Source organism: Adiantum capillus-veneris, chromosome 26, assembly GCF_014529385.1.
Source record: "Adiantum capillus-veneris isolate H3 chromosome 26, ASM1452938v2, whole genome shotgun sequence".
Lineage (NCBI taxonomy): Eukaryota > Viridiplantae > Streptophyta > Polypodiopsida > Polypodiales > Pteridaceae > Adiantum > Adiantum capillus-veneris.
Genome location: NC_140956.1, coordinates 47,898,256 through 47,970,344, shown reverse-complemented (window position 1 = coordinate 47,970,344; position 72,089 = coordinate 47,898,256). Strand labels below are relative to the sequence as shown.

The 72,089-nt window shown below is 41.9% G+C and overlaps 2 protein-coding genes across 2 annotated transcripts; one reads left to right on the top strand and one right to left on the bottom strand.

Annotated features, from left to right (window-relative positions):
* Positions 1–42,629: 42,629 nt before the first annotated feature.
* On the bottom strand, positions 42,630–44,536 carry LOC147423387 (uncharacterized). Its single transcript, XM_086501360.1, has one exon. It carries the CDS (start codon positions 44,528–44,530, stop codon positions 43,607–43,609), a length of 924 nt encoding a protein of 307 aa, XP_086357486.1. The 5' UTR covers positions 44,531–44,536; the 3' UTR covers positions 42,630–43,606.
* A 68-nt stretch (positions 44,537–44,604) lies between these two features.
* On the top strand, positions 44,605–46,824 carry LOC147423386 (uncharacterized). The gene has a single exon (XM_086501361.1). The coding sequence runs from the start codon at positions 45,870–45,872 to the stop codon at positions 46,290–46,292; it is 423 nt and encodes a 140-aa protein (XP_086357487.1). The 5' UTR covers positions 44,605–45,869; the 3' UTR covers positions 46,293–46,824.
* The last annotated feature ends 25,265 nt before the right edge of the window (positions 46,825–72,089 follow it).

Here is a 72,089-nt window from a genome sequence, read left to right as displayed (position 1 = left end):
AGAGCTACAATCTACGTAGCAATTGGTATAGAGGGACACACATACACACACAAAGAGAGAGAGAGAGAGAGAGAGAGAGAGAGAAGCATGGAGAGAGGTGGCTTTGCGGACTACCCTCTTGCAAACCTGTGAGAGCCGGTCATGTAGATCAGTCGGCAAGCAACTAGCCTGAGCCTATCTAGCTATGTGGGGAAAAATTGGGGTGCAAAAGTGTATATTGAGAAGCACCACCTCAGAGTCCCATCAATGTGATTTGTTGCAAAGCTCACCAAGTGCAACGTCATGACCGCTTGTGAGCTCCGCATTACTGCTTTTCCACTGTCTATTAACAACAATAAGCACCTCTTGCTCATACCTTTGTCCAACACCACATTTTCTCCAACGTGCACTCCATTTTTGTTCTCTACGTATAGCACAAAAGCTCACGAATGAAGGAAAGAGGGCTTTTATGGAGGACTGTCATTGTTGATTTGTAGTCTCCCTCCCCTCTGCTGAAGCAACTATAATTACCATCCTTGTCTTGCTTTGCTAGAATTATCGGTAGCTTTGGTTTGCAAGATTGATATGTTCTACCTACCTTGCACGGCTAGGATTTGCTTCCTCTACCTACACTATCTGCATTACTGAATGCTAGCATGCTCTTTGATATCCTACACAGCACCAATGACTCGTGAAGTCATCTGAGAGATAAGCTCAATCTTTGTGTCTGCAACAAGCAATGCAAGGGGAGGGAGCGGAGGGTGTTCAGAGGCCAAAGAAACTAGAGAGCAGTCTCTATATATTGCAAAATTAATGTGAGAAAAGTATACTATTCCCATTGCACAAAGACTATCCGAGTTCTTGACCGATTGCAAGTAGGTACCAACGTGCCAGTTGTGATGCAAATGCTCCAGCATTTACAAGTATAGTTGTAGCATATTTTGGCATTCCTCAATTGCTCTAGTGCATTTGACCGGCATTTGATTGTTTTGGCATTCCTCAATTGCTCTAGTGCATTTGATCGGCATTTGATTGTTGTGGAGGTTGTTGTTATGACTGATATGGTACAAAGTCCTCCATGGAATCCAACCCTAGCCACTCTTCAAAGTGTCACCCGCTCCTACTGTGAATGTATATGGTCCTCGATCGGCGTCAAGTTTGACAAAGAGATGATAAATTTGAATGAGATCATATGAAATAGATGAATTATTGTCCACGGAGGTCAAATATGACCTATGAGAGAGAGAGAGAGAGAGAGAGAGAGAGAGAGAGAGAGAGAGAGAGAGAGAGAGAGAGAGAGAAGTTTCAACATAGTAGGACCAATCCCAAGAGAGCCCAAAGATCTACTAGACATGTCTTGAACTCAAGCCTTTTAGGAAAGAGCAAACAAGGATAACTGGTTTTTCTCTCTACAATGAGAGGGAGGGGGATTAAGGACTTCATGTGTGTGTGTGTGTGTGTGAGAGAGAGAGAGAGAGAGAGAGAGAGAGGGGTTTAATAAAGCAGTCCATGCTAGCTCTTTTTGAAGAGAACCCTTTAAAACTGTAATGATTGAATTAGGAATTATTTATTTTGGCACTTCATTTTTATGAGCAGACCTCGTGATTTTATCGCTTTGTTTTTTTTTTGGCAATCATCAAATAGTTTTACATGATTGCATCTAAACACCCACACCTTTACGTCAAAGGGGTTGATGAACCATAGCAAGCACCTTCAAAGACCTTGTGTTTACCGCTAAGACAACTCCCTTTGCAATGTGAGGTGTTGTCTTTTTTTTTTTTTTTTTCTCAAAACTCACAATTGTGAGTGAAGTATATTGATCATCCCAAAAAATCACAAGAACTTGCCATGCTCGTGCTGAGCAATGTGAGGTGTTGTCTTCACTCAAGATAATGATCCATTAGATTTGAATTTGAGGGGTTTCTCTTTGTTCTCTAAAAAGAAACATGGTATCATGATATGATATCTTTGAGATTTTAAAATAATTTTCTCTTGGCTTAAAAGAAGGATTAAGTTGATAAAGATGAGGGGGTGAGAAAGAATGGCAAGGAGAATAAGGGAAGTTGGCGAGATCTGAGTTTGGGTTTGCTTAAGTGGGGGTGTGCTTCTGTCGGTTCTGTGTGAGGGTGAGGGTAAAGCAAGGTACGAGCTACGCCACAAGATTGGCATCTGAAGGCGAGCTGAGCTTATGTTTCAGCTACCTGTACTACCACCCCAGCTCTTTCCCTGGTTCGCTTCATCGTCTACATTCTCCAACCCTGGTGTTTTCCTCCCTGTCCACAACCATGAGCCTTTGTTGGTTCAAAGCTCTCTGCTGTGAGCGACATTAGTATCTTTCTTGCAAGCGATTATTTCCTTTGCCTAAATCGCGATTATTATCCGACAATAATCGTTTTTGCTTCCTCGTGTTAATCTTCACTTCACCCACGTTTTTTTTTTTGAAACCTACACCTCAAGCTCTTTGTAATGGAATTAGCCTATTCAACTTGAGAATAGCGGAAATTAATGAGAATACTTTCGAGAAATAACTTTGTGAGCATAGCGGGTAGACATAATTGAAGATAGCAACATAATCATAGCAATTAGTTAACTTGGCATGAACAATACTTTTGCGAGAGAGAGAATTTAGAGAACATGACAACAGTTGAGGACCGGATTTATGTGGAGCCGGTCCCCCCTCCAATAGGCATTTGTATTATGATTTCTCCCATTAAGAGAGACTTGTTACAATACATTCTTTGTGTTCCTTGTGACCTAGGTGATGCAATGAAGATGGAAATCTTCATGCATCACAATCATAGCATAACATGAACTTGAAGAAAGCTTTAATTGTCCCAAGCCTCAGTCCCAAGACCTCAAACACCTTCGAAGGTGGAGAGAGCTAGCAGGGAATGAGGGTAGGGAAGAGGAAGAAGAAACATTTCATAGGAGAAAGAACTAGTTCCTCACTTATCATACTCTTGTTGCTAGCATACATAATAGCATAGTAATGAAGAAGAAGGAGATGGCAAGCTTAAGCATTGAAGCATGGATCTTGGTTGGATTTTCACTCCATAGCCAAGAGTGTTGGTGTAGGCTGTCAACCTCTACTTGCTTGGAGAAGGAGAGGGAGCTCTTGCACTTTGCATAGCACACCACCCGAGTGTTTGTGAGTGTATGTGGGTGAGTATACCCCCTAAGCATCCCCCTAGATTGCTTGGGTCGACCCCCCCTTGTAGCTCATGATGAAAGCTCATTGGACCCCTCCAGGCCTAGCCAATCACAAGCAGGAGCCATTACAAGCAACAAGGGTAGCCTTGGGACAAGTGTCCCCCTTTCCCCTTTGAGAGAGAGGACTTGATAAATGCAAAATCAATTAATTAAATATCCTAAATTATCATTGGACCCCTTGGGTGGCCAACCAATAGGCTTCAGGCACACCATGAGGGCAACATGGGGAGGAACTTGACAAGTGTCCTTGTTGCCTCTTCAAGCTGGGGCTTCCCTTGTGTGTGTGTGTGGGTGTTCTCTCTCTAGCCCCTAGGAAAAGGGCTCGCCCCCCCTCTTGTAGGGATCCTTTTTGACTTTGGTGCTCAAGCACCTTAGTCATCAAGCATGACTAAGCACTTGGTTTAAGGGGTGTTCCCACAAGCATCTGAGGCAAGCTTCTCAAGGCACATCAAGCACCTTAATCATGCAGCAAGTCAAGCACCTCAAGCATGGAGCCATTCAAGCACCTCAAGCATCTTAAAGCACCTCAAGCATGACAAGCACCTCAAGCACGACAAGCACCTCAAGCAGGACAAGCACCTCGAGCTTGGGCCGGGTTCCCGCCTCAAGGTCAGCCCTAGCTTACCTAAGGTCAAAGGACTTTTACACACATTTATTGGAGGTCTTCAATGAAGCTAACCCTAAGGTCTTATGCTCCATTGGTTAGCCTTGCTCTTTGATAGACCATCTCCCTTTTGGGCCCCTTTACCATTGGCCCTGTGTTGAGATAGATCTATAAGCACATATCTATATCTTAACACTTGTTCCCGTTTATTCTTCCACATTAAGTGATCAATTTAATATGAGAAAATCATTTGGGTTGGTTAGATATTAGATTTTATGACATTACCTCTCTCTTGAAATCATAGTCGTCCTCGACTATGAGGTAGAAGAGATAAAGTCTTAGTCATTAGTCAATCGTACTTAGCGGGTAAAGGATCCCTTTTTACCCTACGACATCTTTCCAAGATGGATGACTAATCCATTTGGTGCTTGGGAGACATAGCTGCCGCAAGCATGTCTGCTCTTTAGTCAATCTCATTCTCCCAAAGTAGAGTGACAAATTCTACTTGGTGTTTGAGAGACGTCGTCATCACAAACATGATTCTAATCATGCATACTAGTTAAATTTGTGCACAATTTTTTTAAAAAGGACTAGTCTTATAAGACAAAAACATGAGTCATTTAAAAGAAATTTGTACATTTGCTTACTCTAATGTAGCATTGTAAGCATTGACAAGGTTCATACTATCCTTAAGTTGTACTCCTTGCATCCATCTAGCATATTCAAAAGGATAATTTTTGAACTTAATAAGATACCGTCGGATAATCTTACCATGTCGTAGTACCTTGTGTTCATGCCGAAGGACAACTTCGGGAGGGTCTTCAATAATTGGTTCAGTTGGTGGCTCTCCTTTGTAGGGCTTAAGTAGGCTTACATGAAAGGCATTGTGTATAAGCCAATGGTTGGGCAACTTGAGTTGATAAGCCGTTTCATTGATGGGCTTCAAGATTTGGAAAGGACCATAGTATCTTTTTGCTAGTTTAGCATAATACTTTTGATGGCCCGTAGGATTTTTGCCCGCCGTTTGCCTTAATCGAGCCTTAGGAAACTTGAGTAAGACCCAATCATTTTCTTTGAACATTAAGGCTCTTCTGTGCTTATCAGCAGCAGCTTTTTGCCTTTGTTGAGAGATGGATATAGCCTCCCTAATCTTTTGAAAAGATTCTTGTAGGTCACGGCTATACTCATCAGAGGCGAAGATCTTCCCATGTACTTTGAGTAGCAAGGGATTTTTAGGTCTTCCCTCAATGATCTCAAAAGGTGCTTTTCCCGTAGAAGTATGTACAGTATTATTGTAGGCATACTCTACAAGAGGTAAGTACTTTTCCCATTGTGAGCGTTGATCGACTTCGATAACATAAGTCTTGAGTAGATTAAGTATCGTAAGATTGGCTATCTCACTTTGGCCATCCGTTTGTGGGTGATAGGCCGAAGAGAAATTCAATCTTGTTCCTAGATTTTCAAAGAGACCTTTCCAGAAATTAATGGTCATTCTAAGATCTCTATCTGACACGATGGATGTGGGTAATCCATGGTGCTTGAAAATCTGAGATATGAAGAGAGTTGCCATTTGGTGTGCCTTAATAGTCTTTTTGACAGGAATGAAATGTGCTTGCTTGCTAAACCTGTCGACTATTGTCCATATTCCTGTATTCCCATGGATAGACTTGGGTAATCCAAAGATGAAATCCATGGATATACTCTCCCATGGTGAATTTGGAATAGGCAATGGCTGGAGTAATCCAGGTTGCTTCCCTCTATCATACTTGGTTTTTTGGCATACTACACATTTTGATACATACTCTTGTATGTCCACTTTCATGGTAGGCCAATAGAAGTACGTCTCTACTCCTTGGAGAGTAGGTTGAATACCTCTATGCCCCACATATGGAGGAGCATGGGATTCATACATAACCTTCTCACGAAGGGAATGGGTAACACATAGCCTATTGCCGTGGAGAAGATAACCATCCTGCAAGGTGAATGGTTCCTCTTTCTTCCCCAAAGCAAGGACTGACATTATGTCTCTAAAGCCAGGGTCAGTAGCATACTCATCTATCATAGAGGATAGATCATTGTGAGTAGCTATAGACACCGCATTAACTTTTGGTCGTCGTGAGAGTGCATCGGCAACTTGATTGTGCTTACCAGCTATGTGAGCAATATGGAAATTAAATTGCGAAAGAAAATTTTCCCACCTCATTTGTTTGTCGGAAAGCTTGGTTTGCGTCATGAAATACTTGAGACGTTGGTGGTCGGTTCGTAGGATAAATGGAGTCCCCAATAGGTAGTGCTTCCATGTGTCTAGGGCATGTAGAACAGCTAAAAGCTCTTTCTCATAGATGCCCAAGACTCGTTCATCACCATTGAGCCTTCGGCTCTCATATGCTATGGCATGCCCTTGTTGAAGCAAAACCGCTCCAAGGCAATCACCACAAGCATCACATTGGACCTCAAATGGCTTTGAGAGATCCGGAAGCACGAGGACTGGTTGGGAAGTAAGCTTCTCTTTGAGTTTTTCAAAAGCATTTTGCTCCTTAGCAGTCCATACAAACTTAACGTTCTTCTTAGTTAAGTCGTGTAGTGGTCCTGCTACTTGAGAGAATTTTGCTATGAAGCGTCTATAGTATGCACACATACCAATAAAGATTCTTAGCTCATGTAGATTTCTTGGGTTAGGCCATGATTTTATTACCTCTAACTTTGATGGATCCATTTGGATACCATATTTAGAGATAATATGACCTAAATATTGAATCTCTTGAAGGAAGAATTCGCTTTTCTTTTGGTTGAGATAAAGCTTGTTCTCCCTCAATGCTTGAAAAATCACTTGGAGATGTTGCTTATGTTCTTCCAAAGACTTGGAGTAGATGATGATATCATCAAAGAACACTCCAGTGAATTTTCGATATGGTCTAAAAATTTTCTCCATCACGATTGAACGTAGCTGGTGCATTAGTCAAGCCAAAAGGCATGACTAGATATTCATAAAGACCAAACGTTGTGCGAAACGCGGTCTTTAAGATATCTTCATCCACTATCCTTATTTGATGATAGCCACTCTTAAAGTCAATCCTACTGAAGTAGGTAGAGCCTTGTAGCTTATCAAACAGATATTCTACCCGAGGTACGGTGTGAGCGGGATGAAAACACACACAACGCCTCTATAACGACCCGTCACACACTCTTGGGAAGATACACACACACACTATGGGGCACCACTCGGCTTAGACAACACACCTGGCCGAGACAGGGAACACACCTCTGGAGTGAGAGGAGAGAGACTATCCACCACACAGACACACACACACCCAAACACACACCCAAAAAACTCAGCTCAAAAGAGGAGAATTTCTGATGTTTAGATACAATTGAGCTTGGGCCAACACCAATGGGGCAAATAGCTCACACACTATGGGTGAAAGAAGCCAGATACAATCACAAACTGGAGCAGAAACTTCGCTCATAGGAGGAACTTACACAGAAAAACAGCAGGAAAAGAGTGAGGAATTTGGCAAAATGGACAGCGCCATCGCGTCCGGAACGGCCCAAAACCCCAGTCTACAATGTCAAAGTGCTCAAATCCGACCTCGGATGAGCAGTTTACGACCAAAACAGGCTCCAAAATGGGCAAAAAACACACCTGCGGCTGTTCCTCCTCTCTTCTCCACGTTCTTTCTGGTCTTCTCTCTCTTTTTTCAGTTCCCACACTTAGCTTTATTAGTTGGGCACCCTTGGCCTTTTAGATGACCTCAAACGGACCCCGAACAGGCCAAAAATTGACCTCGCAGTGCATAATTGTCACCTTTTTGCATCATTCGCACACCTGGCACTCAGCTTTTTTCCAATAATGCATCTCGCCACCACGTGAAGTGGCCCCAAAAAAAGGTCCTCATGATGACCTTTCTGCATAATTCTCACAAGCAAGCACCCACGTCGTGTCCGTACTCATCCGCGTGCAAGTATTGACCCCGTTCGACCTCCTGACGCCACTAGATGCCATCTGACGCACCTGCTTACCTCATGTCGTCGGCCCGCGGATAGCTTCCTCGAGAATTTTTACGCGCTACCAACTCCTCCTTATTGTAGAAAAAACACAGTGGTACTGGTAATAGTGAAAATCGATGCACTATGTACACACTGTCCTACCTGTATACATGTGGGCCCCACGTAACCACCTGGCTCTGGCAAATGGGCAATCCTTTATTTGATGCACCATGCATGTGTATGTACATATGCGCAATCCCTTGCTCCAAAAAACTCCTGACATAATTTGCCCACCCCCTAGCCTGCTAGAGCATTCATGCTCAGCAGCAGCACTAGTAGATGCTCATTCCACCTGGATCAAAAGGCCAAAGGCATATCGCCTGATTCAGAAGAAGCATCATAACACCACACCTATTTTTGTCAACAATCAACCAAAATGCACCATAGGCATATCCAACTAACACATCCACCCTGTTTGGAGTTCCGAAAGCATAAATATTGCATGCCACATTCCACCCAACCGATAAAGACAACTCAAGTGACTCATCACCTGGCATCTTGGCTTCACCAGCCATAGCAACAACCTGCAAATCATGCACCCAAGTAGCTAAAAGCATTGTGTGAAGGTAAAGTTGTTGATATCCAAAGCACAAAAGTATCCCCGCAGCACACATATCCCTAGCATAGGCATCCACATAACTGAGATTGGACTCATATATGCCAAACCCCTTCTCATCATCATAAGCATACTCATCATCACACATAACTTCATCCACATCATAATCATGGCTATCACCACTATCCAGAGCTTCTAGCATGGGTTCATCAGTCTCCAAGAATACAGATCCCTGCTCTAAACCACAATCATGCTCACAAATCGGTTCAATCACTGCACATACATCAAAATATGGCTTCAAAACAGGCTCCACATCCAACAAATCCACAAAATGGCTCTCAACCTTGCCCTCTTCCCTAATTTCCAAGGAACTAGTATCCAAAGATACGTGCTCATCATCAATAACCTCAACCTCACACTCACACCCAGAATCACAAGGTACACAAGTAGCCAATGCATCCTTTTCAAGACTTTTCAATCCTGTATCCAAAGCATTACTCACCTCTTTAGGCTCTTCCAGAAGCCTGTCAACCTGCAAGACCTCTTTACGCTTCACAATAGACCTTGGGAAGAAACGAGAAACATCATAGGATAGGCTACTTTTCACCTGCTTAGGCTTAACTTCATCTTCCATGTCAAATCCATTTTGCACATGCATACCTGTACTGATAGCATGTTCCTCAAGACGCTTAAACTTCCATTCCTTGTGCTTTGCAATGCATACCGCATCTTCAAAAGACTCGGGCGTCTTCAACTCAACCTCGAACCGCAACCAAGGTGACAAACCATCAACAAAAAAACTTTTCTTCAATGAACAAGGGGGGGTCTCATCCTTAAGAGCAACACACCAATGAGTCCATAAACCTGTAAAAACTTGTACATAGGCATCAACACCTTGACAAGAACCTTGCTTAAGAGCATTGAGCTCATTCCATACTGCATTTGCATCTTCAAAAACCTGGAAACGCTCTAAAAAAGCTTCTATAAACTTGTCAAGACTCAAACCATAAGAAGAAGCCACTGCTTCTTTAGCTTCCAAATCCATGAACCAAACACGGGCCTCATCTTTCAAAAGCAATCCAAATAGCCTCAAAATCTTGTCCTCATCACACATATTGTTGCTTATGCATGCCACCTCGACTTGCTCCAGAAAGTCTTCCGCATCTTCACCACTTCTTCCATGAAAGTCCGGATAAGAGAAAGCCATGGTTACCTAAGTTACAATGCTTTGAGAACCCCTTCTAACACACGTGCAAGAACCCAAAACATTTGACTACCCAATCCCCATAACTTCAATGGAGCTCAACTTTAGATAAGGACAAACACATGCACATCAAATGAGTTTTCATAGTTGATCATTGGAATTACAACAGGCAAAGGACATTCCAAGATCTCTCGTAATCTTCTTGGCCCGAACATAAAGACTATGCGCTGCTGGAAAAAAATCTTCTTGGACACATGAACATTTATCTGGATTCTTTGAGTTAAATGAAATGGAGTGAATTGAGGGCCATTTTGATCATCCATTAAAGCCAACCATGAAGCTCCCAAGAAGGCACACCTGACTCAACCTCTGATTTTGCCAAAATTTCAGCAGTATAACAGCATAAGTGGCTCAAAATACCAAAAAACCAGCCATCATAACTTGGGAAAATTTCGACAGAGTTTCCCCAGAAGTAGAGCAGTAGGAACCCAAAATATAGACTGTCTATGTATGCATAAACTGCCAACAATAGAACCCGAGCATCAAGTAGGACTCACTAGTACATAGCCTATGGCGAGGTCACAAAAAGGGTGCTCCAGCTACCTGTATCACCGAAAGGATCTCTACATTTGAGAATCCCCCAGCTCAATAAAAACCTCACGCTATCGACCCTCACACGAAGGCTAATGCAAATCGCGTATAGTCAAGTCTCAGAAATGACTATCTTCCAGACCAAGTCTCAAAAATGGCTGGGACTGCCAAATACAACCAAGTATGGCTCCACAAATGCATACAATGGAAATTTCCACAAGTAACGTACAATCCAACAGACAATGCGCCCAAATAGGCACCAAGTGATGCATACCCACAACAACTGCAAGTGACATCACTGCTAGTATATCACTATACTCCAGCTACCTGTACCTGTGTGAATCATCTGTACCTGTACCTGTCCCCTGTAACCTGTAATCTGAAACCTGTAATCTGCAACCTGTAACCTGTAATCCCGAAGTTCGAAGCTCGAAGCTCGAAGCAGAAGGTACTCGAAGAAGATCCTCAGTGGGGGCACCAAAAGAATGTGAGCGGGATGAAAACACACACAACGCCTCTATAACGACCCGTCACACACTCTTGGGAAGATACACACACACACTATGGGGCACCACTCGGCTTAGACAACACACCTGGCCGAGACAGGGAACACACCTCTGGAGTGAGAGGAGAGAGACTATCCACCACACAGACACACACACACCCAAACACACACCCAAAAAACTCAGCTCAAAAGAGGAGAATTTCTGATGTTTAGATACAATTGAGCTTGGGCCAACACCAATGGGGCAAATAGCTCACACACTATGGGTGAAAGAAGCCAGATACAATCACAAACTGGAGCAGAAACTTCGCTCATAGGAGGAACTTACACAGAAAAACAGCAGGAAAAGAGTGAGGAATTTGGCAAAATGGACAGCGCCATCGCGTCCGGAACGGCCCAAAACCCCAGTCTACAATGTCAAAGTGCTCAAATCCGACCTCGGATGAGCAGTTTACGACCAATACAGGCTCCAAAATGGGCAAAAAACACACCTGCGGCTGTTCCTCCTCTCTTCTCCACGTTCTTTCTGGTCTTCTCTCTCTTTTTTCAGTTCCCACACTTAGCTTTATTAGTTGGGCACCCTTGGCCTTTTAGATGACCTCAAACGGACCCCGAACAGGCCAAAAATTGACCTCGCAGTGCATAATTGTCACCTTTTTGCATCATTCGCACACCTGGCACTCAGCTTTTTTCCAATAATGCATCTCGCCACCACGTGAAGTGGCCCCAAAAAAAGGTCCTCATGATGACCTTTCTGCATAATTCTCACAAGCAAGCACCCACGTCGTGTCCGTACTCATCCGCGTGCAAGTATTGACCCCGTTCGACCTCCTGACGCCACTAGATGCCATCTGACGCACCTGCTTACCTCATGTCGTCGGCCCGCGGATAGCTTCCTCGAGAATTTTTACGCGCTACCAACTCCTCCTTATTGTAGAAAAAACACAGTGGTACTGGTAATAGTGAAAATCGATGCACTATGTACACACTGTCCTACCTGTATACATGTGGGCCCCACGTAACCACCTGGCTCTGGCAAATGGGCAATCCTTTATTTGATGCACCATGCATGTGTATGTACATATGCGCAATCCCTTGCTCCAAAAAACTCCTGACAACGGGAAATCTCTTTTTGATAGTGATATGGTTTAGTGCTCGATAGTCCACAAACATACGGTATGTACCATCTTTCTTTTACACTAAAAGGACTGGAGAACAAAAGGGAGATGAACTAGGCCTCACCATCCCTTTGTCTACCAGCTCTTGTACTTGCTTCATGATCTCCTCTTGTTGAGCTTGTGAGACTCGATAAGGAGGCTTGTTAGGTGGTGAGCTTCCAGGAAGGAGCTTGATATGATGGTCATCATCCCCCCGTTTTGGAGGTAAGTCCATAGGGATATCATCGATGAAAACATCTTGGAATCCTTTGAGAAAATTAGACAAGTCTAACTCTTCTTGATTCCTATTATTTACATTTGATGAAACATTAGTATCTTTTAGAGACTCTTTGACAAAAATCATGTACGCAGAAACTGAGCTCTTCATTGACTTATCAAAAGCAAGAGGATTTACAAGTGGAATAGTACGACCACGCTCACTAGCATCTATATACATGTTCTTTCCCCGGTAGGTGAAGTAAATTCTCCTTTCAGGGAACTTCATGTTGGCAGCCATGCGATCAAACCATGGTGCCCCTAGGATAACATCCTGATGTTGGAGAGGAGCGATGAAGAAGTCTTCTTTGTCAGCATAGCTTTGGACATGAAGCCTCAACTTCCCAATCAAGGGAGCAACGGAGGCTTGTTGTCCCTTGAAAGCTGCATCAGCCACTACTATATCTCCCATCTCAAAAGCTTGAATGCCCAACTTGGTGGCCAACTCTATTGATCTGAAGTTAAGAGTAGAGCCAGGGTCGAGCAAGATGAAGGCATCATGCTCTCTTAACTTTCCCCAAGCATAGGAGAGGGATGATCCTTTGCAATGAGCATCCTCTTTTGGAGCTTCGATGGTGGAAGCCCTAGGAGTCTCATTGCGAGTATTCTTCTTGGGGCAAGAACGATAGCCATGTCCTTGCTCCCCACACTTGAAACACTTATGGTCCTTGCGAAAAGCTTCAAGCTCTTCAGTAGAGAGTTTGTTTTTACCTTTGTAAACTCCCTTCTCCTTGGACCGATTGGTGTTGTTGTTGTTGTTGTTGGAAGTGACTTGGGAATTGTTTTGAGCATTGGTTTTCCCCTTTGCATCATTTTTATCTTTGTTTTCCATGGGCTTGACATTACGTCTAGCCCCTTGATGGAAATTGATGCGTGAAGCAACCATGGTGTGGTGGATTACTTCGGTAATAGTACCGGGCCGTTGAGAGTTGATGTATTCGGCCATCTCTTCAGGTAATCCCGCACAGAATTTCTGTCTTTGCTCGGCAAAGTCTATCTTTTGAAAGACAGTAGCTTTGAGATGTAAATCCCAAAACTTGTCTACATACTTGTTGATAGACTCATGAGAGAGAAGCTTCAAGCCGCGCCATTCGGTAAGAACTTTATCTTTAGTATCGCTTGGAAGAAATTGCTTCATGATGGAAACTCGTAGAGTTTTCCATGTCTTTGGGGTTCTCCATTGCCACGAAGGCTGGCCCACCATTGACGAGCTGATTTTTGGAAGTGCATAGCTACATGGCATAGCTTGGAGGACTCTGTGAAGCCCTCGTCCCCAAAGGCCACATCAAATTGCTGGATGAAGGCCAACACTTTGTCGGTAGCACCAAAGGTGCCATCGTAGGTGAGAAAAGAGATACTCTTTCCTCCCTCCTTGAACATCTTTATCTTTTGTGACCTTCGCCATGCAGGAAATGATTTGCGATGTCCTCCCCTCTTGTATTCTCTAGGAGAATAGCCATAACTTTCATCGGAAGAGGAGGAAGGTGAAGAAGAAGGAGAAGAGGGTGACCTCTTCCTAGCCCTTTTCTTCCTTTGTTTCCTCTCTTTCCTTTCAGAGTGATGAGGAGAAGGACTATGGGTTGCTCTTTTCCTCTTGGGAGGAGTAGGCGATCATCTAGACCGCCTTCTTCGTGGAGCCACATCTTCAGAAGAACTTAGACTTTCATTGCTTTCTTTCTCTTTGGATTCCTCCTCTCGAATGGGAGAGAGTCTTCTTTTGGGGGTCTCTTCAAGAGGCCTCCTAAGCTCTCTCTCCTCTTGGAGAGGAAGGGAAATTCCATAGGCACGAAGTTGTTGAGTAACTTCGGCTTGCAAAGTAGGGTTGCCCAAGGCTTGTCGCAACCTAGTCACAAGATAATTCACAAACATGGGAGCATCTTCATTAGCACCTTCATGTGCAAAATCAAAGCTATCAATGTTCATTCTACTCTCTTGATTATTGTCAGCCATGTTAACAAAATTTTATGTATGTACTTAGTGTATGCTTTGGCAATTCAAAACCTTAGTTGCCACTCCTCTTAGCCTTTGAAAATTGGCTCTTAAGTATCTACACCCACGACTCAAAGTGGTTAATTATAGAGAGTAGAGGAGTAGGTCTAACATAGCAGAGTTGCCAAGGGATAGCTCCTTTCGGACTTCTTATGGCTCAATAATGGTAAAGCCGTAGGCAAGTCTAAAAAGACTCCATAATTAAGTCCAAAGCTCCCGAGGTGTGCACCATCCCCCACATAGTGGGCTTAACAAAACCGATATTAGATCCCAGTTCCACTTACCCTATTATAATTAACAACATCAACCATTTATAGGCTACTTAAAGACCTCTATTCTTAAGCAAGAAAAGAGAAACCAAATGCTCTGATACCAATGTAATGGAATTAGCCTATTCAACTTGAGAATAGCGGAAATTAATGAGAATACTTTCGAGAAATAACTTTGTGAGCATAGCGGGTAGACATAATTGAAGATAGCAACATAATCATAGCAATTAGTTAACTTGGCATGAACAATACTTTTGCGAGAGAGAGAATTTAGAGAACATGACAACAGTTGAGGACCGGATTTATGTGGAGCCGGTCCCCCCTCCAATAGGCATTTGTATTATGATTTCTCCCATTAAGAGAGACTTGTTACAATACATTCTTTGTGTTCCTTGTGACCTAGGTGATGCAATGAAGATGGAAAGCTTCATGCATCACAATCATAGCATAACATGAACTTGAAGAAAGCTTTAATTGTCCCAAGCCTCAGTCCCAAGACCTCAAACACCTTCGAAGGTGGAGAGAGCTAGCAGGGAATGAGGGTAGGGAAGAGGAAGAAGAAACATTTCATAGGAGAAAGAACTAGTTCCTCACTTATCATACTCTTGTTGCTAGCATACATAATAGCATAGTAATGAAGAAGAAGGAGATGGCAAGCTTAAGCATTGAAGCATGGCTCTTGTTTGGATTTGCACTCCATAGCCAAGAGTGTTGGTGTAGGCTCTCAACCTCTACTTGCTTGGAGAAGGAGAGGGAGCTCTTGCACTTTGCATAGCACACCACCCGAGTGTTTGTGAGTGTGTGTGGGTGAGTATACCCCCTAAGAATCCCCCTAGCTTGCTTGGGTCGACCCCCCCCTTGTAGCTCATGATGAAAGCTCATTGGACCCCTCCAGGCCTAGCCAATCACAAGCAGGAGCCATTACAAGCAACAAGGGTAGCCTTGGGACAAGTGTCCCCCTTTCCCCTTTGAGAGAGAGGACTTGATAAATGCAAAATCAATTAATTAAATATCCTAAATTATCATTGGACCCCTTGGGTGGCCAACCAATAGGCTTCAGGCACACCATGAGGGCAACATGGGGAGGAACTTGACAAGTGTCCTTGTTGCCTCTTCAAGCTGGGGCTTCCCTTGTGTGTGTGTGTGGGTGTTCTCTCTCTAGCCCCTAGGAAAAGGGCTCGCCCCCCCTCTTGTAGGGATCCTTTTTGACTTTGGTGCACCTTAGTCATCAAGCATGACTAAGCACTTGGTTTAAGGGGTGTTCCCACAAGCATCTCATGCAAGCTTCTCGAGGCACATCAAGCACCTTAATCATGCAGCAAGTCAAGCACCTCAAGCATGGAGCCAGTCAAGCACCTCAAGCATCTTAATCAAGCACCTCAAGCACGACAAGCACCTCAAGCAGGACAAGCACCTCGAGCTTGGGCCGGGTTCCCGCCTCAAGCATCTTAATCAAGCACCTCAAGCACGACAAGCACCTCAAGCAGGACAAGCACCTCGAGCTTGGGCCGGGTTCCCGCCTCAAGCTCAGCCCTAGCTTACCTAAGGTCAAAGGACTTTTACACACATTTATTGGAGGTCTTCAATGACGCTAATCCTAAGGTCTTATGCTCCATTGGTTAGCCTTGCTCTTTGATAGACCATCTCCCATTTGGGCCCCTTTACCATTGGCCCCGTGTTGAGATAGATCTATAAGCACATATCTATATCTTAACACTTGTTCCTGTGTATTCTCCCACATTAAGTGATCAATTTAATATGAGAAAATCATTTGGGTTGGTTAGATATTAGATTTTATGACACTCTCCTTACTCTTTTGCCGTTAAGGGCCTTACCCTTTTGCCGTTAAGGGCCTTAGAACTTTACAGATGGTAATGGAACCCGGCGTTTTAGTCGCAGGCGAAGATATTGTAAAATCTTTGCAGATGTTAGCAACGGGTAAATTATTCGAAATGGAGGTAGCAGTGCCGATGGAGGAAGGCGACGGCTCAGTCTCGAAACCGTTATATGATGCGGAAATGTCGAGCCCCAATTCGCCAAAGGCTTCAACCATGAAAGAGGACAAAACTGTATCGATTGGAAAAGTGCCTTCTGAGGAAACAAGAGAGAAAATTGGCTCAGCTCAAGGGTTCAAATTCGAGGTTAAATCCCTCAAATACGGGGTTCCTCAGGGTCCCATCTGTACGAACGTAACTAAGGCGTCAAGTGTATCTGCAGCTCACAGGCCAGGCATCTCGTTTGCTAGCATACTCAAGGGGCCTAACTCTAAGGATTGTGGAAAAGGCTCAGCAGAAGGTTTGTCGAGTGAAGGAGATATCGAGAAACTGCAGAATACAAGAGCTAGACTTCAGCAAGAGCTCAAGGAAGTCAACAAAATGATTGAGTCCAACCCTAACAACAACAAAAGAACTAGCTCCCAAACAGACTACAGTGGGCTGGTGGAAGACGGCTTGGCAGATCGGGTCTTTTCTGCTTTAAAAAAGTCTTTGCCCCAGCAAGTGGAGGTTGCCGAGGCTATTATTGTAGCGATTCCACTAGCACTTATCAAAAAACAATTAGCCAGGAAAGCTCAGCTAACGCTTGTATTTGGGTTCAGTGGAATAATCCCGAACAAGTTTGAGATGACTCGATGGCTTCAGGGCCCTCAAATTCTTGGGCATGGAGGAGCAATTGAAAGTACTTTTTACCTAGCTAAAGGATTATGTTCAATGAGATTCAAAGAGGCCTCCGATGTGGAAAAGATCCTTAACAAAGGGCCCCTAGTATTTAATAGGACTACGGTTTGTGTGGTGCCTTGGGAGCCAGTGTTCGACTCAGCTGAATCTCTACAAGGGTTTCATCCGATCTGGGTTGAGTTTGTGGGTCTGCCTAACTGGTTGTGGGATAATCTCCGGATGCTTGCTAGCCAACTGGGCACTCCCCCATTTATACCTGGCAAGAGAGGGTTTGGCAGAACCTCAAACAGGGTTTGTATAGGCTGGGATGTTTCTAAAACGCCATCTAAGAGCATGGTTATCAATGTCGAAGCAGGGCTAGTTACTATTCCGCTAAACTTTGGAACATACTTTGGGGCATGTTTTGAATGCAACTACTTTGGACACTTCGCCAAGGACTGCCCCTTGAAGTCTAATGATACTGCAGCTCCGGTAGCACAAGCCCCCAATAAAATGGAATCCCCGATGGAAGGGCTGGAGAAGCAAGGGGGCAGTAATGAAGGGGTAAATGCAGAGAAGGATAAAGGAGGTATGGTATGTGAAAAAATGGTTATTAAGATGCAGGATAAGATTGTGGAGGAATTGATTCCCATACAACGAACTTCTGAAGGTGCATGCAATAATAATAGGATCATCACTCAAGCTGCCACCCCTAAATTTATGACAGTGACAACGGTGACAAATTTCCAAGTCCCTGGTCTGAAAAGAGCAAGAAGAGTGAAGGCAGTAGCAAGAGACTCCAAAGTGCTTCAAGTCGTGAGAACACTTGAGGTGAAAGGAGGGGGGTTCATTGTCCGACTGCACAGTCCATTTGCAGCACTACAAGAAAAGAAATCCCTTGACTTGGAACCCCCGGATTCTCCTGCGACCAAGGAGAGAGGGGGGGGGGGGGGGGGGGGGACTATTTGGATGCTGAAGAATTCGTTCCTCTATCCCAATGAACCCCTCATTAAGGATGGAGTCTCTCACTATCCAATCTGGAACGTAAAGGGGTTGAAAACCCGTAAGAAGAGTACCCTATTCTGGGAGGAAGTTAAAAAAGGAGAAGGCAGTCAACTGCTGGGCCATCCAGGAACACCACTTAGATGCCCATAGCAAGAGAAAGCAGGCGCTAGGAAAGAAACTAGTATTCTATGGAGAAGGAAGCAACGGTTTCAATGGCATCCTCAACATTGTGGACAGAGAATTGGAGCCGAAGTTGGTTTTAAACCACCCATCCAAAAGAATCCTAGGGATTAGAATCAGATGGGAAGGGCATCCCTTCACCATTGTGAATGTGTACGGCCCTTGCAATGCAAAAGACAGAGCTAAACTATGGATGCATCTTAGAGATACTCCTATTGAAGGGGAGTGGTTATTGGTTGGTGACTTCAATATGGTAGAAAAGAGCAGGGATAGAACAGGTTCCTCCAGTATGCTGGCTGGCGTGGAAAGGTCTAAATGGCAAAGTTTGTGCAAAAAATGGGCGATGATTGACTTATGGGAAATCGGCCCATGGAACAGCATGCCTGGGTTCACCTACACAAGCCTCCAGTATGCCCGCACTGCCTCCAGGTTGGACAGATGCTATTGCTCACACCAAGCTGACTGGATACCGTCGTTGATGAAGGTAGTCCCAACAAAAAGCCTATCGGATCGCATACCTCTGCACATACATTTTAAGAAGAATATAGGGGAGGAGCAGACTCCAAGAGGTGAGAAAAAACTGTTGGTAACAGGGGCACACCTATTCACAGACCCTCTTTTCAGGAATCTAACCAAGAAAGCACTAGGTAAGCTCAAAAAAGATGTAGACATCAACAAACACAATACGTGGGACCTCTTTGCTCAGAGCATCCAGAAAGCAATCAAAACCTCGGGCCCTCGAATCAAAGGAAAATCCATTTATGATAACATCTTGGCAGCAATGGTGGGCATTGAGTATGCAACTGTCACAAAGCAAGAGTGTATACTGCTGCAATTGGACCTAGATAAGGCTTATGACAGAATAACATGGGCATACATAGAAGCCGTCATGGAAGCTCTGGGCTTTGGGTCGCGCCTATGTCGTATGGGAAGTGTACTGGGAGTTGGAAGCCAGTCAGAGCTCCTATTCAACGATAGAGTTGTGGGCTCTTTTGAGGTCAAAAGGTCTATTAAGCAGGGTTGCCCTTTGGCCCCCCTACTTTTTTCCATAGGATCACATCCCTTAATCACGAAGCTCGAAGCTAGTGCGGAACGAGGGGAGTTGCAAGGCCTGACTTTGCCAAGAAATAGCCAACTCCTAGCAAAAATTTTTGCAGACGATTCTCTCCTCTTCTTGAAGGCGTGCCGCCAGGTCATCAGAAAAGCTCTGGAGATTGTACAAATATTCTCAATAGCTTCGGGGTCCCAGTGTAATATAGAGAAGTCAAGGCTAATCTCCCTATCGAAAAATGACTCATTTGACCCTTTTGACTGGTCGGGGGAGATTGTCACAAAAGGGAATATCTTCAGACATCTGGGAGCCCCCTTGGGGGTGGACGTAACCCACAAGCAAAGATTTGAGTGGGTGCTTGAAAAAATCAAAACAAAAATGAGAAGGTGGAAGTATGCTCTTCTCCCATTCCCAAGTCGGATAAAAGTGTAAATGCATTTATGATTCCTTATATTGCCTTCACTAGCCCGCTTGTCAAGATGGCTAAGTGTCACTGGAAAGAGTTCTTAAAACTAGTAAAAACGTTTTTATGGAAAAACAACACAAAATCTTCTAGGCCATGGCAATGGGCCCGTTGGGAATCAGTTGCTCAGCCGGTGAATCAAGGAGGCCTCAGAATTCTCAACCCTGTGGTCCATGCAGAAGCTTGTTGCACCAAATTTGTGGTTTCCTTGGCTAAACAGGATCAGTTTTGGGCTGTCATGATCAAAGATATGATAGAAGCAGCTAAACTTGGCTCGAAAGGTGGAAAGTGGAGAGGGGTGGAGGTTCTTGACAAGCTGTTAGCCCCCACGTGGACTACCCTAAGACTGGGGGGGCAGCGCAGGAGAATTGGTAAGAAAATGCAATAGAGCAGCACGAGTCTTAAAGTGGGGGGAAAAAACCAGATAGAGTCAAGAACTCCATTTTGCATTGGCCCCCCTGGCTTTCCAAAGTTGTAGATCCGCCACAAATTCCCTACTGGATAGAGATAGCCAGGAAGCTGAATAATAAGGGTCTGAATCGACTAGGGCACTTCTGGGACAGTGACAACAAGAGTTGGAAAAACATTGACCTTCGGGTTACCCAGTAACGACTGAATAGCTTGGAGGTCTTGCTGGTCCACAAAGTGAGGAAAGAGCTTGACAATATAGTGATTCCTATCTGTGATTCGGAGTTTGACTGGAATGCCTGGAAATGGCCTGGAAGCAGTCTCTTATGGAAACCCCATCCTAAAGACATATACCAGATAATGATGCATAAGAAGAATTGGTCTAGCCCCCTTAACAAGATATGGAAGAAACAATAGCCGGAGGAAAGGTGGGAGCAAGTAATGGAGAACATCTGGAAGCCAAAGGTTCTGCAACACATGAAGGTATTTTTGTGGAAGGTTCTGCAACACATGAAGGTATTTTTGTGGAAGGTAATTTGGGGTGCTCTACCGACGGGGGTGAAGATTCAGGAAAGAGGGATTGGGTCAGATCGATGCTTGGGGTGTAGGTTGGCTAGTGAAGATCTGGCCCACCTCTTCATGGATTGCCCAACTATCAAAGGCCTCAAAGGGAAAATATGCAAGTGGGTCCAAAGAACATGGAAAATTGGTTTTTACAAGATTGATCTGTTCCTAGGAGGGAAGAATTCAGGTGGTCCTCCCATCCTCATCAGCACTCAAATCGTCCGGTACTTCTTCTTACTTAATGTATGGCAGACAAGGAACCGACGTGTGTTTGAAGGAAGTCTTGAGGTGGCAAGCTTCACAGAAATCATACAATAAGGGAAAGTGCTAATATGAATGCTCAGACGCAAGAAACACTCAAAGGATTGGTCTAGGACTACTTGTGCCTTGGTGTTACCAGATGGCATGCCTAGGACGGGAGAAAATCGGTAAGTAAAAGATCTCAGAAGAGCATGATAATGGACCCTATGTATCAAGGATAAGGGGGCGAGTTGGTTGGGATGGATGCCCTGCTAGCCGATGTAATTATGGTCCCTAGATGATGTCATGGCTCAACACGAGCATGACAAGACCTTGTAATTAGTTGGGTTGATAAATTTAATTCACTCACAATTGTGAGTTTTGCTAAAAAAATATTTTAAAAAATAAGATTAAGTTTACATGATTGCATTGGGACTATGTGGGGGGAGCCCGGTGGAGCCACATGACTAAAGAACATGGGGTCTTTAATGAAGACCCCGTCATGGGATCGACGGTAGAGGAGACATGCGTGCATCTTGAGGGCGATCAGACGGCCAACAAAAATGCGGGGTCAACGCCCGGCCAGTGACTCGAACCCACAACCTGGGCCATGGCAGCGAGATGAGCTAACCACGCAGGAGTGTGCATTTCGTTGCCGTCAAGGCGCAAAATAAACCTTATAAGATGAATTCACGCAAGAAAAAGTAAATTAGGACAGAAAATGTAAACTCGGACACGTCCGTTTAAAATCGAACGGCCGAGCTTACCTCTGCTTTTGTGCGCACACTCCCTTGCCATGGATCCCATGACGGGGTCTTCATTGAAGACCCCGTGTTACTTAGTCCTGAGGTCGTGGAGGGGTGTTTTTTTTGCTAAGATAATTTTGATATGGGCTTAATGTCCACGTCTACAATTATTGTTGGTTGTGTAGATGATAAGGCTAGGATTCTTAGCCTTTATAAATGAATACCCATCATTTATTTACGTTGGGTTTCTACCCCTTTCTTGTCACGACTCACATCCCTTTTGACCCATCACCTATTTACGTTGATAATTTCCTCCCGCTCTTGGGCACTAACACGAAGCTCCTAGGGGTTGCTTCTAAAAATATAGTGTTGGGCTCGCTCAGTGTAGTATAGGAAGCAATTTTAATCATAAGACTATAGTACTGGTGCGATTTATTTTTTGCATGCTATGAAATGTAGGACAATTGAAAGTTTCTTTGAACGCATGTGTCTAGGTTTTTTTGGTGCCCACAACAAGTTTTTTTTGGTGCCCACAACAAGTTCTCGCTCATGGTTTTGTCTACAAATGTGGCTTGGCCTATTTGCACATCTTGTTTTCTTGGGCTACATGGATTTTTGTCTTACTTTTGATGTGGAAATTTTGCTCATTGGGCGTATGTAAAGTTATGTATGGGCTTGGGTTCATTTTGTTGGCTTCAAAGTGACTAACTTTTTGGCTAAGGATATAAGCATCTAGTGGTACATTCTGTTGGAATTAGGGTTGCAGGGAAATGCACACAACTTGGAGAAGATGAAGGAAGCTCAAGGTACACAATAGAGAGTATATTACTTAGTGTGCAATGGAAAGATAGATAGCCCTAGAGTGATCGCAGTATATACAATGCATGGGGGGAAAAACCTCCTAAAGAGGGAAAAAATGCCATAGTGGTCCTAGTGTTTTCACACAGATCACTACCACATGTATATGGTAACAGATCCCCCCTGGAGTGATGCGGTGAACGAGAGCTGGCACATGAATAAAGGGAACTGCCATGCCCTGAGGACATGATCAGTCCACAAAGGGGAGTAAGCCCAAAGAATTGCGGAAAGCTTCGAGCTTCTCACGAGACAATGCCTTTGTGAAAATATCTCCAAGGTTGTCCTGTGTTGGCACATAAGCCAAGCTGATCTCTCCTGCTGAGAGCCTCTCCCTGACATAGTGGTAATGCACCTCAATGTGCTTTGTACGAGCATGAAAAATTGGGTTCCTCGCAACTACCAATACGCTCTGACTGTCAGTGTAGATAGTGTTGGCGATGTCATGTCCAACACCCAAATAAGCCATAAGGTGTCTGAGCCATACGCACTCAACCGTAGCTGTGAAGACTGCCCTATACTCAGCCTCACCACTCGAAGTGGCCACAGTAGGTTTCTCCTTGCTCAACCATGATATACATGAACTGCCAAGCATGAAACAACAACCACTTGTGGACACTCGCATGTCAAAACAACCAGCCCAATCTGAGTCCGAAAAATCATGTAAGTCTGGCGGGAATGATCCCTCCTTGAGATAGAAGAAGCCAAGGTGTAAAGTGACACTCAAGTAACGGAAAAGCCTCTTGACAACTTGCCAATGCTTAGACCCTGAGCTATGCATAAATCTGCTGACCTGTGAGACTGCAACTGAATATTCGGCCTCGTGTTGCATACATAAATGAGGCATCCAACAACAATTTGATAAAGAGTGACATCTGCAAGATCACCAGCATCGTGAAGACTCAATTTCAAACCCGTTTCCATGGGAGTAGCAATAGGTTTGCAATCCTCACGTCCAAACTTACATAACAATGTCTCTATGTAACTTTTTTGACATGAGGAATTACCACCATCACACTGCTTAAATTGTATGCCCAAGTAATGATGCAACATCCCCAAATCTTTTATCTTGAAAGTAGCATTCAAATCAGCCTTAAATTCAACAATCTGTCTCTCATTTGGTCCAATGATCAGCAAATCATCTACATAAAGAACCACAATGAGAAGTACATCACCCTCACGCTTTACATACAATGTGATTTCTATTGGACTGTTACAAAAGCTTTGTTTGACCAAATGAGTGTCAGCCTTCTCATACCAAGCACGAGGAGATTGCTTCAACCCATACAAAGCTTTGTTACATTTGCACACTTTATTCGCTTGTCCTTTCTTGACAAAACCGCAAGGCTGCATTAAATAAACTTCCTCAAATATGTCACCATTCAAGAAAGAATTTATGTATATCCCAACCAAAATGAGATGCCAATGCACATAGAAAATGTATAGTACTCATACAAGTGGGAGAAAAAGTCTCTTCATAATCTATGCCTTTTTGTTGTGCATAACCCTTTGCAACAAGTTGAACCTTATAGCAATCAATCTCACCATCTGGCTTGCGTTTCAACCTAATGGCATTTTTGCTAGGAGGAAAATCACATAAAGTCCATGTTTCATTTTCTATAAGTGCATCATATTCTGATTGCATGGCAGCCATCCAATTTTTTGAATTTTGTGCTTCATCAAAAGACAGAGGTTTCTCAACATCATGTAGGCTAGACACAACCAAAGCATAACAATCTGATGCTTAAGATGCATGGCGAGAGCCTGAACGAGTACGTCTAGACAAAGGTGTATCCCATTTACTGTCATGCAATGTATGCACTAGTCATTTTGGCATACCTCTAGCCTACTCATTTTCAGCCCTTTCCTCATCAAGTACAACATGTACATCTGCATTAGTAATAGGCTGATCTGTAACATTTTCAGAAACCCCCATAGGCTGTACATTTTACTCATTGGAATTTACATTCGTACTTCCACCACTGAAAAGAGGCAACAAAGTGTCATAAATGTCATGTGAGCTTACATTACTGTCTCTAGTACATGACAGCAAGGACTGGACAGAATCTTCCACAGACACAACATCCCATGAAACCAGAATACACTTTGTTTGTGGATGATACAACCTGTAACCTTTTCTTTCAGCACTATAACCAACAAAAATACATTTGACAGCCTTATCATCCAATTTTCGTATTTGTGGCACCAAAGCATTTGCCAAACAGCTAAAAACCTGCATGTGCTCAATAGAAGGCTTTCTATCATGCCATGCTTCATATGGAGTAATAGACTGCAAGGTTTTTGTAGGACACTTGTTTAGTACATAATTTGGCACACATGATGGCTTCAAGCCAAAAAGAATGCGGCAAAGCTTGACTTTTGACCATACATCGTGCCATTTCCGTAAGTGACCTATTTTTCCTCTCACCAACACCATTTTGCTGAGGTGTATAAGGCACTCTACATTGGTGTTTTATCACATGACTAGCCAGAAATGCATTAAATTCATGAGACATATACTCCCCCCCTCGATCGGAACGAAGGGTGCCCATAGTATATTTTGATACATTTTCAGCCATAGCCAGAAATTGTTTGAAGCACATAAAAACTTCGGACTTCGCTTTAAGCGGAAATACCCATGCATGCCTGGAGTAATCATCAATGAAAGTCATGAAGTACAGGTAATTGCCCAAGGACGGAGTTTGCATGGGCCCAAAAACATCACTATGCACAAGCTGCAATCTGCATGTGGCCCTAACTAAACCATCCTTTGGAAACTTAGAAAGCTGCATTTTACCCAGAATACAACCTTCACAAACATGTTTGATAGGTGCTTCAAGAGGCGGCAAAGAAGCAACCATATCAGATTTCTACAAACGCAGCAAACGCGCAAAATTCGGATGACCAAAACGTGCATGCCAAAGTTTTGCATCTGAAATAGTCCTTGAATTTGCAACAACATTTACAAAATTTTATCCACACTTGTCATATAAAGTGAGCTTATACAACCCACGGCACAAAAGGCCAGATGCAACAATTTCGTCACGAAAACTGAGATCATGAACTGTACATCTGTCATCCACAAATTTGACTACAAGTCCAAGTCTAGCAAGTGCGGATATAGACAAGAGATTCTTCTTGATCCCAGGTACATAAAGTGCATCAACGAGTGTAAAATAACCTGCATGTGCTCAATAGAAGGATTTCTATCATGCCATACTTCATATGGAGTAATAGATTGCAAGGTTTTTGTAGGACACTTGTTTAGTACATAAGTGGCACACATGATGGCCTCAAGCCAAAAAGAATGCAGCAAAGCTTGACTTTTGACCATACATCGTGCCATTTCCGTAAGTGACTTGTTTTTCCTCTCAGTAACACCATTTTGCTGAGGCATATAAGGCACTGTACATTGGTGTTTTATCTCACGACTAGCCAGAAATGCATTAAATTCATGAGACATATAATCCCCCCCTCAATCCGAATGGAGGGTGCCCATAGTATATTTTGAAGCACATGAAAACTTCGGACTTCGCCTTAAGCAAAAATACCCATGCATGCATGGAGTAATCATCAATGAAAGTCATAAAGTAAAGGTAATTTCCCAAAGAAGGAGTTTGCATGGGCCCACAAACATCACTATGCACAAGCTGCAAACTGCATGTAGCCCTAACCGAACCATCCTTTAGAAATTTAGAACGCTGCATCTTACCCAGAATACAGCCTTCACAAACATGTTTGACAGGTGCTTCAAGAGGCGGTAAAGAAGCAACCATATCAGATTTCTGCAAACGTAGCAAACTAGCAAAATTCAGATGACCAAAAAGGACATGCCAAAAGTTTTTCATCTGAAATAGCCTTTGAATCCAAAACTGCATTTGAAAAATTTTGCCCACACTTGTTATACAAAGTGAGCTTATACAGCCCACGGCATAAAATGCCAGATGCAACAATTTCATCACCAAAACTGAGATCATGTACTGTACATATGTCATCCACAAATTTGACTACAAGATACGATCTAGCAAGTGCGTATACAGACAAAAGATTCTTCTTGATCCCAGGTACATAAAGTGCATCAACAAGTATGAAAGAACTGCCATTTGCAGTAGTAAGCACAATCTTTCCAACTCCCTAAACCGGATAAGAGGCATTGTTGGCACAAGTAACTGAATTCCCATGAGGGATAGACTCGAGAGAGGTGAACAAATCACGATGTGAGGTAATGTGCTTTGTAGCACCATTGTCAAAATACCACACATGTGAATCTGTAGCAACTGACATGCATGGATCATGGACAACAAGATTATAGGTACACTCTGCACTAAAATCCCATTCTACATCAACATCAGCATCACAGTCTCCTTCACAAAAGGCTCAATAATAGCTACATTTGTAGTGGAACCACCCTCTTTCTTCTTAGTCTCTTTTGCCTTCAATTAGGACACTGCTTGATCAAGTGATCATTAGCTTTACAATAATGGCAACACATCTTCTTTTTGCCATTATCACTAGAATTTCTAGACAAATTGCTGCCAGTAGAAGCATTAGGAACATGTGATAAGCATGTTCAACTGCACGATATCTAGTCCTGTTTTTTCTGGAAAGTGACTCTTGCAACAACAATGTGCATAATGCATCAAACTTGACAACTTCAGGATTTCCTTGGGTCATAAGTCTCCAAGTACTAGCAAAAGTCTCGTAAGAATTTGGTAAGGAATCAAGAATAGTCTGCACAAGGAAACTGTCTAAAATGACTTCACCGACAGAAATAAGTTGCTCATTGATATCCTTGACACCAACAAGGAAAGTGTCCTTATCATCTTCCTCATGCATAATCTTTGACTCCAGCTCTTTACGCAGCAATGTAATTTTTGTCTAATTGCGGTTTGCATAAATACTATCCCAAGCCTGTTTTGTAGATTTCACTGAACGAATATGATGGTGCACTTCACAGACAATGCAATCAATGCATGAGCTTGCGCATCATTTACATCCCAAGGAGCTTGTTATGCCATAGGCAAAACAACTCCAACAACAGAAATCCTTGTAGCAAGACCTGCAACATCCTCAACATCGCCTACATCCTTAGAACTAGGATGTACATCAATGCCTTGCACAATATTCCATACACCCTTTGACACAAGAACATGTTGCATCCCACATAGGGTAAGTGTCCCCATCCAATCTGTCCTCAGCAGCAAACATCTTGAACACATCTGTGTTGTTGTCAGCCATGAAAAATGCATGCACCTGATGAGAAAAATGCCCGAAGTGAGGAGAAACTGAGTGAGACCAGCACGTGCTATATAGCACAACCTGTAGTAGACTATATGGCACTGATGCAATAATTGGCACTGACACAAAATGACAAAATAGCCTATGTAGTATTGCCTATAGTGGAAACAGCGGCCAAAATGAGCTCGAATCAAAAATTTGAGCAAGTGAGCTGCGAACGCTCGCCAAAGCTCACAAAAATTGGAGAAAGTGAGTAGGCGTGTGCTAGAGCTACTGGCGACTAAGCTCGAGAGGACGCAACCTGCTTTGATACCAATTGTTGGAGCTAGGGTTGCAAGGAAACGCACACAGCTTGGAGAAGATAAAGGAAGCTCAAGGCACACAATAGATAGTATATTACTTAGTGTGCAATGGAAAGATAGATAGCCCTAGAGTGATGGGTGTATATACAATGCACGGGGGTGAAAACCTCCTAAAGAGGGAAAAAATGCCATAGTGGTCCTAGTGTGTTCACACACATGACTACCACATGTATATGGTAACACATTCAATTTATAATTCGATAGTATGTCGCACTTGCATTATGTGATCCCAGATGCATTCTGGTTGTGCCTTAGACTACGGGCATCTGTGAGTTTCCACTATAAGATGATTGATTTTTCTCATGGTGTTCCTGAAGCCCGCTTGAATGTTTCCTTTTTTATGTGCAACAGAACATCTTTGTTGTATTGGATGACATGCATGGATGTTTATCAAAATCTTTCTAATACTTCATCTTTTGATACATATTTTGTGTTGGCTACCTATATTGATGCAAAGCTAAGTTATTCTTTTCATGCCATAGTGTGTAGATGTGGTTCATCTGTAATGCTTGATCTTTTGGGTAAGGATGTAAAGCATTCAATAATGTGTTTAGGTTATTCCTTCATCCCCTTCTATAATTTGGCTCATCATAATGCCTATACACTGGCTATGGTGTTCATCATAATGCATGCACTATGGATGACGATGTAAAGCATGCAATGATGCATCCAGTGTTAAAATAATCATTTTCATGCTTTATGTGCATGATGTGGTTCATCCACGATGCATTTCCAAGGTCTAATTCATTAGTGTGATGCACAATGGTAGTTTACCATTCATCAAACATAGGAATGTTAAGGTCGTCTATCGTCATAGTCTCATGCATCATGGAAGTTATCCCATGCATTCACGATTCCCAAGAATGGCTATTTATGGCTTAGGGAGTTAGTACATGATGGGATGATACTTATGCAATGATGGTGCCTTCTTTATGGATCCATATTCAATCAAGAATGGAATTTGATGGAATAGGATGTTGATATATTATCAAAGCTTCATGAAGATTGGAAATGGTTTTTAGATATGCCTTCTTGTGGGTGGTATGTGTTACTACAAAAGCTATAGTTAATTCTTTCCTATCCCAAGGAATACTTCAAATGTCAGCATAATTTCAATCCCTTGAAGGTTTCAAAAGCAATGCGCCTTATTTGGAGCTTGTGTGTAGCATTTTGTTCAATTTTAGCTTGGTATGCACTTCACTTTATTGTATATAATCTTGTATATTGAGCTTTGTTTCACTATATTTTTCCTTTGTTCATGAGTGGTAGAATAAGAAGCTCACCTAAGATGTAAACAAGCCACATGTCTTTAGTCATATCCAATCTATATATCCTTAAAGTTCCAATTTATGATCCATCGGTTATTGTGCAACAAATTTGGTCGACGTTGAGAGTTGGATTCTATAGTCAAATTATGCAGGTCCATTTATTCATCAATTTTCTAATCTCTATTTTAACTAGTTAAGAACTTAAACATTTTGGAGAGTATATATCAATGTTTAAAAAAATATTTATGTCACAAGAAGGATGGTTATTTTTTCTTGCAAAAAGGTCTTTGCTTTCAATAAACACTTATGGGTATTTTATCTTACCAAGAATCAACTCTATGAAGTTGATAGTTTTCTCTTCCTGAAGTTTGTACTCTTCAAGGGCTAGTATATTTCTCTGTTTAAGGGCACCCTTTGGATTTGGACTTTTATGTTTCCTACCCTATTTTGTAATTTCCTAATGGCTAGTAGGTGCCCAAAACGAGTTTTTCATTTCTTTCTAGAGGGAATCACTGAAGATCTTTACTTAAAAGTTTGGACAAAAGGAGGGCGGTGGCACGTGTGAAGGAAGAGAGAGAGAGAGAGAGAGAGAGAGAGAGAGAGAGAGAGAGAGAGAGAGAGAGAGAGTTAGTAACCATTTTAAATTTTCCTTAGGCTAGTTAGTATTTGTCGAGGTGGAGGAAGAGGGAAAATTGGACACGACACGCGCGCGCGCGAGAGAGAGAGAGAGAGAGAGAGAGAGAGAGAGAGAGAGAGAGAGAGAGAGAGAGAGAGAGAGAGAGAGAGAGAGAGAGAGAGAGAGAGAGAGAGAGAGAGAGAGAGAGAGAGAGAGATGATGTTGCTAGTCATTCCTTCTCTGTCCCTTTCTTTTGTCTCTCGCTCACGTTGTTGTGTCTGCACGGATACCAGCATGAACGCACTGCACAAATCCAAGGGAGATGCAGTGAATGGGATTTGGGAGAGAGAGGGCATGAAATGGGAGGTCATGTAGTCCTGGCAAGGCTATGCAGGATGTGATTTGTGTGGAAGTAACAACTGCGATAGATATGATGCGATGCAGGATAGCAGCCCTCTCTCTCTCTCTCTCTCTCTCTCTCTCTCTCTCTCTCTCTCTCTCTCTCTCTCTCTCTCTCTCTCTCTCTCTCTCTACCAAGGGCAGGCAGAGCTGCAGGGGTTTTGTCTGCACGAGTTAGGTTGGCAAGCCCAAGGACGTCCAGATTGACTTGCACATATGCAGGAGGATGTACGGGCATGGGGTTGTTGCTGAAGGTGCAGAGGAAAATACACAAAGGCGGGAATGGATTGCCATAGCAAACACTTGTGCATTTTTCTTCAAAGTATGCCGCAGGTCGGCGTGCTGCAGAACAGCCCCAGGTGGGCAGGCAGGGGAGAAGGAGGAATGGCACGTGTGCATCACCTCCACCTCAGATTTCATTGCTAAAATGAATTAGCCTTTCGGGTCAATGGAATCTTCAGCATTAATTATAAATAGTGTAGTAGTTGCATTTCTACCATCTTTAGAAAGTTCTCTCATTAGAGAACCTTATTTTTTAGAATCTTTACATGCTAACAAAATCCTCTTTGAGCTAAGTTTATTTGTTATCCTTAAGTCTTTTACATCTTTGTTATTATGAAGGCTACAATGGATGTTGATAAAAGTACTTACACTAAAACTGTCTACATGAATATTTCTCTTATATTGCCTTATTTTGTAATTTTTTATGAAATTATTTGAAATGAAAATACAGAATCTTCAAGCTACCATGAAGTTCTTGGACCATCTACTTTTTTTGATGATATGATAGGATCTAACTTCCTTTCCCCTCAAGGACCTTTGCCTTGCTTAGATAATGTTGGGAGGCGTTGTACCACGAGCTAATTGCAACCCACACAAAATTATCAAATCCGTGGATCGGCAATCCGGCTAGGGCATGGAAGCACGAGCATCGGATGAATAGGAATAGAGGATTCAAGAGATCACCTCTTTGATACAAGTAGAGATTAGCCATGGCGAGACTAACTCTAAACCTACTCTAATCACTAATCAATCAACTCCTGCACACATCAAGTCCACCGAAGTCCAACTTACCATTGATTAGAAACCCCAAGCACACTAATGATAAGCACACACTAATTACTACACGCCAATCATGACACTTCATCAATAGCTACACACACGAGGTGAATGGTGCTAGAGTTTCATAAAACCTATCTACACACAAGAAAACAATAGGGCACACACACTAATTACAAGATTAAGACCCAACTTAATCAACCGAATTAGTGATGTTAAATCTCATAAATCGAATGCTTATGGAAGAATAGGAGTGGTTAATAGCAAGAAGTACATACATCTCAAAAATCTAGAATAATGAAAGTGTAATACTACTTCATGACATAATGAAATTTAGAGAAGACGTAGACTAATGAGAAAACAAGGATTAGATTGATAAAGAAGAGCTTACTCTAATTAAAATGGTTAGCACTAGCCTCTCAAGCATAGACATTGAGCTCAAGGCTAAGACATAGAGTGAACACTCAAGAGAGAGGGAGCTCTCAAAAGTGGATCCTCAAGAGTGGATACTCAAGAATGAAGCCTCCTTGCATAAAGGCTTCCTTTTAAAGGCTTTCATCACAATCCCTTCTACTATGGGTTTAAGATTGAGCCCTCAAACTACCATATACAACTTTGGAACTCCAAGTGAGCCCAGGACTTATACAAAGTGAGTGGGAAATATTGTGACATCCATAGCATATCTCCCGCTTGATGCGTGTGTTAGCCGCTTCTAACAGCTTCCTTTAGTTTCTCAATATCTTCTTTGATCTTTCTGGCAAATGTTTCATTGTACGTGTATGGCCTTTGTCCGCTTCGTTTTGCATAATCTCTCATAGGTATGATATGTTGACAGATTTCTGGATGAACACCCTTGAGATCCTTGTAAGACCAAGCGAAGATATCCGGTATTCTTTTTGTAAGCTTATCAAAAGCTCTTCTTCTTCTTCTGTTAGGTCATTTGCAATGTAGGTAGGCCTACGCTCTTCTCCTGGTTCATCCAAATCTATCTTTTTTGTGTTTTCAGCCCTTCGTAGGACTTGCCCTGTTTTCTTAGTTCTCTAATAGGTTGTTCGACTATGATTTTTCAATCTTGGAGAGTATATTTCTTGTAATGTGTTGGAACACTCATTACATCTTTACCATCCCCTTCTGTGGTTTCCATTTTGGTCGTATATATCTTCTTTAGAGCTTTTTTCAACTCTTGATACTTCTTTTTCTTCTCAACTCATGTCATGGTTGGCTCCTTGTCCTATTTCTTTGGCTTTGCTTGAGTATCCTTCCTTGTTTTTCTCGATGTTTTTGACATTTTTAAGGTTTCATTTGAAGGATATCTGCCATTGATTTTATCCTTGACACAATCATGTGCATCTATCTACACCAGGAACTATGTTCTACTGGAGACTGATGGCATAGGTCTAGCTTTCACATTTCTGGTGTCTCTTTTTTGTCTATACCATTTTTGTCTTCTCGATTTCTGGTTTGAAAAGTCAAAAAACTTTTTCTCCCCTCATTTCATGAGTAGCTTAGCTCTCACATGTTCCCGAATCTTCTGAGGTAGCTGAGTGTTCTTATAACTCATCTGTTGCATCGTAGTAGAGGTTTGAAAAGACTTGTTGAGGTTTCATCAAATCCTTGGATTCCTCATTTTCATCTTCAATGTAGAGGTTTAAAATCATTTGGATAGGAATTATGGCATAGCCATCCTCATTGCAAAATTGAGTAGTCATAGACGTATTCACACATACATCCATTGTTGCTAAAATTTGTGTCCACTCAAATGGCTCAAACAAATGTTGTGGAAAGGGTTCAGGTACATAGGCTTCATTTGTGCAATCCCTTTCTAAGATACATTCTTCTCATTTTAAGCTTCCCTTTTCTGAAGCTCGGCACATCTAAATAGGAGTGTCTTTGTTCAACCACGATGGAAGCTTAGTTTCAGCCAAAGAGACTGAATTGAACTCTTGTATGGGTGTTTCCATGACATCTCTATAAGTGTGATCTTTTAGATTAACCCTTGTGATAAATCCCACTTGCTTCAAGTACAGATAATTGTTTCCCCAATCTTGGATAAGCTGTACCTATCGCATGAAAGGTCTTCCCAATATGATATTATAATTGAGTTTCTTCTCAAAGTCTACTATGGAAAAAGTGTGTTGATATTCAATCCCACAGGAATTAATTATCACTTTTTCAAGCAGTCCTAAGGGTCTTTCAATGTGTCCATCAACCAATTGAAATTTCATTCGAGTTTGTCTAATGGTTGGTTGTCCCCAGGATTCCCATACTGCTTTTGTGGCTATGGCTATGCCCACCCCACTATCCAGTATTGTCATGGTTTCTATGTCATTATATTTCACTGGAAGGGTGGTGTTTCCTTCTTCCCCTTCATAGTATTCTCAGACTTTGTTCATCGGAACAGATCGAATCTCTTTGTTATCCATTTTGTGTTTCAATCTTCCCAAACTTTTTACGACGAGCCCCGTTATCCCCACCTTCTTTAGGATTTTCTGTAGATCATTCCATAAATATGGTCTGATTTTTAATAGTTCTCCTAAAGTAAGAGTGCATTGGATGGGTGTAGACATGATTGAATGAACATTGTCTACTTCTAGGGTCTATTCTGCTCTTTTTACCTGAGTGCTCTTACACTCTATGGATTCATCTTCGTTATCTCCCAAGTAAGAGGGTAATATTTTCAAGGTCAATGGTTTAGACATTCCTGAAGCTTCAGATCCGCAATCCCCATAGAAAGATTGTACATCCATGTCCATATCAGGAGGTAGGTTGTCTAACCAAAGTTCCTCTATAGGAGCTAACTTTAGAGTTAAGCTCCATCTTTGATCTCTCTAACTTTTTCCCATAAGTCTCTTGGTGAGTCTTTCTCCACGAATGGAATTCCATCTAAGTCATCTTCGCTGTCCGGCACTATAAGTTTTGGCTCTTTTGGTTCAAAGTGGGGTTCTACCACCACTTCATATTTTTCTTGATTGTCTCTTTCCACAAGCTCCTCAGGTTTTGCCATACTTTCGAGCTTGGGTTTTTGTTTTTCCAGCATCTCTTACGTGATTCTTACCAAGTTTTGATAAGCTTCAAGCTTAGCTGCTTCCATCTCTGGAGAAGGATAGTTTTTCCATTTGTTTCTATGCTTTGGCCTGCTTGCTTAGAAGGCTTCCAAGGCTGCTTTAATAGGCTCAAAAATTTTATCAACCAAAATTGATCCTCCAGATTTCACGGTTGTTTCTTTGATTTCTCTTCCAGTTCCTTTCACCTTTTCCTGGAATAGTTGTTTTGCTTTCTCCTCGATTGCAGCTCGTTGTTTCTATTTTCTTATCTCATACCTTTTGCTTCTACTTCTTTTGGTCTTTTGAGAGGCAATTTTTGTATTCTCTGCATCATCAGAGGAGTTATGTTTCTTTTTACTAGCCTGGGCTCTATTGATTACCTTGATTGGAACAATCGGTTCACTCTCAAATGAGCTACTAGGTATCACTTGGACTACGTTTACTACTGTTTTACCCTTGTTTAAAGGATTTTTAGGACAATATTCCGGGAAGTGTCCCCCGTTTTTGCAACATTGTATGCAATAAGCTTCAACTGGCTTGAGGTTTTTGTCAGGCTCTGGGCATTCATTTTTCCAATGATCATCTACACCACAGTTATGGCAGTTTCCCATTCTTGGCTTAATCATGGGTCTTACCATAGGAGTTCTAACACCTTGATTAGCTACATAATACATTTGTGCAAGCTTTGGTGGAGTTTAAGTCACAGGTTCTTCCACTGGTGGTGGATGTGCATTATACCAATCTCCTTCTACCATTACTGTAGATGGACTATGCTCAGCATAGGGTGTAACAGACACTAGTGCTTGTTCATCTATGACTCCTTCTGGATGCATGTACTTGAGAGGCACTACATTATGTCCTGGATACAGAGGTTGTTGACCCAACACGGGTTGAGGTCTTTCCATACCCATAGGTGGTCTTTGAGCTGGTGCCATGTTAGACTGGTATCTATACATGGGTTGTCCTTGTGGCCTCATGGGCACATACTGAAAATTCCCATCATACTTTGTGCGGTAGTAGCACTTGTTGGTCTCATGGTTGGTCCATTTACCCTCTATTGCACACCATTTCTGCGGTCTAATTGGTTGTCCTTGTTGAGGTATCCCTTGCCCTGGTCCCCTCATAGGTGCTTTTTGCATGTTATTCTCATGTCATTCATCCTTTTGAGCATGTCTTCTATGGCTGAAAGTGGTGCTGCAGCAGCAGCCATTCCCACTTGTGCTGGTTTAGTGGATACTATTTTCTCACTTTGCTTATCCTTAGGGACATATTCTTCATTGAAAATATCACAATTGTCTCCTAAGTCAATAGCATCTGACACACACTCTTCTAGGGTTGTATGCTTCTTGCTATACAATATAAAATGAATTTCTTTGTTTAGCAGCCTCTCTAGAAACAATGATACCAGTCGTTCTTCTGTAGATATCTCTAGCTGTGGGCATCTGGCAATGTATTGTTTCATCCGAGCTGCACAATCCCTAATAGGCTCACCTTGTTTCTGTTTGAAGCTGTAGATTTGAGCTACCGTATTGTGTTTGATCCCTGTTTTGGAACAAGCAACTACAAACTCTTGAGCTAATGTGTTCAAGTCCATGATTGACCTTGGTGGAATGTTTTGGAACCATGTCAATGCTTTTCCTTCTAATGTCATTTCAAACCCCTCGAATTGAGTATGGAAATCGAATATCCGTTCTGATCTTAGCACTTGCTTAAAGCTTGCTAAGTGGTCGTATGGATCCTTTCATCCACTGTATTTTCTGACCCATTTTTGAAATCAGCTGGCTCGACGCGTCTATTTGGTTCAACTCCCAGTGTCCTGGCAGTTGGTCCTGTTCCGAGTCCTTCAAACCAGTCTGTTGAAAATAGTGACTCATGTAGCCCTGGACCGGCCTTAGTGTCACCCGATTTTCTTTGTGATGAGGTTGTTTTTGGTTTCTTAACATTACTCTCAGAAGATCTCTCACAGTGTTCATCTCTTGGAATAGGTTCTAGTCCTTGGCCCAATATCCACTCCCTTATTGAATATCCTTGATATTTGGTTTGTTCCACCTCCTAAGGAGTCAGCATAACAAAGTTGTTGTTATAACAATCCCTAAACAGGTAGGTTGGTAGATCTGCTGATCCCTTTTCCTTGATCTTGAATATATAGATGATTTTCATTGGTGTTAGTTGTCCTGATTTGGCATGCGAAGTCTATCCTCCCAACAATAGACTCCGATCCTAGGATTATCAGTACTTAGCCGTTTCAAAGGCTTCAAATCAACTTGATTGTATCCCTCAAATTCTAAAGAAGTTGGTCCTTCTTTTGCAGCCATATCTGGAATTATGGTATTTACTTCTAACCCCCATTTTTCTATCATGTCAGGGTCTTTGACTTGTAAATACTGAGTTCCGTTTCTATCTATGTACATTTTTCCTTCCTTGTTTGCCCTGATTTCCTCTTCGAACTCAATACCATGGTCATCGATGCAAATAGCATACTCTTTGTTAGGATCCAGGTAAACCTGAGCTTCATGGCAATTAGTCTTATAAAAAGAGAGTATATGCTTATAGCGCATTGTCATTCCGATTTCCGAGTGAGTCGAATAAGAAGACATTTCGGACGTTGAATCAGAAAAAGTGTTTGAGACTTCTTCAAGGATAGTATGCAAAGAATTGCCTTGATTCACACTTTCTTCGGTGGATACTCTACTGGAGGTTTCTCCAAGTACACCTTGATTTCCTAGTACACAACTAGATCTAAGGTTCATAAAGACTTGTGAAGCCCTGGATAGAGTACTTACCATCGGATTGACTTGTTGTCAATTTCTTCCACTTGACTGGATTGCACTTTCGGTCAAACTGCCGATTCCTTGTCTGCAACCTGATTCCTGTATCAATTTTTGATCAAGTTAGCTATTCTTTCATGAAGACTGTGTAATTTTTGCTAACTATTGTGATTGGTCTCTATGCATCACTTCAATTCGAGCTATTTTAGTCAGCAGTTGAGACTTTCAGACTCGACTTTGACAAAAATCAAAGGATTAATTTGCAACCTAGAAACTGAGTGAACATGTACCAATTTGGATCCGATTGAACCCAAAATTGCCTGGTGGCTTTGTATTATACTGGTCTAACACAATACAAGTTCAAAAGTCAAAATTGGTGGCTCTGCGTAGCAATAGTAAATAATCACGATTATTTACTTTTGTCAGCTTTTACACTTTTTGGCTTGGTTTGCCAAGTATACAACCTGTTAAGGTCCTTGGAAAAGTTTCAACAAGTTTAGACAAAATCTGTTCAAGTTTATCAACTGTTTTGTGTTTGTAGACTTTGATTTCAAGAATATGGCTTAAGTCTCACTTTTGTGATCCAAATTTTACCAAAATTAATTTGTGTAGTCTACTTGATATGGTTGACCTTGTGGTATGCTCAAATATGCAAGATTGTCAATTTTTGGAGCAATAGTAATAATCGTGATTATTTACTCTATCTAAAGTTTTTGCAAGTTTTTGTCCCAATCTTGACACAAATCTGTTAAGCATCTCAACTTAAGGTCTCTAGCCAAGTTTTATCAAGTTTGGACAATTTTTGGTCACGATTTCCAATCCAATGATCCAAATCTTACCAAGTTTGGTTTGTGGGCTTACTACAACATGATAAAACTAGTTGTATGCTAGCTTGGTCAAAAAAGTTGAAAAATGGGACAGTAGTAAATAATCACGATTATTTACTTCTAGCAAATTTTTGCATCTTTTTGGTCAACTGAGCATGTAAAGATGTCCATCACATCAATATAAGTCTATGAATCAAATTTCATTGAGTTTGGACTATTTTTTCCTTATTGTAAACAAGTCTTCCGTCAAAGGATTAAGTTGTACTCAAAGAATTATTCATTTAATTGATGATTACAGTGTTTGCCAGATCTTTCAGTGTCTGCTATTCTCTCTCTTTTACACCTCTCACAGCCAGAGGCTCGGCGCCTGCCTGCTGGCTCACGTTTTGAACACATATCCCCCGACAACGCGGCATAGGATTTCCTATGGCCTCTCCTTTTTGGTGGTTCGAAAGTTGCACCATCACTTTCTTCTAAGGAGGAAGAATTTGAGGAGGATGGAGAAGAGGGTGACCTCTTTCTCGCCTTTTTCTTCCCTTGGTCTTCCTTGTCTGCACTATCACTTTCTTCATAAGAGGGTGACCTCTTTCTTGCCTTTTTCTTCCCTTGGTCTTCCTTGTCTGCACCATCACTTTCTTCATAAGAGGAAGAGGATGAAGAAGATGGAGAAGAGGGTGACCTCTTTCTCGCCTTTTTCTTCTCCTGTCTTTTGTCATCCCTCTTTGAATTATGGTGTGGAGAAGTGTGCGATGGTCTTCTCTGTTTAGGGGGTGTTGGAGAGCGTTTTGCCTACCGTCTTCATGGAGCCATCTCCGTTGAGGTGACAGGAGACTCACTTATTTCTCGTTCTTTTGGTGGGGACTCTTGAGTTCTCCTTTGGAAGGGAGAGATGTGTTATCAAGTAGTAACTTTTTGAGCCCTTCGTATGGATCCTCTTCTTCTTCCCAAATCGGAGGGAGGCCTCTTTTGGAAGTCTCACAAGGAGGCTTCCTAGGTACTCTCTCTTCTTGGTGGGAGTTTGGAGAATCCCATGAGCACGAAGCTGCCGTTGCACTTCATTTTCGAGGGATGGATTACCCATGGCTTGTTGAAGCCTAGAAACAAGGTAGTTAAGAAGCATAGGGGCATCATTAGTAGCCTGCTCATTAGCAAAATCAAAGCTATCAACAATATTTTCACTCTCTTTACTATTGTCAGCCATTCTAACAACTTTTAGGTGTACTTTGGCACTTCAAGCCCTAGTTGCTACTCCTCTTTACCCCTTTAAAAAAGCACTCAAGCTCCTGTACCCGTGGCTCGAATATCATTAATTGCAAGGAATAGAAGAGAGGGTCTTTCAACACCAAGACAGTACTGGATCCTGTCAAGCTTCTAATAGCTCAATAGTGGTTCAGCAGTCGGCAAGCCCCATAGGACTCCACTATTAAGACCATGGCTCTCGACGGTGATGCCCCGTTATCTAACAAGGCAGGCGCACTGCAAGGCTGAAAAATCCCTATTCTACTTACTCAATTGCAATTAATAATACCAACCATTTATATTTAGATTGAGGACCTCCCTTCTTCAGCAAGAAAAGAGAAACCTTGTGCTCTAATACCAATGCAACATTTAATGGCCTAGTAACTTGTGTGTAGTAGAAAATAGCATCAACATAGTGAGCATTTCATTAGAACAGATTCTTAATGAGCATAGCAAGAGTGCTTGGATGGAGAGAGCAACAAAAAGCATAACACCTAGTTTGATAAGAATGAACAATACTTCAAAAGAGAGAGAAATTAAGCTTTTGACAATAGTTGAGGACCGGATTTATGTTGAGATGTCGAGCTCTACACCTTGAGCTGGCATCCACTACGGGTCTTGGCCGCTTACGGCATTTACTCACTGGCGCGTTATGTGACCGACACGGAGGATCTCTGCCAGTGATTCTACAGCTGGACTACACTTATAGTGCCAGCCTAGTACGCTTCTAGCGAGTTCACACTTAGTGACCACATGTACATATGTGCTACTTTTCAGCTTTAGCACTTAGTCATTTTGTACTCTCTTTTCTGTGAAGAAGAAGAAGAAGCTTTCCATCTCTGTGTGCTTTGTGCTTGTCTTGTGTAGCTCTCTTGCATCCTCATTCTTTACATGGTATCAGAGCCTGGTGCAGGCAAGAGAGGTTAAGAGAGCAAGAGCATCACAATCCCTTCGTTCGCACAAGTTTCTGAACAGGTCTCCAAAGTGCAGTATACAGAGATTTACTGTACAAGTACAGTGGTTGTGAAACGCTTGATTGTGGACACTCGTTGAGTGTAGAAAGCGTTACAGGAACCACGATAGCAAGTTCAGCAGATTTGCAGGTTTTTGCAGATTGCAGCTATTTTGTCTTAGTGCTTCAAGATGTCTGACGGTTTCAGTCAGATTGTTACTGAGAAGCTTGAGAAAAATAACTACCCTGCATGGAAGTTCAGAATAACAAATTTCCTAAAAGGAAAAGGTTATTGGGACTATGTAGAAGGAGACAATGAAAAGGAACCAGAGATTCCCGAGGCAAATGCTACAGCAGATCAAAGGAAAGCTTTGAGGGACTGGCAACAAGGCCAGAGCAAAGTGATGTATTGGCTTTCTATGAACATCACAGATGGAATGATGGGCTATCTACAGGATGCTGAAACCCCCGCCATTGCATGGAAAAACTTAGGCAGAGTGTTCGAGGTGAACACCAAGGCCAGGAAGCTTCAACTAAAGTCGGAGCTAAATCAGGTTAAGAGGAACAACCTCTCCATCAATGATTATGCTTTGAAGATCAAGAGTATCATTGAGGCTCTTGGATCTATTAAAGTCTCAGTGGAAGACGATGACATTGTCCGTGCATGCTTGGATGGTCTAGGAGATGAGTATGTACATTTTAGGTCTTCCATGAATACAAGAGACGACATCCCCGTGTTCCAAGATTTGATTTCTATGCTTATTCTTGAGGAGAAGAACCTTGACACATCTTCTTCTCATGGCAGAAATAATTCTGAACAGGACTTCTATTCTAACTCCAACAGAGGTAGAGGTAGAGGTCGTGGTCGAGGCCCAAGGGGTTGCAGGGGCCAATTTCTGGAAGGTCAATCAAATCAAAACAATACAGGTGGCAGGGGAAACCAGTCTCAAGGCAGGGGGAGTCAAAGAGGTCGTGGTGCAGGATCAAGCAGGCAGCAACATACTCCAGATAGTAGAGAATGTTGGACTTGTGGTGAAAGAGGTCACATGTCACGTGACTGTCCAAAGGGAAAAGCAAGTAGAAAGAGAGAACAGGGCAACTATGCATCTACTAGCAGAGATGCAGATGACAGCAAAAACGAGCGCATGTTTGTTATGCAGCATGTAATGAATACAATGACTGCAGAGAATTCCACCCAAGATGATGTTTGGTATGTGGATTCAGGTGCCTCTAATCACATGACGTCTCGTGGAGAGTGGTTTAGAGATATGCGCAAACCAGATGTGTCAGGCTATGTGCAGACAGGAGATGACACAGCTCACCCCATTGCTCATGTAGGGGACATACCTCTAAATACGAAGAGTGGGAAATCAAAGTACTTAGCAGATGTACTTCATGTCCCAAACATTACAAAGAATCTTGTTTCTGTTGGACAAATGGTTGAGCAGGGTTTGCAGGTTCGCTTCAATCCAAATGGTTGTTATGTAGAAGATTTCCAGAATGGCTGTAAGCTGATCACAGAGGGAAAATGTGTGGGCAGAATGTTTACGCTGAATGTAGACATGCCTGAGGTAAAAGCTACATTATTTGCACAGGGCACAGGTGTTGTGGCTGATATTGACATTTGGCACAAACGCATTGGCCATGTCAATGAGCAGAGATTGCGCAGCATGCAACCAAAACAGATTGTAAAAGGTTTGCCCAAATTCAAGGTGGATGGTATGCATAAAGTGTGTGCAGCATGCCAGTTTGGAAAACAGTCAAAGGGCTCATTTCCACATGAGCGCAATGTATGTAAAAGGCCACTTGAGGTGGTGCACACAGATGTTTGGGGTCCAACCGATACTGCAAGTATACATGGTTGCAGGTATTATGTCTCTTTCATTGATGACCATACAAGGAAAGTATGGGTCTACTTCATGCGTAACAAAAGTGAAGTGTTTGGTCACTTTCAAGACTTCAAAGTCATGATTGAGAAGGAGACAGATATGCAAATCAAGACATTGAGGTCAGATGGAGGGGGAGAGTACTTCTCCAATGATTTTTCAGATTTTCTGTGAATGCATGGTATACACAGGCAGTTTACATGCAGATATACTCCACAGCAGAATGGGGTCGTAGAAAGGAAAAACAGGCACATTGCAGAGGTTGCACGTGCATTGATGAATGAGAAGAACATGCCTCATCATTTCTGGGCTGAAGCTGTAAATACAGCTATGTACATTATGAACAGGACACCTACAGCTGCGGTGCATGATGTAACACCTGAGGAAAAGTTTACAGGTACAAAGCCTGATTTGGCACACTTGAAAGTGTTTGGCTGCATAGCTTACGTGCATGTACCAGATGAGTTGCGTAGGAAATTGGATCCTAAAGCAGAGAAATGTATTCTTGTGGAATATTCCCTTGAACAAAAGGGGTACAGGTGCTACAATCCTACTACACGAGAATTACGAGTGAGCAGAGATGTAGTCTTTGATGAGATGAGCAGCTGGTACAGTAATGCACATGGCACTCACTTGCAATAGCCCTCAATGGACATGTTGTAGCATACATACCCTGGTAAGTAGAGTCTCCTGCAGACATCTCGCTCCAAATCCCATAGCATAAACTTCATGGCACCTGTGTCTAGCACCCCTTGCCTCGTTCCCAACCTTGGGATATAAGCATATGCTCCTGCCACCTGTGATAGCAAAAAAACACTTGCAGTTTTGACTAGCGAGTGCTCCAACTCGGTGTACCTGGCGCCTGGCTCCTGGCTCCATCAAATATCCACTCAAGGTTCTTGCCACTTGCCTGCAAACTGCCATGCCTTGACTTCCTGCACTTCCATAGATAGACACAATTTGGCTGTACCATCATTACCCACCCCCTCGTTGAGCATTCATGCTCAACCACAGTATTATTTAGGTAACATAAGTATGTATAGAGAGCATGATATAACATATCTCTAGAGACTGCATAAGAAAAATGATAGTGGCTATATAGATAGGTTAGATATAGAGAGAAGAGCATCTGCTATTGCATCACCCGCCAGGTTAGATATAGATAGGTTAGATATAGAGAGAAGAGCATCTGCTATTGCATCACCCGCCAGGGTCAAACTGAAAGCTCAAGGCTCCCCCAAGCTTGACATAGAGTCCACCTGGATCAAATATAAAACATTGGCCGTGGCCATCCACCTGTAAAACATGCATATCCAAGCTTTCTGCTGCACTTGCAGGACAATAAACTCGCCACCCCTCCAACTCTTTATAGCTTGGAACTTCATCACCCTGCATCTATAACCCTTGCTGCCAACCATAAACATACTTCTGATCACTTGAAGCACCTATATCATAAACTGCTACCATGCCATCCGCTATAGAACCCTCCATATCATCATCTTCATCACATGAGCATTGAAACCTGCATAGTACACCTTGAAAAACAACTTGGAACAACATATCCATCAACAACCCAACACATAGCTTCAAAACCATGCCATTTGCTTGAGCCTGCTGCATAGACAAGCAAACCTGATCCCTTTGTAAACCTATATCCAAACCCTTTGTAAATGGCTCCACAATCATCTCTTTATCCTCAAGAGCATGACCTGCTAGAGCTTCAACCTGTTCAAATACCTCATCACCTGCAAGGTTGGTGTCACCTTCCTCTTTGCATGGAGCCTCACTCTCATAGGCTGTACCTGTATCAGTTTCCATAGAGTCATTTGACGGGGTCAACTTTCCACGGCTACACACAAACTCTGAAACCTCAAAGCACACCTCGACATGCTCACCAAGGTAAGGTTGCCCCACCCCCTGCATAGACAAATCAACTTGACCTACCATTGTTTCTGCTTCTAGCTCCTGCAAGTCATTCTCAAACACATGCTCTTCAATCAAACTGGATGCACAATCCAACCATACCTCTTCCTCCAATAGGGACTCACCATCACACAACATTTGATAGGGTTGCTCAACTGGCAAATTCACACAAGGTGAAACACTATACTTCTCTTCGACCTTCAAATGACTGGCAGGCAACTCGCATACATTGCTCTCCACTTCTTCCACATGAAAAACATCATCAGTCTCATACCTAGAAGACATGGACTCCGTCTCCCATGTAGCATTTGTATCCAAACTGTTGCTGGAGCTATGAGAACTGCCGGATTCCTCTTTTGATCTTGCCAATTCTTGGACCACTTCTACCTTCCCCATTGCTGGTTCTGGAACAACCACCTCTTCTTTAAGATCTTCTATCACCTCGTCCTCTTGAGGAAGGAAACTGGGTGGCACCCTGAATATGCCTCTCTACACCTTTTGAGCCCTTGTTGGCACTTCTTCTACCTCTTCTAGCCTGGCATCAGCTTCACGTGCTTTGATCAAATGCATATCAAGAAAAAAAAGAGCTTTTACTCTTGATGCTCATCAATCTGTCTGGGCTTAGGCCCATTGGCTGTCATCATTACCGACTGTAGCAATCCTGCCTCTATCTTCTTCTTCATCTTTCGACTCTTTGCTCTAGCGACTCTGGCAGCCTTGTCATAAGTGCTTGGATCTTCATACTCCACTCTCTCTTGAACATAGGGATGTAAGCATGATAGAAACCTTTCCAGCTTAAAGTAGCCCGCATTGGTTTCTTGGGTAGCAGTCGCAAAATCCTCCTAATAAGCTTCAAATTTAGCAACAAAAGCATCGAAATTTGCACTTATGTCCTACTGCAAGCCTTTGATATTTGCATCTGCTTCCGAAGCCGACATCACCTTTCTATACCTTTGTAGAAATTGCTCGCGAAATCCGATCCAGTTCTGCTTGTGCACATCTTCTAAGCCATCGAACCAAACTTTTGCTTTACCTCGCAGCACCAAAGGTAGAGTTTGGAGCTTTGCTTCATCATTAGAAATCTGTAATACTGCCAGCATAAACAACTCAAAATTGGCAATCCACTCGTCAGCATCTTCGTCTCCTTTGAACACCGGACCAAATTCCTGCTTCATCTTGATTCACAAACACTCGGTCAAGAAGCAATCAGTGGATCCTTAGTGGGAGCACCACAAGATGGAAAGAGGGAAATGGGAAAACCACCAGCACATAAACTCGATGCCTCTATTTAGCTCAGTGATCTCACAGTACCCCTATCCCCTAGCAAACACACATCCATATACACAATCTGCAAACAACTAATGCCCAAGCCCGATCCCGACCAACCCTGACTAGATAGATCCGGTTGCAAAGCATGCTATGATAACCTCCATATAACACTGTAAAGCACCATGTAACAAATAGGCAATTCAATAGAAATCGATACTAGGAAACTCCTACCCAATCTTTGACATACACCTGTTTGCCCTCAAGCTTGCAGACTTGTAAACACAAACATCCGTATAGAAAGCATTTATACAACCATCACCCTTGGAGGTATACATAGACACGATAACATTAGGCAAGAGAGCGAAAGACAAAACAATATGATCCGGAATGATCTCTCCTCACAAGCAACGAGCATGTGGGCATGTCAAGTTGATTCGATTTGCAAAACAGGTACAATCCCGCCTTGATGCAGCATCCAATGAGTCCTTCTCATGTAATCCTCAAGTCGGACTTGGTTTCAATATGCAGCCTTGCCTCCTCAAGCCATAACTGGCCACCCTCTCCTTTTCGGCTCTCGGCTCCCGTCCTCTCTTTCCCTGCCTCACCCCGTGGCTTTTCCTCCTCCTCGTCTTTGCTCGCTGCCCTGCAACACCTTCCTTCAGCGCTCCTTCACCCACAACTGCCTCATGCTTCCCCGCTTCAAGCCATAATTGCAGCCCGTCTTTTGGCAACTCTCACACCTATGGTCGGCCACCCCCTCCTTCTCGGCTCCCGTCCTGTACTGCAGCCACCCCGTGGCTCATCTCCTACGTGGCCCACTACGCCACCCCCTTCACTGGTGGCCCCTCAGGCCAGCCCTCCTCAACAGCACTCAGGACCTTCCAATTGACTCCTCGCCTTCCTCACGGCCCTTGGCGGCCCTCCTGCAGCCCCAAGTGGCGCCCTTCACCTCCTGTTCAACTGCCCGACCCTTTGCTTGAGAGTTAGCCCCCTCTCTTCGTGGCGACTCCTCCAAGCTACTACCTTTTCAGCCATGCCAACACCACACAGGCTCTCGGCCTTGCTCTGCAAGAGGGTCGCCCCCCTTTGGCCAATAGTGACCTCGCTATTGGTCGCCTTCCCTTCTGCAAGAGCTGACCCGACTCCCCCTCTTCATGCAACTGCCGTGCCCCTTTGGATCCCCGGCATCCCCTTCTGTCCTTCTCGTCCTCATGCACGCCCAAGTGCCGGCTTCTCCTCATGCAAATCATCCAGGTGGCTGCCCTTTCCCTGCATAGCGAGCTCGTCGACTGCAGCATGACAGCAACATGTTGTTTTTTTTTTTAATAGCTTTAACAAGCTTTTGGGCTTGGCCTCCCTGCACACGATCGGCAAGCTTTTTACTGCGTATCAAAAGGAACTCCAACTCGGCTCCCCTTCTCGCCTTTGCACCGTCCACCTCACGAGCAAATATGAAGCGACCACACCAAGACTGCTCCCCGATTTGACACCTCCTAAACAAGAACCTCTTCTCATGTTGAGGGCTCATGGTCACAAACCCAAGATTGACCCTTGATAATCATTGGACACAGAGTATGATGCTTTGCACATTTGGTTTCATGCACTTTAAAGTATGCTTCTCTTCAAGATCCATCGCCATTGGTCGGACAATGAAAAGAATCCCAGATATCGATGGCCCTTGGGTAAAAGAACCCCACTGAGAGCACTACGACCGTCATGAAACTTGAGCTGCACTCACTTGCAATAGCCCTCAATGGACATGTTGTAGCATACATACCCTGGCAAGTAGAGTCTCCTGCAGACATCTCGCTCCAAATCCCATAGCATAAACTTCATGGCACCTGCGTCCAGCACCCCTTGCCTCGTTCCCAACCTTGGGATATAAGCATATGCTCCTGCCACCTGTGATAGCAAAAAAACACTTGCAGTTTTGACTAGCGAGTGCTCCAACTCGGTGTACCTAGCTCCATCAAATATCTGCTCAAGGTCCTTGCCATTTGCCTGCAAACTGCCATGCCTCAACTTCCTGCACTTCCATAGATCGACACAGTTTGGCCGTACCAATATCTCAAACTCTATTTTGTACCAAGATCTGAGACTGATAGTACAGGTGATGCCAGGTAGTATGAGTCAGTTCGGAGTTATGGTTGTGTAGTACTTGATTTATGGAGCCTGTCAATCTTTTCAGATTGACAATCTAAGCTCCAGAGTGCTAGATATTACTAGTTGAAGTTTTGTCGGGGTCGATTCTGAGTCGGTTTGATCGCCTTGGAAAAAGTGCCTATGGGAAGTTTTTGAAGGTTGACAAGGTTTTCAGAGCTAGTGCTAAACATGAGGAGTGAGCAAGACGTGACTATGTGTTAATTGGAGTCCAGAGTCAGGGAGGTATTGGAGATTGAAGTTGGCAGGTGGTGGCAACTGCAGGGTGCCATATGATTTTTATTTTATTTTGAACGGCTCGGTTGACAGTCTCGAGAAAGCCTAAATGCGACGGGGTTAGTACGAATTAAATGCAAGAATCTGGTCTCTCGATGGTATTCAATAGCTTGCCAAGGGGTTCACTGAGGCAAAGGTGGCAAGTAGAGGAAGTAGGGGGGAAAAATCAGTTTCCTTGGAAAAAGTTTGGTGGGATTTGGAGTCCCTCAAGGAGTGAAGGGAGCAGGGCATGCCACGTGGCAGCTATAAAACCCATATGTGAAAGCCTTGCCAAGCATTGAGAGGAATTTATACTACAAGGAGACTAGCCCATTGAAATCTAAAAGCGTGGGGGGTTCCTGAAGCTCCATGGACATGGCGCATGTGTAAGGGTGTCTTGTTGAGCATTGCTGAAGCGATCGTTGGTGGCGCTAGTGCTGCGTGCGCTCTGTGTGGTGGCACAATAGGTGCCTGTGATCCCTAACGAGCGGCACCACTCTGTTGATGACAATGATGATGTGCTAATGCACTAAGCTATGGTGCTTGTGTGTCTAAAAAGGCACCCCAACATTTTTATTGAGGTGAGTCTCGCCAAGACAGTCACGGCGTAGTGACTGCTCCCTTGGACTCTAAGAGGTCCAACATGCGCATGAGGTAGAAGGGAAGTTCAAAGTTGTGGTCAAAATGTAGTGGAAGGTGGAAATGTAGCTAATGTGGTGAACATGCAACGGGTGCCATAAGTGGGGTACGTGTCAAATGTGTGGAAGAGGGGAGATTCTAAAAATATAAAAAAGGAAGGCTCAAAGGAGAAGCACGGGTGAAGGGAGAGAAAGAGAAGCTTGGGGGCCATATTTTTGCTCCTCCAGAGAGCGTCAAGCTGGGAGATACGGCTTTGGTGTTGACGCAAAGCCAGAGGGATGCATATTGATTATTTTTCCTCACCGAGGGTGTACCGGCTTGGAGCTATCATGTATATGGTATTTTTCACAAGCTAAACCATCATTGCTCCACAGTTTGTGTCAAATTTCCCCTTCCATGTTCTCTTGTTTTATTTGTGTGCATGTGTTTTCGGGTGTGTGTCGGTAGTTTTGTCCCCCCAATGATCTATTGTGCCCAAAGGGATTGAGCGAGGTTGTGTGTGCATTGAGGGTAGTGAATCGGGCTACACAGGGTGATTGATAGTGTTTGTGATATCACAACGTGTCCTGCTTGGTGTAGTTGGGTGCAAATGGTGGTTTGTATGTGACAGTATCGAGTTTTGAAGGTGAACTCTAGTGGTTAGGGGTGCAGTAACTACCCTGGGCTATAGAGTGGCGTGCTATTTGTGTGCGGGGAGTGTTCCACTTTCCCCCTATCCAGTGTCATAACGAACCATCTTCATTTGAAAAATGAGCTATTATGCAAGTTCCATTTCTGTCTCTCTTCCCTTTGCTCTAGCTCTCTCTTGCTCAATTTGGTGAGTTTCTCGGTGTGAGATCGCTTGTGTGTGTTGCATAAAACATGTATGATGGCCCCACAATAAATGTTTTCCACTTTTATTTCACTCCACACATTAGAATCAATGTTGCAATTAGTAGAAAGATCCATTTTCAACAACGTATGGTGTTCATGTTTGATGCTCAAAGAGTAGGAGAAATTCCCACATCACCAAACCCTATCATCTTGCTACTTATTGACTATCATAGATCGTTCAATGTGCATATTATTATTTTGTTGTATAATAGATTGTAATTTAGAAAACACTATTGTGTAAATCTTTTTAAGAAAAAAGGAAAAAAAGAAACATGTTGTCACTTTGAAATTGATTCAATGGAGGCCCAACGCCAAATGTCGGGATATCCTCTTTTTTTGGGAGAGCCTGGTGAGGATGCCAAGTTATTTTTAGAAAATTTGAAAATGGCTTGCCACATAGAAAGGGTGATAGGAGATGCGAAATGCCTAAAAATGTTTGAGGTAGTTTTGAGGAAAGGTGCTAGTAACTAGTTTTCCTCTCTACTTGAGGAAGTTAGAGGAAGCTATAGACAGGTTTTGCATCACTTCAAGAGATCCTTTTTCAAGCCCCAAAACACTCAAAAAATATGGCAAGACACTGTTTCCCACAAGCAAAGAGACCTAGATGACTACTACACCTACAAGCAGGAGTTTCTATGTCTTTGGGACATATGGGTAAGGAACACTGCTAGCCCCAAGGATAATGCATAATTTCAAAATAAGGAGAGATTTATATTGGGCTTTGTCATAATAACTAATATCTAATTCTCCTAAATGATTTTCTCATGCTAAACTAATCATTTAATATGGGGAAGTACAAGGGGAGAAAAAGCTAGAATATTGGTAAAGTTGGAAGACTGGCCACAGTAGGGATCCAAAGGGGGGGCCATCTACAAAAGAGCAATGTGCAACAATGGGCTTCAAAGACCCTAAGGTTCATCCCATTAAGACTTCCAAAATGCTAAGGTTCCAAAAATTCAAAGGTTATGTCCAATGGTCCACCCAACCCTAGGGAAAATTGGATGCTTTGAGTGTACACAAAAGTATTTGCAAGCTCCTACATAGGAGGGGGCGATCCCTTTTAGTAGGGGATGAGAGAGAAAACACACACACACACACACACACACACACACACACACACACACATGCAAGCCCCTTTACACAAATGGCATAATGGACACATGTCAGCTCCCAAGGCCAATTGCCCACAAGGTGCACTCAAATCCTAATGGATGGGCATAGAGGTGGACCAATGAGAATTAGGCTAGAGTAAATCTACTTTAATTCATTTAAAAACACTTGATAAAAGGACCAATAATAATTAATCTCTCTAGAAAACTATTGGACAGTCTCCCAAGGGGTCCAATGAGCATTCAACAGTCCAATGGCTTGCTTGCTTCCTATTGGCCAGAAGACAAAGGGGTCCAATGAGAGTTTGATTGATTTATTTAATTACCTATAGCTCTCACAAAATGGGAAAGGGGGACACTTCTCATAAGGCTATCACTTATGCTTCTCAATTATGATTGGCTAAGCTTTGGAGGGTCCAAGGAGGTGCTAGCAAGAGTATTTTGCAAGAGGGATTGACCAAGAGGAGAGGAGGCTGATCTTGGCAAGGAATTATCACACACACACTCACACAATCTCATGTGTGAAGCAAGAAGAGTCTCTCTCTCCATCTCAAGATTTAATGGAAAGCTCATCATCTACTCCAAGCTTGTGAGAAGGGAGGCCTACGTACACCAACAACCCTTGGCTTTGTGATGCAAATCCAACCAAGATCCAAGCTTCAATGCATGCTCATCTCCTCTACCATGCTAATTACTAAGCTATGCTAATCTTCTATGAGTGATTATGTGAGGAGATATACTTCTTTGTCATAAGACTACTCCTTCCTCTCAATCTACTCTTATACCCCGCTAGCTCTCACCATCTTCAAAGATGTGTGAGGTCTTGGTTCTGAGACCGTGAGGGAATTGATTTTGTGTTTTATAAGTGTTTGCTTAGTGCTTGAAGCTTCCATCTTCATTGCACTAGCTAGTTATTGAAGGAACACAAAGAATTGTATTGTAAAATGTCTCCCTTGATGGGGGAAACCTATAATACAAAGACTTTTTGAGGGGGGACTAACTCCATGGAAATCCAATCCTTAACTGTTGTCAATAGCTTAATTTCTCTCTATTTTGGATTATTGTTCATGCCTATCTAACTAGGTGTTATGCTTTTTGTTTCTCTCTCCATTGAAGCACTCTTGATATACTCATTAGGAATCTATGTTTATGTTATTTTCCGCTACAAACAAGTTACTAGGCCATTAAATGTTACATTGGTATCAGAGCACAAGGCTTCTCTTTTCTTGCTCAAGAAGGGAGGTCCTCAAGCTAGCTATAAATGGTTGCAATGTTGATAGCTTTGATTTTACTAATGATGAGTAGGCTACTAATGATGCCCCTATGCTTGCTAGCTACCTTGTTTCTAGGCTTCCATAAGCCATGGGCAATCCATCCCTCCAAAGTGAAGTGCAACGGCAGTTTTGTGCTCATGGGATTCTCCAAAAGCCCCATTATGACGAGAGAGTACCTAGGAAGCCTCCTTGTGAGACTTCCAAAAGAGGCCTCTCTCCGATTCGGGAAGAAGAAGAGGATCCATATGAAGGGTTCAAAAATTTGCTTCTTGATGATGCATCTCCTTCCCAAAGGAGAACTCAAGAGCCCCCACCAAAATAACAAGAAAGAAGTGAGTCTCCTGACGCCTCGATGGAGATGGCTCCAGGAAGACGTTGGGCAAAACATTCTCCATCACCTTCTAAATGGAGAAAGCCATCGCACACCTCTCCACACCATAATTCAAAGAGGGATGATAGAAAACAAGAGAAGACAAAGGCGAGAAAGAGGTCACCCTCTTCTCCATATTCTTCATCCTCTTCCTCTTATGAAGAAAGTGATGGTGCAGACAAGGAGGACCAAGGCTAGAAAAAGGTGATAAAGAGGTCACCCTCTTCTCCATCTTCCTCAAATTCTTTATCTTCTGAAGAAAGCAATGGTGCAACTTTTGAACCATCAAAAAGACGAGTCCATAGGAAATACTATGCCGTGGGGAAGAGATCGTCCAAGCTCTAGAAGTTCAAAGAGGGAGGAAAGAGCATCTCTTTCCTTACCTACAATGGCACCTTTGGTGCTACAGACAAAGTCTTGGCTTTCATCCAACAATTTGATGTGGCATTTGGAGATCAGGGCTTCATGGATTCCGCTAAGATACGCCATGTAGCTATGCATTTTCAAAAGTCCGCCAGACAATGGTGGTCTAGCCTACGGGCAAATAGTGAAGCTCCATGAACATGGAAAGCTTTAAGAGCTTCCATACCGAATGGCGAAGCTTGAAGATCTCTCCCTATGAATCCATTCACAAATATGTAGACTAGTTTTGGGACTTAAATCTCAAAGCCACTGTCTTCAAAAAGATGGATTTTGGAGAGTGAAAACAACAATTTTTTGCGGGCTTAATTGAAGAAATGACGGAGTATGTCAACTCCCAAAGGCCACGCACCATATTTGTGGTTATATACCATACCATGGTGGCTTCACAAATCAATTTCCAAACAAGGGCTAAGAGAAATCTTAAGCCCATGGAAAACAAGGATTCCAATGAGCCTAAGGGGAAGGACAATGTCCAAATGTCTCCTAAGGGCAATTCCAATAACAGCTAAGGAGAAGGGAGTTTACAAAGGCAAAAAAAAACTCTCTCCTAAAGAGCTTGAGTGTTATCGCAAGGATAACCGTTGTTTCAAATGTGGCGAGCAAGGGTATGCATATCGTACTTGCCCCCAAAAGAACACCCGCCATAAGCCTCCTAGAGCTACCTTGGTTGAAATCCAAGAAGAGGAAGCTCACCACAAAGGATCTCCTCTATGCCATGCTTGGGGAAAGGTAAGAGAATATAATTCTTTTATTCTCTTTGACCCTTGTTCTACTCACAATTTCATATCCACAGAGCTGGCCACCAAGCTAGGCATCCAAGCCTATGAGATGGGAGATGTCCTACCCGTAGATGGTCCTTTCAAGGGACAAGAAGCTTCAGTCACTCCCTTAATTGGGAAATTGAAGCTCCATGTCCAAAGCTATGTGGACAAAGAGGAATTCCTTATCTCTCCTCTCAAGCACGAGTTTGTAATCATAGGGGCACTATGGTTTGATCGCATGGCTGCCAATGTTAAATTCCTTGAAAGGAAAATCTACTTTAGGTTCAAAATAAAAGATATGTACATAGATGCCAAAGAGATGGGTAACACCATACCCATTGTACCTACGCAAGATTTCAATAAGTCAATAAAGAGCTCTATTTCCGTGTACATGATTTTTGTTAAAGATTCTCAAAATGAACCTAATGATTTAGCAAAAGAAGGTATAGACAATCACAAGGAATTAGAGTTATCCAATTTTCTCAAGGGATTTCAAGATGTCTTTATTGACAACATCCCTTGTGAACTACGTCCTAAATGAGGCAATGATGACCATGCAATTGAACTCCTTTCAGGAACTTCACCGCCTAATAAACCTCCTTATAGAGTTTCTCAAGCTCAATAAGAGGAGATTATGTGGCAAGTGCATGAGTTAGTTGAGAAGGGCATGGTTAGGCCTAGCTCATCTCCATTTTGCTCACCAGTGTTATTACTGCAAAAGAAAGACGGCACATATGGTATGTGTGTCGACTATAGAGCACAAAATAGGATCACTATCAAAAATAGGTTTCCCGTTCCAGGGTAGAAGACCTATTTGATAAGCTGCAAGGGTCGAGCTACTTCAGTAGGATTGACCTCAAATGTGGCTACCATCAAATAAGGATAGTTGATCAAGATATTGTAAAGACTGCATTTCGCACTACATTTGGTCTTTAAGAATACATTATCATGCATTTTGGCTTAACCAATGCACCAGCCACATTTAACCGCTTGATGGAGAAGCCTTTACTGGAGTGTTCTTTGATGATATTATCATCTACTCTAATTCACTAGACGAACACAAGCAACAAATCTAGGTAATATTTCAAGTCTTAAGAGAGAATAAACTTTATGTTAATCGAAAGAAAAGTGAGTTTTTCTTACGAGTGATTTAGTATTTAGGTCACATTATCTCTCAAGATGGCATCCAGATGGATCCATCAAAGCTAGAGGTAATAAAAGGATGGCCTAATCCAAGGAATCTTCATGAACTAAGAAGCTTTATAGGTATGTGTGCATACTATAGACGCTTTATAGAAAAGTTCTCACTAATAGCAGGACCATTACATGACCTAACAAAGAAAAACGTTAGGTATACATGGTCTACCAAGGAGAACAATGCTTTCAAAAAGCTTAAATAAAAGCTTATCTCTCAACCTGTGCTTACAATGCCGGATCTCTCAAAGCCATTTGAGGTCCAATGTGACGCTTGTGGTGATTGCCTTGGAGCTGTTTTGCTCCAAGAAGGGCTCCCCGTAGCCTACAAAAGTTGAAGGCTTGACCCTGTTGAGCAATCTCTTGGCATATATGAAAAGGAACTCCTTGCAGTTCAACATGCGTTAGACTCATGGAAGCACTATTTATTGGGAACTCTTTTCATCCTGTGGGCGGATCACCAAAGCCTTAAGTACTTCATGACATAGACCAAGCTTTCCAACAAACAAATGAGGTGGGCAAATTTCCTTTCCCAATTTCATTTTCATATTGCACACATTGTTGGCAAGCATAATCAGGTAGCCGATGCACTCTCAAGACGGCAGAGAGTTAATGCAGTTTCCATAGCAAATCACAATGATCTATCTTCTATGATAGGTGAGTATCCTATTGATTTCGATTTTAGAGATGTGATTTCAGCCCTTGCACTAGGGAAGAAAAAGGAAACATTTACTTTACAAGATGGTTATCTTCTCTATGACAATAGACTATGCGTTACTAACTCACTACGTGAGAAACTAATGTATGAATCTCATGCTCCTCCTTATGTGGGGCATAGAGGGATTCAATCTACCCTAAAAGGGATTGGAACATATTTCTATTGGCCTACCATGAAAGCAAACATACAAGAGTATGATTCTAAATGTGTAATATGCGAAAAGACAAAGTTTGATAGAGGGAAGCAACCTGGATTGCTTCAACCTTTGCTAATCCTAATTCACCATGGGAGAGCATATCCATGGATTTTATCTTTGGATTGCCTAAGTCTATCCATGGGAATACAGGAATATGGACGATAGTAGACTGGTTCAGTAAACAAGCTCATTTTATACCTGTCAAAAAGACTATCAAAGCCCATCAAATGGCAACCCTCTTCATATCACAAATCTTCAAGTACCATGGCTTGCCAATGTCCATAGTGTTGGATAGAGATCCTAGAATGCACAGTAATTTCTGGAAGGGTCTCTTTGAGAATTTAGGGACAAGGCTAAACTTCTCTTTGGCCTATCACCCGTAAACGGATAGCCAAAGTGAAATAGCTAACCTAACAATTCTTGATCTACTAAAAGCCTATGTAACGGAAGTAGATCAAAGGTCCCAATGGGAGAAGTACTTACCCTTAGTGGAGTATGCTTACAATAACACTGTACATACTTCCACGGGAAAATCACCTTTCAAGGTAATTGATGGAAGATCAAAAAGTCCCCTGCTACTTAAGGTACACGGGAAGATTTTTGTTGCTGCAGATGAGTATACCCAAGACCTACAAGAATATTTCCAAAAGATTAAGGATGCTATCACTATCTCACAACAAAGGAAAAAGGCTGCCGCTAATAAGTATAGAAGAGCCAAGCCTTTAAAGAAAATGATTGGGTCCTACTTAAGTTTCCCAAGGTTTGATTAAGGCACACAACAGGCAAGAATCCTATGGGACACCAAAAGTACTATGCTAAGTTAGCAAAAAGGTACTATGGCCGCTTCCAGATTCTTAGACCAATCATTGAGATGGCCTACCAACTCAAGTTCTCAGCCATTGGCTCATACACAATGCTTTCCATGTGAGCCTACTAAAGCCTTACAAAGGAGAGCCACCTCAAGAACCAACTATTGAAGACCTACCGGAGATTGAGGACCAAGAAGAGGTGCTGCAGCCCGAGTCCATTCTCCGACATGAAGACAAGGTATTAATAGTTGGTAAGACTATTCGACCTAATTAAGTTTAAGAATTATTCTTTTAAAGATGCTAGATGGATGCAAGGCATACAATTAAAGGATATCATAAACCTTGTCAATGCTTACAATGCTTCCCTAGAGTAAGCAAATGTACAAATGTTTAAAATGAACAAAGTTTTTGTCTTATAAGACTCTCTTTTTCTTTATTGTGCACAGATGTTAAGTAGTATGCATGCTTAGAATAAAGTTTGTGAAGACTACGTCTTCCAAACACCAAGTAGAGCTTGTCACTCTACTATGGAAGATTGATAGGACTAATGTGCAGACATGCTTGCGGCATCTTCGGCTCTCAAGCGCCAAATGGATTAGTCATCCATTTTGGAATGATGTCGTAGGGTAAGATAGGTATCCTCTACCCGCTAGAAAAAGGACTAATGAATAGGCTTTCTCTTCTCTACGCCATAGTGGAGGAGGACGACTATGATTTCAAGAGAGAGGTAATGTCATAAAAACTAATATGTAATTCTCCTAAATGATTTTCTCATGTTAAACTGATCATTTAATATCGGGAAGTCCCAGGGGAGAAAAAGCTAGAATATTGGTTAAGTTGGTAGACCGCGGCCACAGTAGGGATCCAAAGGAGGAAAAATAGGGATCCAAAGGGGGGGGCATCTGTAAAAGAGCAATGTGCAACAATCGGCTTCAAAGACCCTAAGGTTCAGCCCATTAAAACTTCCAAAATACTAAGGTTCTAAAATTAAAAGGTTATGTCCAATGGTCCAACCCTAGGGAAAACTGGATGCTTTGAGTGTAAACAAAAGTCTTTGCAAGCTCCTACATAGGAGGGGGCAAGCCCTTTTAGTAGGGGATGAGAGAGAAAACACACACACATACACACACACTCATGCAAGTCCCTTTACACAAAGGGCATAATGGACACATGTCAGCTCCCTAGGCCAATTGCCCACAAGGTGAACTCAAATCCTATTGGATGGCCATAGAGTTAAACCAATGAAAATTAGGCTAGAGTAAATCTAGTTTAATTTATTTAAAAAAACTTGATAAAAGTACCAATAATAATTAAGCTCTCTAGAAGACTATTGGACAGTCTCCAGGGCTCCAATGAGCATTCAACAGCCCAATGGCTTGCATGCTTCCTATTGGCTAAAAGACAAAGGGGCCCAATGAGAGTTTATTTGATTTATTTAATGACCTAAATCTCTCACAAAAGGGGAAAGGGGGATACTTGTCACAAGGCTATCACTTATGCTTCTCAATTATGATTGGCTAAGCTTTGGAGGGTCCAATAAGGTGCCAGCAAGAGTATTTTGCAAGAGGGCCGACCGAGAGAGAGAGAGAGAGAGAGAGAGAGAGAGAGAGAGAGAGAGAGAGAGAGAGAGAGAGAGAGGAGGCTGATTTTGTCAAGGCATTATCACACACACACTCACACAATCTCATGTGTGAAGCAAGAAGACTCTCTCTCTCCTTCTCAAGCTTTATGGAAAGCTCATCATCTACTCCAAGCTTGTGAGAAGGGAGGCCTACACCAACAACTCTTGGCTTTGTGATGAAAATCCAACCAAGAACCAAGCTTCAATTCATGCTCATCTCCTCTACCATGCTAATTACTAAGCCATGCTAATCTTTTATGAGTGATAATGTGAGGAGATATACTTCTTTCTCGTAAGACTACTCCTTCTTCCTCTCAATCTACTCTGATACCCCGCTAGATCTCACCATCTTCCAAGGTGTGTGAGGCCTTGGGTCTGAGACCGTGAGGGAATTGATGTTGTGTCTTATAAGTGTTTTCTTAGTGCTTGAAGCGTCCATCTTCATTGCACTAGCTAGTTATTGAAGGAACACAAAGAATTGTATTCTAAAATGTCTCCCTTGATGGGGGGAAACCTATAATACAAAGCCTTTTGGAGGGGGGACCGGATCCATGTAAATCACGTCCTCAACTGTTGTCAATAGCTTAATTTCTCTCTCCTTTGAAGTATTGCTCATGCCTATCTAACTAGGTGCTATGCTTTTTATTGCTCTCTCCATCCAAGCACTCTTGCTATGCTCATTAGGAATCTATTCTAATGAAATGCTCACTATGTTTATGCTATTTTCCGCTACACACAATTTACTAGGCCATTAAATGTTACATGCTTAATTTCCACACTCAAGGTAAAAGTTGAGGCGCCTTTATCTGCCACCTTTGATGTCGCTAAAACTAGGGCTGCACGTGGTAGAGGTGAAAAATTCAAATGAGGTTGACATGGAAGTAAATGGTATTAAGCATGGCAGTGGAAAAGGTAAGGAGAAAGAAGGAGTCACATCACAAACTGACCATGGATGAGGCAAGAAGGTGAAGGATACCAAGGAATCCAAGAGGACTCGATGTAGTATCAACCTCCAAGACTTACCTTTTGGACATGGTATGGCTCCATAAAACCTATTGGAAGACATGAGAGGCAAGGGTCCTGATATCTCTTGGCCTCAATTTCTTGCATTGTGTCCACAAGTTAGGAGGGAGTTACAAAGGTGGTTAGCACTAGGAAAAAGGTAAAAGAGAATGTGCATGTTTTGCACAAGCTGAAATGAATGAAGATATTACACCTATCTTGGATTGTTTTATCAAAGGAAAATTGATTAAGAAAGGTCTAGTGGATTGGGGTGCACACATATGCATCATGACAAAAGGACTCATGCATGGATCAGGAATGCACATCCATGAGACACCTGAAATCAAAGTCAAGATGGCAAACAATAGCAAAGATAGGTGCTTAGGAATTTGGTAAAAAGAAATTTGTGGAGGCCTTTGGCATTAAGAAGGATGTTGATTTCTATGTTATGTCTACCAAAGGAAATGGTTATCCATTTATCTTAGGAAGAGCATGGCTAATGAAAATGTGAGCTTTGCAAGATTGGAAAGTGGAAAGATGATTTGCAGGAATGACATTCATGAGAAGGATGTCTTTGACATGAGGGAGCAATGTCAAGAGGAGCTCCTTGAAGAATCATCTTAGAGTGAGATGGAGGAAGACTGGACCGATAGCACTTCAAAAGAAGAAATTAGTGGCATTATTATTGAAGAGGAGTCCTTCATCAAATTCATGGGGGTAATATTTAAGTCAAGCAACCAAGGGACCTCTGGCCTATGCTTGAAAGAGGTAGGTCCTCAAAAGAACCAAGATGTGAAAGATGAAGGGATGTTGTCAACAACGCTTACAAAGGAAGAAAGAGATGTGTGCTAAGGAAGTTTCCTAGGTTTTTGCTAAAGATTACAGAAATGTAACGTGGAGTAGATGTTGTTCAACAGAACATCGAGTTAAATCGTGAGGCCACACCTAGGGAACAAAAGCTACAACGGCTAGGAGTCATCAAGGAGCACTCTCTACTCAAGGAGGTAAGAAAGATTCTAGAACCAGGTTTCATTTACTCTAGTGGTGAATTTAGAGTGGGTCTCCCTAGTTGTGGTCACTCCTAAAAAGAATGGAAAGTGGAGAGTGTGTGTTGACTATAGACCAATCAATGAGGCAACCAAACAAGATCACTTCCCCCTTCCATTTTAGGATGAGATACTAAATGAGGTAACTGGCCATGAGAAGTACACTGTGTGTAATGGCTACTAAAATTACTTTCAAATAGGGGTGTTTCAAGCATTCTTTGGAAAGTCCATTATGGTTTTATTGATGATTTTTTTATTTATAGCTCAAAATCATTGCACTTACAAAAGATAGAAGAAGGTTTGGAAAAATTTTAGGACATGGGAGGTGAGCTCAATCTCAACAAATGTCACCTAGGTGAGGATAAAATGATCTTGCTTGATCACAAGGTTTCCCGTAAAGGCATTGAGGTGGATCCTTCAAAGGAAATGAGGACCACCGTACGATATCCCTGGTCCTTTAAGTTCCCACATTGGTTGTTGAACTATTATCTTTTGATCTTGTAATGTGTATCACTTATAGTGAGAGGATATGTTGAATTGATCAGTTTTTGAGCCCTCTTCACTCTCCATCTTAATTGTCTAAGCCTCTTTCAAAGTTTATTTCAGTTTTTTATATTCTCTCTTACGCTCAGTTTGTGTCATCATAGATGACGTCTTAGTTGTGCCTTTGGTTTTTGACTTGCTTGGTCTTTAACACTAGGTTGGTAATGGGACACTTTTATGTCCTGTTAAGTGACCATTTTCCTTGAATTATTTCAAGAGTTTCAAAATGGATTTGAGGTGCTATCTATCTAGAAAGTTGTCTCATGAGTTGAAAAAAACTCGACATTTTTTTGGAATATCAATTCCATCTTTAACCTTGTCCTTGCACAACATTTCACAACCTCAACTGTGTGAAAAAACGGGTCCTATTTTTGGCTTTTTTCAACTTTTTGCAGCTATACCACTCTAGAATTCATGTTTGTGAGGTCTATAATTCTAGAGAGCTATCTTTAGTAGTCCTCAACATGTCCTGATGCTTCTAGGGAGAAATAAATATTAAAGTTGTAAGTTATGACCAAATTACAAAGATTGTCAAATCCTGTTTTTTAGCCAGTTTTAGCTCTTCTATGATTTTTTTGGTGGATTTCATGATATCCAAATGCATTTTTGATTTTCTATGTCGCATATTGTAACATAAAGCTAATATTCCTTAAGTTTTGGGGCACCTAATACCCTATTTTGCATAGTACACAACGATGGTTGATTTTTTCAATTATAGAAGAAAACGAAACATTCTAGTATATCAAGTATAGCTTTTTCAATATTGTTAGTTTCTTGTGACAACTACATGCATTTTGTATTTAGTAACCATATCTAGTCATAAGGATCAAATTTGGCTAGATATTGAATAGTTTCTATGGGATTCTACAACTCATAATGTTGAACCCAGTTTTTTCATGTTTGCTGTATTTAGCACTTCATCTTTGTCCCCAAGATTCCCCTTGGTAAGAGATGTACTATTCTTTTGACATGCTCCATGGATCCTTATGAACATAAAGGACAATAGGGAACTAAGAAAACATGCATATACTATTTGTATTGAGCGTGGCTATAGAAACTTTCATGATAGGTGTGCAGAATGGTAAAAATTCAACTTTTTGTACCTATTTATTTTGGCAAAACAAAAAATAGTGAGTGAGAAGCAATCATATGTTCTGATCACCAACCCATTGAAGTTAACTAGGGAATTTATCTCAAGTCCTACAAAAATCCCTAATCTTGTTTTTATGCAACAAAACGTAAAAAATGATTGTTTTGATGAAAATGCATTGGTCCATCAACTTTGGAGGCTTGGTGTGACCAAAAGATGAGAAATTTTACAATTTTCTTATTTTTTCCATGTGTAGTACGCCTTGAACTATAACCTCATGAAATGATTTTACAAAATGAGTGGATCTACTATGGTTTTGGAGGTTTTTTTCAAAACCCTGAAAGGACACTTTTATGTCCTGTTAGGTTACCAACCTAGTGTTAAGGATTTTTCGTCTTTGTTGAAGGAGGTATCGTAAATTTCCTTGTGATCTTGTACGCAATTTGTTGCCTTGATGAGCATCAAATACTATGTTTTATTCCTCAAAAGAGGCATATGTCTTCGGATCATTTGCTTTTGCTTCTTTACTTGTTTTGCACGATACCTTTCTTGTCTTTTGGGAATCTAATTAGGAAAATTGTAGAATATCATCTCTTTTTATTTTGGTTTTGTTTCATTTTCAAAGCTACTTGTTAGCTCATCATTTGAATCTATCCCTAAACATTCATTTTCTTGTGCATCTTGGAATTCTTTTGGATTTTTGTCACTTAAATCCTTAATGGAAATCTTATCAACTATATGTTTACACTCAACAGTTTTTTCTGTATCTAGCCTCCTGATCTCTAAACCTGATTCCAGGATAACACTCAAGGGTGTTATATCATAGCCCTATTCATCACAAAATTTTATTGGGATTACCCCATTTACACAAATATCTATAGTAGCAAGTATTTGATTCTAGCCAAAAGGCTCAAACAATTATGCAAGAAATGGTTTTGTGATATAATCCTTATCCTCTATTGGTTTCTCTAAGATATAATCTTCTCTCGCCAAGCTATCACACTCAGAAGCTCTACACATCCAAAGATGGCCTTTTGTCTGTAGCCAGGCGGGTATCTCTTGCTCATTGACTGTTGCTGAGTCAAATCCTTCCATAGAAGTTCGACTAATATCTCTATAGATATCACAATTGGAAGCTCCACACATCCAAAGATGGGCTTTTGTATGTAGCCAGGCGGGTATCTCTTGTTCATCAACCGTTGTTGAGTCAAATTCTTCCATAGAAGTCTGACTAATATTTCTATATCTATGATATTTTACATTGATCCTTGTTGCAATCTCTTTGTGCATCAAGAAGATGTGGTTGTAACCCCAATCCTGTACCAATTTAAGTTGACACATAAATGGTTTCCCTAAAATAGTAACAAAGTTGTTGCCCTAGCCAAAATCTACTATTGCAAAGGTATATTCATACTCTATCCTACAAGAGGTTGCTACATCTTTTTCTTAACATATCTATAGGTCTCTCAACACAACCATTTTCAAGTTGTAAATTCATTCTTGTTTTCCTAAAAGCCCATATTTCCCAATTCTTCCATAACTCTTTGGTGGTAATGGCCACTTGGGCCCCACTATCAAGTATAGTAGTTGTTTTTATCCCTTTATGTTCACTAGCAAGGTGATATTTTTTCTCTCCTTCACAATAGTCACCCACCTTGTTTATAGATACTTGTTTTGCCTTAGGGGATGTCTAGAAAGAAATTTTCAATCCCATTGGTGCATCCAAAGTGTGTCGATCCTAGCAGAAGGCACCAACAGTGGTGTGTGTGCTAATAGGTGCATGGCAAAGGGATAGAGTAAATAGGAAGAGCGTGGGCAGGTAGAGGAGAGTTTCTCTCTACTTTGGTAGAGTGTGATGCAGTGTTAGAGGAGGTGCTTGGAGAGAAAGCCATTGAAGATGAAAAACCAGTGGTGTTGATTGACTTTGGAGAGTAGATGATTGAAGGAAAAGGGCTTGATGATGCTTGTATCAAGTGTATTACCGATGAAGAGGAGATCATGTTGCCAGCGATGATGGAGATTCCAAGGAAACAAACATATTCAGTGGTGGATCACGGAGAATCCCGGCCATACAACTTCTTTGGTTTTGTTGAAGGTATGTGAGTTCTGGTTGATGAATATGATGGTAGATGTGGATGTATGGTGGATGGCTCAATAGGTACAAGCCAAATCATGTGACACCGACAACAAAAAGAACAAAGGCGCCGAAGGCATTCCTCGACCGACCTTGAAGTGACGAACACACTACACCGACGCACCGACAAAGCTGCCATTCACCAGCACCACGCGACCACGACGCCCTCTTCAGTAAACCGTAGGTTATTATCGTCATTTTTCAGTTTTTACCCAAGCCTTGTAAAAAGACCCCAACTTGTAAATTTTCATCTCTCTTGGTGATGGTCACAAAGGCTCACCTAGAGGTTTTCATTTTAACAACTCCCAAGACAAAGCAAGGGTCAACCACCCCGGATGCACCACCTTGATTTGTCTCCCCGATTAGCTTACCCTAATCAAGCCAGATTACCCTAATCTAAAGCAGCCAACAATTATAAAAGGGCACTGAGAGGTCACTATCGGGGGGGGGGGGCGCTCATGAGAGGTAAGCACTTGGTAGAGTTTTAGTGGGAGGAATTGGCAATGTTCGCGTCACAAGAGGGGGGATTTACTGCAATGGATTGTTTTGGAAATTGCCAAGACCATTAGGAAACTAGTACATTGCATCCATTATCATTGTGTATGCTCTATTGTCCTACTTATGACTTATCTCAATGTAAAGAGCTTGGTTTCAAGGCCCACCACTTGTCTAAGACAATTTCAAAGTGAGTAACTAAAATTTTTATTTGAGGTCCACCATTTGACCAAGCTAGGACCCATTGAGAAATACAACCCACTTTTCTATGACATTCTAGCAAGGTCCACCGCTAATCTAGGACTTCCTCATTTGAGCAGGGATTTCATTAACGCAATCATAATCGGGTGATTATGTAAATAATTGTAGTATTTTCATAAAAGAATCACGTGATCACGTTAATTGTTAACGTGACTTTGATTTTGTCCTGAAAAAACCTATAGAGCCGATTAGCCCTTCGGGCTTTTTTAATTTCCCTGCGGGGCCCGCCGGGCTCTTTCATTTTCCCGGCGGGCCCGCCGGGTATGTGCAGTAGCCCGATGGGCCCGTCGGGAAATTGAAAAAGCCCGGCGGGCGTAATTATATATAGTAAATAGTGTGCTAACCCTGGTCTTTTAGCTAGGCAAATCCTGGGGGAGTGTATCCGAGTGCCAGGTATTGTCATCTCCTTATGAATTGACCTAAGGTTACAGAGTCACAGGTCCTTTTTTTGGGCCGAACGTGATTCTTAATTCAGTAACCACTTCTAAAAAAATTTAATTCGTTTACCGACATAAAGGTAAGAAACCAAAACAGCTGAAAACTTGGGGAATCATGCTCATTGCGAAGAAGCCATTGGTCCAAATGAGGTCTATAATTTGTTTTAGAAGATGAGCATATGTAAATGACGGGTCGATAGTCAAGGGTTGGATGTCCTCTACTAGTATATCGGGCATATAAAGATCCTTGAAGTCTTACATTTAAGTTGATTTACAATGTAAGAGCTATAATCCTTGATTGGGTTAAAATAGCTTTTATATACTGAATTGGTTGCGTGGGTGGGCTACAATCCTTCACTGGGTACAAGTAGCCCCAATTGGGTGATTATATAAAAGATTTATTTGTGTTAGTTCATGCATTGATTTATACAGAGAGTGCATTATTTATTACGATAGATTATTAGTGCATGAAATGACCAATCATATGTTTTATTGTTTTCGTTTGTTTTTTTGTAGCAAATGAAATTAGATGTGTCTTATTGTTTGTAAATCAAAGTGGACATATAAATAATCATTATAATAATAATTGCATAGAGAGATTCATAGCATTGTTATGGTTATTATGCCATGTATAGACTACATTGCAATGTGTATGGTTGCTCACAATATAGGTGATCGATATCTGGATTGACTAGCGTGCATTGAAAATCTCACATTGTGCATCATGGTTACTTTCATATTGAATGATTTTTAAATTATAATATATATTGAAAATAAAAAATTTGTTTTCAGAACTGAACATCTTGTCTTTTCTCTTCAGGTTTAATTTAAAAGCAATGGAGCAAAATGTGGGCACAAGTGGTACGAAGAAATTAAAGAATAAAAAAGCTACTGGCAAAGAGTGGGATTTTGCTCACAACATATGCGGCCGATATATAGAGTGGCAATGTAAATTTTGTCACACAACAGAATATGGTGGTGCACCACGTATTAGGGATCATTTTCTGGGTAGCGCTAAAAACAATTGTAGAAAATCTAAACATTCTCAGACACCTGCAGTTGCAAAGCGTTTGAGAGAAGAGCTCGCCAAAAAGGGTGGCAAGAGACAACAGATATATAGCTCTGTGCCTTTGAATCAAGAGTTCCCAGAGCCAAATATTAACTCTGCAGATCCTGTAGTGACGCCAACTAACCTTAGAGAACAACCTGCACAAGGAGAGGAAATTCCAGGCAGTGTTCCTTTTAAACGTCACAATGAAGGTGGACTTTGTCAAATGTGTCAAAAATAATTACATCAAAGCTTTCGAGTACAGTCTCTAGAAGAAGCACAAACAGCACTCGCCAAAGCAATATTCTTTACTGAAAGTGCTTTGGTCATGGTAGACAACAATCATTGGAAGGCTGCTTGGAAGAAAATCGGTGAGTTTGGTCCACGATTTTCAGCTCCTTCTTGTCACACGATAAGAAATGTTTTCTTGAACAAATACATCGAAGTCAAAGAGCGTGTTGTAAAAATAATACTTGGGAATATTTCGCTTTCAAGATGTACGATTGTGAGTGATGGCTAGTCAAATGTTCAGAGAAGACCGTTGATCAATGTAATGCTAGTTTGTCCAAGGGGAGAAATGTTTATAAAGACGATTGATAGGTCTGGTGCAATTAAAAGTGGAAAATACATTTTTGAGGTCTTGATTGATGTAATTAAAGAAATTAGTGCTGAACATGTCGTTCAAGTTGTGATGGACAACGCAAAGAATTATAAAAACGCCAGTAAATTAATAAAGAAGTACTGTCCACACAATTTTGCCAATGGTTGTAATACGCACAGCTTGAACTCGGTGCTAAAAGATTGGTACACTAGCGAAGAAACCACATGGTTCGCCAAGATAATTGATACAGCACGTCAGGTTGTGAAATTTATCTTGAAACAACAGAAAGTGCTCGATTTTTATAGGATGCGCATGTCAGTGATGTTGAAACTTCCTGCTGAAACTTGGTTCTGCACACACTTTTATACCTTGGAATCACTTCTCCGTAATAAATGTGTTGTGATTGACACATTCAATTGCGCGGCCTTTGATGAATGGCAGCTTGAGCAGAAAGAAATAGTGAAAGATAAAATTACATGTCTACGTGGAAATGTAAACAAGGTTGCTTGGTGGAGGAGTGTAATAGATGCATACCATGTAATGATGCCCGTTATGTTCGCGATCCGCAATCTTGATCAAAGGACGCCAAACTTGGGCAAAGTGTGGATGACATGGTGGTCAGTCCAACAGAGTCTTGAAAATCTTGAAGAGCTGAAAGAGTCTGTAGTAGAGAAGGAGTGGCGATTACCATTCTCTGGCAAACAACGGAAAATTTTGGCTAAGTATTTTCATGCAAGGTGGAAGAGCGCTCATAGTCCACTCCATAGCGTGGCTTACATGCTCGATCCAGAGTATTGGAATTTAGATCTGATGTCCAATACAGAGGTGGTAGGCGATTTCTATCATGTGGTCAACACGTTCTACTCCAACGTTTAGGACCGAATTGATTGCATCAAAGAAATGAGTGCATTTAGATTAAAAGAAGGTCCTTTTGTGAATGATTTTGTACAGGTAATGGCAAAGGAGCAACCTGCATGGAAGTGGTGGATGATGAATGGTGGAGAGTATTACTCTACCGTACGTCCTCTTGCAATGAAAGTACTTGCACAATGTGCAGCAAATTCAAGTTCAGAGAGAAACTGGAGTATACACAAGTATGTTCAGAGCACTATTTGCAACATACTATTAGCAGACAGAGCAGAGAAATTAGTGTATATGTATTGCAACAAAAAGATACTGAATCACATCGAAAGTGCTGGCTACGAGGAGAAAATGCCAACTTAGTTGTATGATTGTCAAAACGAAAATGAAGAAGATTTAAATGTTGGTGTATCTCAATGCACTGTAGACGAAATAGAAGAGAATTTGATAATAGATGTGGAGGTTGAATTTGCAAGGAGAACAACAACACTCAAACTTAGAACGCGATAACAACTCAACTGATTCAATACAGCTTGAGAGTAGAATGAGTAAATGTTAAAAACCATTGTAAAAGGCCTTGTATTCAAATGTATTTTGAGTAATTACAATGCTTCATATTCTTGATAGTACATAGTTTGTTGCGATACTACATAGTTTGTCGATGTCAATTGTGTTGCCCTGAAGCAGCATCTTGCTCATCAAACAGATTTCTAATTGTGCTAGGGGTATCTGGACGTGCTTGCTTGAATTTATATTCGTTTGCCATGCCAAACATAATATATATTCCTTGGAGAATATCTTGTGAACATATTGCACATCAACTATTGTTTTGCATCAAACGAATAAGACAAACTAAATGATAATAGTGACCACATGTCAATGTATAGTACCCACTCCATCCATCAAAATTCTTATAGCAAACTGGACATTGGGAAGATGAGGATGCATCTGAAGTAGACGAGGGGACCAACCCCAGATGTAAGACAAGATGGCTAATGTGTGTCCCTTGTACAGATGTTGGATTCACTCGCTGTGTTAGGGTTTGAACGTCCTAACTTAAGCGGTGAATGATTTTCTCCATCCGGAATTGTGAGGGTTGCGGTGTCTGGGTGGCTATAGAAAGACGTGTTATTTCTGCATCTTTCTCTACCAACTGTGTCGTGTAAATATCCTTCTCTCTCTTTAACTGTAGGTCGACGCCTTCCACTATCAATGCCAACTCATCTTGGGTGAAAGTGACACAACTCTCCCTTAAATCATGAGTGGCAATAGTTGTTTCCTTTGACGAGAAGTCTACTGGTCGTTGTTGCACAAAGTGAACATATAACATTTTGGCAAAATATAGCGCACAATCTGCATTGTGCAGGGGATGGCCATAAACCTCCAAATAGATCCTCTCAGCGTTATCTTTGATATCATCATGGTTGCACTTTGAAACCTTCCACCTTCCTTTCTTGATCTCTGCATCCTCACATGGCCATATTGTCTTGATCATGTCCTTTGTCACTTCTTTATTGATCTCTTTCCACTACATGTGGTTTGGATTTACCCACTTTGAGAGTCGACGAGCAGTACGCATCGCTTGTTGTGCCGACATGCTGTGTGCCAAAGACTTCATGCGCTGAAATGCATTAACAGTCACTTGTTGTTGATCATCAGGCAATGATTGGGTGCCAATATCTTCTTCTTGATTGGCCATTTTCTCTTAGAGCTACAGTCAACAGAGTGGCAAATATTCAATATCACCGGAAAATATATATTCTCACTCATTGGGACACTGCGCGAAATCCACTAAATCAAACCACTTCAAATGCGACTAATTGAACCACAAGGCAAATTTGAAATATTGACAGTTAAATGACAAATTTGAAATGATTAAAGATAATTGACAAAACATAATTGACTCAATTAGGTGAACCACTTCAAACCAGATAATACACTTCAATAAAAAAAAGAATACACTTGACAAGACATGTATATCATAGAAATGTTTAAATCGGATAAAATGATGGTGCAAGTTCAACAAGTGGACGTTGCATAGGGTAAGGCTCTATCTTTAAATGTTCTTTGAAAAATATCAACACGTCAGAAGTATTCCTTCTTTGGTTCTGCTCTTTTAACTTCATCCAACAATCTACTTTAATTCGAATAGCCCTCATAACATCTTCATCCGGGTGGTGAAAAACTTCTTTTGGAAAATAAAATTTTCTGGTTGCACTCCAAAAATCTGCCAGCATGTCGAACAGGTAGCCCAATGCATGAATGTTTCTGGCTTTTGTGTATGCATCTGCGCATCGTGGATCGTATAGTTCGGGAGCAATCCACGGTCACTTAGCCATCTCGCTATCGTGATCCAAGGAGCTTCTGTAGTAAACCCAATGCACCTTACAATGGAGGGATGAAGCGTTTGCATTCCTTGCTCTGTCTGAAAGCTGTCAAATTTGCCTCACTCCATCCCTTGTAACATTTTCCCACATATGTAATGTGGTCTAGAAAAAATGAGATGCCTTTGACAGTGTACAATGTGCACACACCGAAGGAGCCTGCTCCAATCCTCATACCTTCTACCAAGGCTTTGTGAGGGATGCCGACAAGATGAGCGCACTTTGCATTCAAAGCAGTGCATATGATTGTGCCAGTGCCGCTGGCATCGGATCGACCTCCCAAAGCTGCTTGTGCATCTTGGGCCATCTTCAATCTCTTGGGTAAAGCTGCTTGGTCCTACGCTTTCACATGCTTCATCTTTACCTTCTGTTCTTCCCACAATATATCCCAGAGCTCTAATTTTGACATGTAGCAAGTAGGTGGGATATCTTCCTTTAAGTCTCTGCAACATACTTTCATATTGCCCAACACTTTCCTGACCTTGTGGTAGGGGTCAAATTCTCGTATCCCAGCTGGACTCAACAACTCGTATTGGCCTTCAAGTCGCAACTTGCGCTCTGTGTTCTCCCATATAGCGCTAGTGATGTCTTTGATGTAGACATCACTTTCACTAATCTGCTGTATGCGATCAGCTGCACATGATGAGATTGCCAAAATACATTCTTTACAAAGGGCACGCATAATACATTTTTTTTTATCTAGCATCATATTTGCACTGCACAATACAAAAACAACATATCAAATACAAATTCATGGTTGCGAATGACACTACCACTCTCACACTATCTCAGGTAAACTCTTAACCACCGCTTGAAGACTTTAACAAATATGCAAGGAAATATTGATAAAAATTGAATATAATCTTCACTTAAAATTGCAATCTGTTACACGTGTAAAAAGCAGTTCAAACAAATGGTTTATAAGAACTTAATTCAGATCAAACAATACATGTTAACGGTCTTTAACATTTCAACATATAATGAAATTTTAACTTATATTTTTCTCCGTGCGCACATACTAATTCAAACAAAGCACACACCGACTTAAAATCTTCAAAAACATTTAAAACATTGGAAGTATACAAATTGGACTAGCAAATTGTGTTCACACACTTTTTTACATAGAATTTATGTAAATGTAGCAATCAAAAAGCGATGATAATTGATGCTCTTTAAAAGGATACAAAAGAATTTTAACATGCAAATTGTATCTATTTAGATTTTTTCCAGAGAATTTATGTAAATGAAGCATTAAAACTAGCGATAATGCTTGAGAGTCCTTTAAAAAGATTAAAAACGAATATTAAACATGCAATATGGACAGTTAAAAACAACAAAATTAAACAATTCATACATTTTGTATATGAAATATTCTTCACAGCCGTGTTACCGACCAAGTATTTCATATACTTAATACTTAAAAAATTAACTACACATGCACATATAAACTATATGACGTTCGTACGGCCGGGTTAACGACATGAACGCCACATTTATGCAAAAACATATGCTTCTAACAAACGACACTCTATTAGCCGCGTTACCGACTGAGTGCCGCATGAGTCTAAGGAAAAACAATGGCCTACATACGAACACCATATAGCCGCGTTACCGACCGATGCCCATATCTTTTTAGGGAAAGGGGAAGGGAAGTTGACTTACCATAAGGATACTAGATTCGCCGCGTTACCGACGTAGTACCCAGACAGTAAGCCAATACTTACCACAAGGACATCATCTTCCTCGCGTCACCGAGGTGATGCCCCTGTGATAAGCATTGTTCCGTAGAACAACTTACACACACACTCCCATTGTCTGGTAAGGGACCTTATTACTGCCGTGCACTAGGACAAAAGGCATGCTACCACATAACGCATATACACACACACACAACACATACCCGGATCGTGTGGTTAGGTACTCTGCTACTGCCGCGCACTGCGACGCAGAGCATGCTCCCACACAACCCCCTCTCTCCCTCTCTCCTCTCTCCTCTCGACGTACCTGCAAATGTGGTAGAAGTGCGCTCTCTCTCTCTCTCTCTCTCTCTCTCTCTCTCTCTCTCTCTCTCTCTCTCTCTCTCTCTCTCTCTCTCTCTCTCTCTGAAGACGAAAGCGCTAATACACCCAGCGGGTCCGATCGGGCCCGCGTATAAATAACGCTAATAGCCCGCCGGGCTTTTCTGTTTCCCCGACGGGCCCGCCAGGCAAACAGAAAATCCCGGCGGGAATTTTGTGGGTTCGCAAGTGACCCTAAACCACTTTCTGTGTGATCATGTTTACTATGATCATGTAAATGTGTCAATAAGACTTTGTGATCACACAAAATTTGACGTAATTACGTAAATATTCAATCCTTGCATTTGAGGCATGAAGCATACAT

Bases quoted from the DNA above. Each gene is read 5' to 3' on its own strand.
- LOC147423387 (XM_086501360.1), bottom strand. From the start codon at position 44,530: ATGGGGAAGGTAGAAGTGGTCCAAGAATTGGCAAGATCAAAAGAGGAA.
- LOC147423386 (XM_086501361.1), top strand. From the start codon at position 45,870: ATGCAGCATCCAATGAGTCCTTCTCATGTAATCCTCAAGTCGGACTTG.